This window comes from Zingiber officinale, chromosome 7A, assembly GCF_018446385.1.
Source record: "Zingiber officinale cultivar Zhangliang chromosome 7A, Zo_v1.1, whole genome shotgun sequence".
NCBI lineage: Eukaryota > Viridiplantae > Streptophyta > Magnoliopsida > Zingiberales > Zingiberaceae > Zingiber > Zingiber officinale.
This window is the reverse complement of record NC_055998.1, coordinates 16,528,060-16,600,148: the sequence shown is the minus strand read 5'-3', so window position 1 is coordinate 16,600,148 and position 72,089 is coordinate 16,528,060. Positions and strand designations below refer to the sequence as shown.

The 72,089-nt window shown below is 39.8% G+C and overlaps 3 protein-coding genes across 6 annotated transcripts; all 3 read left to right on the top strand.

Moving 5' to 3' along the window:
* Positions 1 to 16,184: 16,184 nt before the first annotated feature.
* LOC121999237 lies at positions 16,185 to 16,832 on the top strand. The gene is made up of 2 exons (XM_042553942.1): positions 16,185 to 16,307; positions 16,476 to 16,832. The coding sequence occupies exons 1-2, from the start codon at positions 16,185 to 16,187 to the stop codon at positions 16,830 to 16,832; spliced, it is 480 nt and encodes a 159-aa protein (XP_042409876.1).
* Positions 16,833 to 34,844: 18,012 nt separating this feature from the next.
* Positions 34,845 to 41,429, top strand: LOC122001059 (kelch repeat-containing protein At3g27220-like). Its single transcript, XM_042555629.1, has 7 exons — positions 34,845 to 35,213; positions 35,649 to 35,834; positions 37,489 to 37,718; positions 37,942 to 38,112; positions 38,966 to 39,071; positions 39,494 to 39,700; positions 41,027 to 41,429. The coding sequence occupies exons 1-7, from the start codon at positions 35,022 to 35,024 to the stop codon at positions 41,189 to 41,191; spliced, it is 1,257 nt and encodes a 418-aa protein (XP_042411563.1). The 5' UTR covers positions 34,845 to 35,021; the 3' UTR covers positions 41,192 to 41,429.
* Positions 41,430 to 43,322: 1,893 nt separating this feature from the next.
* On the top strand, positions 43,323 to 51,429 carry LOC122001058. 4 transcript variants are annotated; one of them, XM_042555624.1, is made up of 9 exons: positions 43,323 to 43,520; positions 44,119 to 45,009; positions 46,351 to 47,687; positions 47,909 to 48,191; positions 48,289 to 48,507; positions 49,787 to 49,960; positions 50,193 to 50,384; positions 50,500 to 50,613; positions 50,985 to 51,429. In XM_042555624.1, the coding sequence occupies exons 2-9, from the start codon at positions 44,287 to 44,289 to the stop codon at positions 51,294 to 51,296; spliced, it is 3,354 nt and encodes a 1,117-aa protein (XP_042411558.1). In that variant the 5' UTR covers positions 43,323 to 43,520; positions 44,119 to 44,286; the 3' UTR covers positions 51,297 to 51,429. The 4 variants fall into 4 exon arrangements, with proteins under 4 accessions (XP_042411558.1, XP_042411559.1, XP_042411560.1 ...); XM_042555625.1 differs by having other exon boundaries at positions 44,099 to 45,009; XM_042555626.1 differs by having other exon boundaries at positions 44,073 to 45,009.
* Positions 51,430 to 72,089: the final 20,660 nt, after the last annotated feature.

Below are 72,089 nucleotides of genomic sequence, written 5' to 3'. Positions count from 1 at the left end.
ATTGATCAACCAATAATACTTTTCGAATGTAAAAATCAGAATTTAATTGGATATTACCTATTCCGATTACCTTAAGGGTTCTGTCGTTGCTAAATGCGACATACCCTAGGTGCTTGAGTTTCAACTTAGTGAATTTCAGTCTGTCTCCAGTCATGTATCTGGAGCATCCATTGATCCAAATCTTTATGTTCCTACATAAAGTATTTGATTTGGGTCAATTTACTGGATTTTTAGAAGATAGTTTGACTGAAATTATCCTAACGTTCCATCTTACCCAGTCTAGATTATCAACAATGGTATTCCTATGGGTGATTGTGAGATGGTATATTAAACTAGTTAAGGTTAACTTAATTAAATTGAATTAATTTGATCAAATCAAGTTAATTTGATTAAATTAAATTTATTTATTTTGATTAAATTGAATTTATTTAGATTAAATTAAATTTATTTTGATTAAATTGAATTTATTTATTTTGATTAAATTGAATTTATTTTGATTAAATTGAATTTATTTGGATTAAGACTAAGTTCAACCTAGATCCATCTCACCCGATTCTAAGTTATCATTAAGGTAATCTTAAGTAATTTTGTGAGATGATTATCTTTAATTTAGGTTATTTCTAAGGATTAATTTACATTTGAGTTAAACTTTAGGTTTTCCAATTAATCAATTAAATATGTATTTCAAAGATTGGTTCCCAGGTCGTGGCGAGACACTAGACCTTCTTGGGTATGGGATCATCCACTACTTTCTAGACAGAACCACTCAAAGAAATGATAATTTTCTTTTTGAAATTCCTAGGTTTAACTGAACAAATGTAAATTATGCCTAGGTCCTTAATCTATCCTAATCTAAATATTCATATTAACAAGAAAGTAAATAAACAATCATCAAACAATTCTATTTATTTATTAAGATAATTTTTCTATTGCTCCCCTTAGATCATAGTCTCGATATGGTCTATCAAGGTAATGAACTTGATCCTTAGGGACCCAATATTGACCAAGTCCAACTTCATTGACCAAGTTGGACTTAGGTACCCATGTTTGGACTATCTTACTATTCGGTCTGTTGATAAGCGATAAATATGACTGATATTTCTTTTTAGTTTTATATCCTAGTCCGGATCAATTATATACGACTTTCTGTTTTCCAAGAATCAAGTCAAGATTCTTGAAATCCAATGTAAACCATTCCAATGTAGTCTTCAAATCCTTGACTTGACTTCTTAGGCTGGAATTCTCTTCCTCAAGTTTTTGGACTTGAGTTGAGGTTCCAGTCTGAACAAGGTCAGTCAAGGATTCGATTTTAGTCTCTTCTTTAAGGGATGTTACCTCCTTTAGAAGCGACTTGATCCGAACATTGGATTTTGCTAACTTATGCATTAAATAATTAATTAAATTATATAGACGATTTGTACTTACAGAGGGGGTTGTCCCTTCAGAAATGGATGTGGATCCGTGGCTTCTCTCGGACTCAACTTCTGATTCATCCTCGCTTCCGGATTTGTTGATGCAATCCCAGGCCGTCATCGCGAGACAACTCATCTGTTCGAGTTGTTCATCGTCGGACTCTTCTGAGGATGACTCGTCCCAGGTTGCCTTCAGAGCTTTCTTCCTTCTTAGCTTCTTCGCATCTTTCTGATTTGGACAGTTTGCCTTGATGTGCCCCTTCTGATTGCATCCGTAGCATGTCACCTCAAACTTTACCTTTGGTTGGGCCTCCTTCGACTGAATTACTTTTTTAACATCCTTTTTGTTGAAGTCTCTCTTCTTTCTGTAGAGTTTCTTCACTAGGTTCACCAGTTCTGTTGTAAGTTCATCGTCGTTGTCAGAGTCCAGATCTTCTTCTGATTATGCTTCGGTTCTGCACTTTGTTTTTGCTTCCCTGGTTCTGCTTGTACCTGCAACCAAAGCAACACATTTCTCGGCCGGTTGTGAGTTTACCTGTTCATGTAATTCAAATTCTGCAAACAATTCATCTAACTTAATGGAAGAGAGATCCTTGGAAACCTTGTAAGCATCTAGCATGGATGCCCACAAGGTATTCCTCGGGAAAGCGTTCAAGGCATACCTCAAGATGTCCCGGTTCTCTACATTTTGTCCTATTGAATGTAGACCGTTTAGTAGATCCTGTATCCGGGCGTGGAGTTGGCTTGCTGTCTCTCCTTCCTGCATTTTGATATTATATAATTTATTGAAAAGTAAATCTCGCTTATTTACCTTGGTTTCTGATGTACCCTCGTGTAGTTCGATTAGCTTTTCCCACAGCTCTTTTGCACTTGAGAAGGGTCCTACTTTGTTAAGTTCCTCCTTTGTCAGACCACATTGGAGTATGCAGGTTACCTTTGCGTTCGCTTCTACTTTCTTTATTAATGATGCGTGATGTCGGCCTTTTTGCATGTCACGTGGCACTCCAAATTAATAAAGATTGAAACTCATTAAAATTAAGACAAGTGTTACAGTAACAAGTCCCAAGTCGTATTTTTCCAAGGAATAATTAGTGAATGTGTGCACACTCTAGATTCGATCCAAATTCTACTCTTACATCATCAAGGTGAATTTACTATCAATTTAACTACAATTAAATTTGAATTCAATGCATCAATGAAGCAAGGAAAACAACTAAATCTTCAATTAACAACCACAATCCTACTTAACAATCAAACTCAAAAACTCAAACAAAATAAACATTCTACATTCAACATTCAAGTACTCGGATTACCTACTAATAACCATTTTTCATGAACAGAGGTAACAATCAAACAAACTCAATGAAGCATTCAACCTTCAAGAAAATAATAGTCATAACATATTCAATGATTCAAACAAGTGTTCTCTAAATTCATGAATTGAAATTAAGCTCAATCTTACAATGAATAAATACAAATTAACTTATGAATGTAGTTTATCAGAATTCAGATCTTATTCAAATGTGACAATGCAAGGTAACACAAACAAGTCAAGAAACAGATTCCTATGACATGAAGTAACGGAACAGAATGTAGTTTGCAGGATTTGTAAGAAATTGAATAACAAAGTTAAGAAATCAAACAGAATTGTAAAACAAAACATCAGATCATTAGATCTGAGCAAGATTCAAGAACTAATAAAGAATAAATTAAAAGAAAATAAAACCTAAACATTCCACAAACTCCAAATCTTAGATACAATCCCTTCTCTTCGCTGATCTGCAAAGGAGCTACAGAGAACGCCCTTTTGGCTCTCAATCACTACATCGGGAATCTTCGGCCAGTGGATACAAGTATCGTTGAGCCGCAGAGAACGCCCTTATGGCTCGCGATCTTGTTGCGTAAAGAACAAAGGAAGAAATGAAAATCACAGCTCAAAACCGAATGATCAGTTTGATCTCAAAGTTGCGAGCTAATCTGGAAACGAAACGAATACTGAAGCCTCAGGAGAACTCCAAATAAGCTTCGTAGACGCCTGGAAGCCTCAGATCTAGAGAACGCCCTACAATCTGTGGGGAAAATGGATCGCAGAAGAAAATATCGCTGATCTAGGGAACGCCCAAGGATCGCGATCTTCTCTTCGCTCGCTGATTGCCAAGGAATCCTGAATTCGTGGTTGAAGTCAGAATCGAAATCTGAGATCTGGAGATGAAGAATGGAGCTTCGGCGTCACGGAAGAAGGAAGAAGAACAGTGTCAATGTCGCAAAAATGCCGAGCCCAAGTGCACTGTAGCTTCTAGCGGGTTTAAACCCTCCTCAAAACTGATCGGATGGTCCAGATTGCTCGGGGCTTGATCAACGGTTGGATGAACTCAGATCTGGATCAAAACCTCTGGATCTTCATCAACGGACGAGATCTGCTCCTCATTAGATCGGATGGACCAGATTCTTGACGGATGGCTCAGATCTCTCTGATCTTCAATGAACGGTCCAAATCGATCCAAAGTTTTATTGACTTGTTTAGCCCTGGATTTGATCCCAAATGTGGTCAAATCTGATCGGGTCCATGACCTTTTTGATGCCTACAAAATAATAATCAAATATTAGCATCAAATACCATGATAATAGGCTAATTTGTAATTAGGTCCAAGATCACATGCAATTTATGAAATGTAGAGTAAACATGAGTTTAAGCTATGAAGAAATCATTAAAAACATGCATTATGAATTAAAATAATGTAGAAAAATCATGGTTATCAATGCGTCATAGTTCGCGTATGATACTAATTTGCCTGCGCCGTCTAGTGGGAGTTCGAGGCCTTTCTTGGTGATCATCCAGACTTCGAACTGGGTTTGTAGATAAGACTCTATTCGGCTTTTCCAGTAGCCGAAGTCTTCGCCGGAGAAGAGCGAGGGGTGGACTGTGTTGTAGCCTTCTTATTGGGCCATTTGAAAAACTTGCACACGAAAAATAAACGAAAAGATTGTCCCAGGACTTGATCCTAGATTAGCAGTGCGGTATAAAAGTAAAAATAAATTACGATCTCGAGTGGTGTTGCACCAACTTCGAGATAAATCCGATCACAAAATAAATATGATCAGAAGACGGCAAGAGTACTGATTCCGATCGACTCCGAAAAATGAAATCACCATGAAAAGAATGCTTGATTGGTGGTTGCACCAAATTAAAGCTACCCTGCTCTGATACCAATTGTTGGATCGAGACAGCGCTAGAGGAGGGGGGGGTGAATAGCGCTCGTGACTTTCACGTGTCGTAATCAGAAAACTATCGAGTAATAAACGCAGCGGAAATGAAAGCAATCACACAGAAGACACCAATGGTTTACTTGGTTCGGAATCTAGGGTGACTCCTACTCTAAGGCCCACGCTCTTTGAGCGTTTACTTTGGGCAACAACTATATTGCGCAAAAGTTTACACAAGTATTACAACTTAATAGTAATTAAAAACTATATCGACAACAAAAGTAGTAGATTCTGAAGCTCCGGGTTGTCGGGGACTTATAACAGCACTTCTGGGTGTCTCTTGGGCAACAAACAATGGCTAGATCACTTGTGAATTGATTCTTTTGAAGCTGCTGTTCGAGACCCCTTATAAAGATCATTGGAGGTGCCTCAAACCGCTTCCAAGGCGCCTCAATGTTGTCGAGTCAGCCACGTGGATGAAGGCTGAAATCGTTGTCGCTGATCCTCTTGAAGGCGCCTTAGATTCCCTCAAGGTGCCTCCAGCTCCACGTCGCAGCCAGCTCACCCCTTGCACCCGAGGCACCTCGAAGCTCTATGGAGGCGCCTCGGATACTGTTCATCCGAGGGAAAACCTTGTTCTTTTGTACCTGCAAGACATGTTAATCCCAAAACACAAACATATCATGCAAAACAAAGTTAGCACATATAAATACATTAAGTGAAGTGTTTGACAGTCCCTGGACTGTCCGGTTCTGACTTCAGATCTTTGACCGGAAACCCTAGGTCGAATCGACGCCTGCTGTTCCCTCTTCCGGGGAACGCATCCTCACCTACTCCACTCAGGAGATCATACCTGATGCCAGTTTGGTCTTCCAGACCGACTGGACTTTCAGTCTAGGGTTATCACCCCCTAGGGTTTTCTCCACCGAGGGTTACCTACCTCTAGGACCTAAGGTTACCCCTCCTTAGGATTTCTCCTCTACCTAGGGTTTTCCACCCCCTAGGACCTAAGGTTACCGCCCCTTAGGATTTTTCACCTACCTAACCGCAGTTAGGACTGTTGGATCGTGAAACGTCGATAGAGGGGGGGGGTGAATATCGATTCAAAAAACCACGTTGAAAAAGAGTTAAGCGCGGCGAACTTAAAAACAATAAACAAATGAACACGGTGTTTTTACTTCGTTCGGAGCCTGTGATGACTCCTACTCGAAGGCCCGTACTCCGTGAGTACTTTCGTTGGGCAATTTACTAGCAGTTTGAAATGATAATTACAAAGGCAGTATAAGAAATGCTAATAAACAGTAAAACAAAGCTATACCGACAGAAGGAAAGCTACAAGAAAAAGAGCGCATTGTCGGAGCTTCGTTAGCGTCGTTGGAGCACAGAGCAACAGAACAAGCAGTCTAAGAGTTCTGAGTTGATGTCGAAGCTCCACCCCCGGGGCTTCTTTTATATGCTGCTCCAGGCGCCTGGATCCCTTCCGGACGCCCTGGTGTGACGTGGCAAGTCTAATCAGCGAACTCCATGTGGTGACGACTCAGCTTGGATAAAATTCGCCTTCGGGCGCCCGGACCCCTCTTCTCCAGAAAGTCCTTCTCCTGCAAGAAAAGGTTAGTCCGAGGCAAATATACCCTGCAACACAGATTGTTAGCACAGTTTTATAGATAAGCAAATTGAGTATTAATTAGCAAAACAGAGTATGACTTAGATTCCGTCTTTCCGAGATCGGAATCTAGTCACGATCTCGACTTAGATATCCGAAATGGATCTAAGTCGGATCGACGCCTAATGTTCCCTTCCCGGGAACGCGTCCTCGCAGTCACTCCCCTCCAGTGACTTACCTCACTTACCTGCCCGACGTCCGGTCAGCCCGTCGACCCGTCTGGACTTCGTGCCAGCTATCCGGTCAGCCCATCGACCTAGCTAGACTTCGTGCCTAAGCGTCCGGTCAGCCCGTCGACCCGCTTGGACTTCGTGCCAGCTATCCGGTCAGTCCGTCGACCTAGCTGGGCTTCGTGCCAGACATCCGGTCAGCCCGTCGACCTGTCTGGACTTCTCCTACACACTCGATCAAAGTGTTAGACAACAACAAACTAACTTAACCTGATTTGTCATTCATCAAAACCTGGGTTAAATCGTTAGTGCTAACCGCACTAACAAGGACTTTCCTGCAAACTCATTCAAGCACATTAGATAACAATTAAACTGAACTTTGAATCCCTTTTGCCATTATCAAAACTAAGGTTCGATCGTCTGATGCTTCCTGCATAAAAATTTACTATGACTTTCTCTCATGTACGTTTATCGAAAGATGAGTCTACAATGCTCGAACGCTTCTCCGACAACAACTACACACAAGATCCTACTTCGAAGTCATCAGTATCTTTTACTTTTAGGTACTTGTACTTACTTTAAAATTGCATTTGTAATCATTTGAATTATTAGTGGATTCTCATTGAAAGCACTCTCACATGTGGGCCTTGGAGAAGGAGTTTTCACAGGCTCTGAACCATATAAAAAAACTTATGTTCCTCTTTGTCTTTCTTTCTTATTTTCTGCTGCATGATTCTCTCGATAGTTTTATGCAAAAAAAATGTGAAAAAAACCACAACTACTATTCACCTCCTCCCTCTAGCGCATTTTGATCCTACAAGAACATGAAGTAGTAGACTAACTTTGCGGTCAACGGTAAAGTAGAATTCCATCTACTAAGCGTATTACCTCCCTAGGAAGTCAACCGGATTGACACTTACAACTCCGCTAAAGAACTTTGGGAGAAGTTCTTGGAGCTTCATGAAAGAACATCCGAGGCCAAACTAATAAGATAGGATCTACTCCAAAATCAACTAACTAACCTCTGGATGGAAAAGGAAGAAAAGGTGACTGATTTGCAAGCAAAGTTCAAAAAGATGATAACTAGAAACGGTAACGAATCGAGACTCAATCAGACACGCTCTAAATTCTTTTCCAAAAACTCAAGAGTGGACCTTGATTGTAGACTCATATTATATTTTGAAAGACCTCGAGGTAAGTAGTTTAGAAGAATTATTTTCTATTTTTGAATTACACGAGTCAAGATGTGCAAGCTCAAGAAATGAAGAGAGGTTAAGTCAGAACCTAGCACTAAAAGCTAAGAAAATTAAACTAGATTTAGATTCATCACCTAACAAAGATAAATAAGCATACATAGTAAGAAAGTTCAATAAATTTCTTAGAACTAACAAATTTGATAAGACACAGGCCAAGAACCTTCTACAAGGAAAAAGGAAAGTCAGGTGCTACAACTATGATGAAGAAGGGAATAATAAGGACAACTACTCTAGATTGAAGAACAAAGGAAAATAAAAGGAAAAAATGTCAATAAGGTCCAAGCAAATGAACCTCAAAGTAACATGGAGCAAGTCGTCATCAGAAGAGTCTTAAACTGAGGAATATGTCGGACTAGCACTAATAACTAACTACCAAGAATAACATGACGAAAGCACTTCAGGAGAGAGCAGCAATGAAGGGGGAGCATCCACCTATGAATCTGATACGGTAAGTGAAGTATGACTCTTATCTTCTGATAAAATGTATGATGCTATTAAAATGTTATCTAGATCTCTATATAAAATTAGGATGAAATATATAAATTCAATGAAAGATTATGTATGCTTAGTAGAAGATTTTGATAAAATTAAGGTTGAAAATAAAAAATTAAAAGATCACATAGAAATATTAGAAAAGGATCATACATGCTCAAATTCAAACTTCTTATAAGTTTCAAATTTTAGATATTATGGAGTGTCTAATTGGTATGTTAGAAATCATAGAGGTCAAATTATAAAAGTGTCAAAAAATGATATTCTTAGAAAATATCTGAACAACTAGTTCCAAAATCTGTTTTGACCTGTTATATTTTTTTTGAGATTTAATTGCTAGAAATTAACGTACTTAATTTATTAATATTATTGACAAAATTATCTTTCATAAACTTTCTATTTGATTTTTTTTTATATAAATATTTTGTGATAAATAAATATATTATCTGTTAGCAGAAAAATTTCTAAATTTTTTCAATTGTTACATAATTTTTTATGAATTTTTTACCAAAAAATGGAATTTAAAATTGATTTTTTTTGGAAATTAGTTTTTGAAATTTTTGATTTTTTTTTTAAAACTAATTGTTAGATTTTGAATGTTAAGAAAAATTAGCAAAATTTGCATAAGTCAAAATTTATTTTAAGCATTTATTTTACAAAAAATACTCATTTCTATCAAGAAAATATTTTTTCAATAAACCAAAAATAGTTTTTTTTCATGAATTTTTTTTAAATAATCACATTGATTATGTTGTATATTGACAAAAAAAAAATTATATCTTTCAAAAGTTAAAAATAATTATCAAAATCTAGTTGTGGGAAATCTGATGCTTAATTCTTAGAAATTCGTTTATTTCAAAATAACTGCTCGAAAATATATATAGACTTGCATACCATATGAACATCCCCCCCAAAAAAAATTTTGGATTTTTTCTATCTTTTTTCTTTTATTTACCTATATTTTTGATGTGGTCAAATGGGCAAGAATTAATGGGTGTTAAGTTTAAGGAAGGACTAAATTGTAAAATTGTATGTTTTCAATTGTTTTGACATAAATCATTTATTGTTTGATTTTCCTAACTTTAACTCAGGTTTATATACATCAAAAGGAGGAGAGTGTAAGTACTCTGTGTTAGTTTTAATGTTGATCAACTAAGGTAAATTAGGTCCTGTGTGTTTGATGTCTTGTGTCTAAGTGTGCAAGACCTTTGGAATATAAGAAGTTGAGCGGAGACGCATCGATGAGAAGGATGACACGGGAAGGGAGCTGACGAACTCAGTGCATTTGAGTGATGAGAAGTTATAGAATAGTACACTGGTGGAGTGAGAAGGTCGCGTGAGGCACATCTGAAGAACATGAAGCCGGGAGGAAGCTTGCTCGAGGAGAATGATAGAGTTAAATTTGGGTGAGATCAATTTTGGATGTTTGGAGCATCATCTAAGCGATTGGAATAAAGATATTAGGAGATTATTAGTGCAATTATTCCCCGAGTCAGGGTTGACCAGTTTGACTGAGCTCAAGTGGAGTTGAATTCGAGTTTCAATGTTTGGACAATATATTGTGGACAATATGTTGTAGGACATATGTGAGAAGTCAAGTAGGTTATGGAGGATTGGTACTTGACTAGTAAACTCCTAACTAGGGGTTAGACAATGGTAAAGTCCTAACTAGGGGTTAGGCAATGGTAAAGTTCTAACTAGGGTTAAGTAAGGGTAAAGTCCTAACTTGAGGGTTAGGGAAAGGAAAGTCTAAGTGGGTTAGGGAGGATTGGACATTGACAAGGAAAGTCCAAGTGGGTCAAGGAGTATCACACGTTGGCAAAGAAAGTCATAACTGCAGTTAGATAAAGAAAAGTCCAAGTGGGTCAAGAAGGACCCATGTTGGTAAGGAAAGTCCTAATTGTAGTTAGACAAAGGAAAGTCCAAGTGGGTCAAGGAGGACCCATGTTAGCAAGGAAAGTCTTAAATGCGGTTAGGCAAGCAAGTCCAAGTGGATCAAGGAGGATCACACATTGGCAAAGAAAAACCCTAACTATAGGTAGACAAAGGAAAGTCCAAGTGGGTCAAGGGGGATTGCACGTTGGCAAGATTAAGTCCTAACTACGGTTAGGCAAGAGAAAAATCTAAGTGGGTCAAGGAGGACCGCACTTAGTGATCAGATGCCCAACGAGAAGTTGGCAAAGTTTAAGTGGGTCAAAAGGTTGACCAGACACTTGATAGAGAAGTCTCAATAGGTCATGGTTGACTGAAGGTTGGGCAAGGGAACCTTAGACTCGAGTTAAGTGAGTTAGGGTTGAACAATCAATTAGGTAATCGATTGTGCTAAATCCAATCAATCAATAGATTAATTGGGATCCTATCTTTCCGAATCAAAAAAGGATCGGATCGATTAGGTAATCGATTAAGGTCAAACCCAATTGATCAGGTGATCGATTTGGAGGAGAAGTTCGCGAAACATAAAGGTGTTGGATCGATTGGGTAATCGATCAAAACCTGCCCCAATTGATCAAGTGATTGATTGGGTGCCTTGAACCCAATCAATTGGGAAAAGCTCACGACAAATAGAGAGCTTCTAAATCGATCAGGTAATTAATTGAAGCTGCTTGATCAATTAGGAGAAGCTCACGAACGAACAAAAGGCTTGGTAATAGATTGAGTGATCGATTAAGAAGACCCGTAATCGATTGGCTAAATAATTAAATGACGAAGAAAAGAGTCATTGCGAGATTTGGACAACTGGATGCACTCAAATCTGACGTGGCAACCAATTGGGGGTAAGGTCAATCGATTATGAGCCTTAATTTGTGGGATATAAAGGTGACGATGAAGATTCAAATGCATCTCTACTTCTCTAATTCTTTCCGTTAGTTCTTGGAGAAAAGTGCTGCTACATTTTTAAGCATTAAAAGGCGATCCACGACAACAAAAGATCAAGAGCAAAAGTTCCTCATTATAATATCTTTTCCTTATTCTTATTGTATCTTATTCTCATGTTGAAGTTTGTACAAGGCTTCTCCACCTCCTAGAAGGAGGCTTTTATAGTGTACTGTGAGTGAAGAGAGTAGACCCTTAGATTAGTCACCTCAAGGAGGTGGATACCAAGTAAAATCAAGGATGTTAACATTTTCTTCGAGTTTCCACTACAACAAATCATCAACGAAGTGATTAAAGCTAATCACCCCCCTCTATCTCGCCGAAGTGTCCTAATAGGAGAATGGTCAACTTCTGAGTTGACCATTTCAAGCGCCTAAATCGATTCCAGGTGCCATGAATGGGTGGCCATGTCAGCAAAGCCATTACCGAAGCGGATCAACATGAAGTCCACATCAGCAAACTCCAGACACCTGAATCATATCTAGGTGCCTGGAATGACTGAAGTCATCCAGAGTTGTTGAGCGACCTATTGCCAAGTGGATCAACTAGACCGAGTCCAAGTGCCCAGAGTGCTTCCAAGCACCCAAAATGTGCCACGTAAGCAAATGACTATCTCGACCAGAAGGCTATAAAAAAAGCCTTTGAGCTCGAAATTAAAACACACACATTGTATTTCATTTTCCTAATTGGTGTTTAGAAGCTTGTGTACTCAACTACTGTGAGGGGCTACTCCACCTCCGACTGTTATTGAAGAAGGAGCCACTTATTGTGCATTTCAACATCTTGGATTAACAACCACCCAGGTTGTAACTAAATAAACCTTGAGTCTCTTACTTTCTATTTATGTTATTTGTTTACATTTAATTTGTGTGTCCTTGCTAAGTAAGTAGCAAGAGAAATCAAATTTTTATTTACATGATATTCACTCCTCTAGTCAGTCCACCGATCTTAACGGTTATTACAACGTGAATAAGCTACATAATAACTGCTGTGACATGTTTAGTATGGGTTTAGGATTATAATTTAAGGTTTAAGATCTGATCACTATTATATCAAAAATATTATTTACCAACTTAATCAAAATTATTTAAACTTCCAGATAAGGGTTGTCTGTAGTTGTAGCCCAGCCCTTCTTAGTTCCTTGGTTGCTTCCATTGAGCGATCATTGCTTGCCAAGACGAGGGAGAAGATGAAGGGGAAAGAAGAAAAAGCAACAATAGTTTTCCTTCAGTGCCCCTGTTATGATCAATACGGAGGAGGTAAATCACAATAACTGAGAATGCAAGTAACAGGTGGGGTGAGTTTACAAAGATTATAGGCATTTACACCCTACCAACCTTATAATTTGACCCCAAGATCTTATGTTATAATCAACTTACTACTTACCAATTCAGTTAAGTCCGTGAGAACTCCAATAGTCTAAATTGCGATGGAGAAGACGAAGAAGAAAGAAGAAGAAAAGAAAATTTTAATTAAATGCAACTTCAAAATAATTTTAGAAAGAAAAAATTACGAATTAATTAGTTAATTAAATGTTGTAATTCGAAAGAAGAAGAAAATTTTTGATTGGTTGATTACTTTATTGAGAATAATTTTAATTATAATTAGAAAATAATTAAAATGTGAATTTAAGTTGTCAAGTAATTAAGAGGGTAAGTTGTAAATGATTTAATAATAATTAATTAATTAATTAAATTATTTAATTAATTTAAATAATTTTGAGGATTAATTATTCATATGATTTAGGATTACATTAAAAATGTTAACCTTGTTTTTTTATTTGAGTTTCAAAAAAGCGAGGTAGTAGTACATGTAAGCAGTATATTTATGTTTTTTTATGTCTTTAGTTATTTTTTATGTATGCCTTTTAGTTATTTAAGACTACATACGATTAAGATAAGGACCGTCCTGAATTATAGTTCGCCCAACTCTAATTTCTGAATATATCTTAGTATGTAATTGTATAATCTTAAATCTTAAATTTTAAATTTTAAATTGTTCCTAAATTTCTGAATACTTTATGTATATTGATCCGGTGATAAGATGGGGCCCACACGATAGGAAGTCAAAGTGATCAATACTTAGGATAGGCGGTCGATCAGGCGAAATATCTTCCCGAGCGACAGAAAGAATAGTCGACCCGACATCTCGACAGCTCGGCCTGGCATCGAGTTTCTGACGCTCATAAGGCAAAGCGAGAAGCGATGAACACCGAGCGGACATCCCACTCGGCTAACCAAGAACATAGCATCGACCCGGCAGCTAAGGCTCCCTCGCTCGATAGGGCGGAGTCGGACATCAAATCAGCGTCCGAGCGGACATCCGAGTCGGTCCGACCTATCAGGAGGGCGTTAGCCGAGCGGTCCCTTCTCTCGGGCAGGGAAAGGTGCTAGCCGAACGGTTCCTACGCTCGATCTGGTAAAGGACAAAGGGAGCAGTTGGCGATATCTTCCTAGGAACCAGTGCCACCGACAAAAGGCATGGTCGGTGGCAAGGTCAGACAGAGAATCGTACGGGAGAAACTTCCACTGTCGCATCAGAGATATGCTCGTGCCATTAAAGTATAGCGCCCTGCATGCTTTTCTGACACATCCATTCCAGGTATGCTTTGAGGAGCGTGCACGCCTCGGAGAGTGTGTGCGCGCGCCTCTGGGGAGCCCTATATAAGGACCCCCAAATTTCGACGGAGGTATGCTCACTTCTTCACTATAGCTACAGTTCTCGTTTCTCTATTGCTCTACTTTTTCCTTCCGGAGATCTTACTTGAGTGTCGGAGGGCCATCACCGGGGAACCCCTCCCCGGCTTGGCATTGTGCTTGCAGGTTCACGTCGGCGGAAGATCTACGCTTGCAGCATCTTCAACCAATCAACGGGAGCGGCCGACCTGCAAGTTGAGCAGAAGGTCGAGCTGATCAAATGTCTTCAGCGAAATCATGATGTCTTCGCCTGGTCCACGCACGAACTACCCGGCGTCTCCCCGAGCATAGTGCAGCATGAGCTTCATGTCCGACCGGATGCAAGGTCGGTGAAGCAAAGGAAAAGGGATTTCAGCGCCGAGCAGAATCAGATGATCTGAGCTGAGTTAGAGAAGCTATTGGAGGTCGGCCACATCAGAGAGGTCCAGTTCCCGAGTTGGCTCGCGAATGTAGTGCCAGTTTCAAAGCCCGACAACAAGTGGAGGGTATGCATCGACTTTCGAGACCTCAACAAGGCCTACCCGAAGGACTTCTACCCACTGCCTAGGATCGACCAGGTGATGGACTCCACAGCTGGGTGCGAGCTGATATGCATGCTAGACGCGTATCAGGGATATCACCAAATGTCGCTCGCCCGGGAGGACCAAGAGCAAGGCTTCATCATAGCGGACGACACTTATTACTAAAACGTGATGCCGTTCGAACTAAAGAATGCTGGGGCTACCTACCAAAGGCTTATGAATAAGGTGTTCTAGCAGCAGATCGGACGAAACATGGAAGTGTATGTCGATGATATACTCATTAAGTCTCTCCGAGCTGTCGATCTCTGCGTAGATATAGAAGAAACTTGCCAGACGCTCCGCGCATATGGAATCAAGCTGAACCCGAGCAAATGTCCGTTCGGCGCAAAGGGTGGAAAATTCCTCGGCTATATCGTCACCGAGCAGGGCATCGAGGTGAACCCTAGTAAGGTAAAGGCGCTGCAAGATATGTCGTCGTCAAGGAATTTGAAGGAAACTCAGCGCCTCACCGGTCGGATAACTACCTTATCTCGATTCATTTCCAAGTCTGTCGACCGGAGCCTCCCTTTTTTCAAGATACTACGCTGAGCTACCAAATTCCAATGGGACGAAGAGTGCGACAAGGCATTTGAAGAGCTAAAAGCATATCTGAATTCTCTGCCTGTATTGGCTAAGCTAGCTGCCGACGAGCCGCTTCGCATTTATTTATCCTCGACCGAGCACGCTGTCGGCTCGGCGTTGATGCGGCCGAATGACGAGGAACAACCAATGTACTTCCTGAGTCATATCTTAAAAGATGTTGAATCCCACTACACTAGTCTCGAGAAACTTGCCTTTGCGTTGGTGCTCGGGGCTCGGAGGCTTCGACCATACTTCCTTGTGCATACAATCGTAGTAATGATAAACAACCATCTGGGTCGAGTCCTCCTCAATCCAGAAGTATCCGGGCGACTGATCAAATGGACAACGGAGCTCAGTGAGTTCGACATATAGTATCAGCCCCGAACGGCCATCAAGGCACAATCCTTGGCAGACTTTGTCACTGAAGTATAGAATCTCGAGCTAGAAGCCACTTGGAGGATATATGTGGATGAATCGTACACTCGGCAAGGGAGCGGGGTCGGTGTACTACTGATCTCCCCTCAGGAAGAACGGATGCATTTGTCCGTTCGGCTAGAATATCAAGCAACTAATAACGAGACCGAATACGAGGCGCTCATAGCAGGCCTGCAAGCCGCTCGGCATGTCGGAGCGATCAGGGTCTTGATTCACTCGGATTCCCAGTTAGCCGCTCAGCAACTCATTGGAACATTTGAGATAAGCAACACCCTACTCAAGCTCTACGCTGAAGCCTTTGAAAGGTAAAAAGCCAACTTTCGAGAGGTGATTATTCAAAAGAAACCCCGAGCGAAAAATCAAGTGGCAGACGAGTTGGCTAAGCTAGCCAGCTCCATAGCGCTTGTTGTTATATCGCAGCTGATCGAGCAGGTATCTTTGGTGACACATGTTGATCGAATGGAAGGACTCGCCTTCCCAAATGACTGGAGGACAATGCTGATAGAGTTCCTACGATCGGGAATTACACCGTCCGATCGGGTGGAAACCCACCTATTGAGAAGGAGAGCAGGAAGATTCATGTTGATTGGGGATCAACTGTACAAGAAGGCTTTCTCCCGGCTCCTACTCAAGTGTGTCGGACTAGAAGACATCGAGTACATTCTATAGGAGGTGCATCAAGGAACTTGCGGAGGACACCCGGGCGGGCGGTCGTTGGCCAGGAAGATACTGCTAGCCGAATATTTTTGGCCAACCCTCCAGACGGATACCGCTCGGACAGTATCCACCTGCCTGTCCTGCCAGAGGTATCACAACCTCTCGCACCAACCTACAGAAGAGATGACGGCATCCACAGTATCCTGCCCGTTCGATCAGTGGGGCATTGATATAGTGGGGCCCTTCCCCATGGCGACCGGCCAACGAAAGTTCCTGCTCGTCGCAGTAGACTACTTCTCCAAATGGGTCAAGGCCGAGCCGCTCGCAAGAATAACCGAGTAGATGGTTCAGAAATTCATCTGGCAACACATCATATGCTGGTTCGGAATTCTGCGTCGGCTCGTCTCCAACAATGGGAGACAGTTCACTGGGCAACATCTCAGAGAATGGTGCTAAGGCTACGGGATTCAGCAGGCCTTCACTTCCGTAGAATATCCCCAAAGCAACGGACAAGCTAAAGTCGCCAATTGGAAGATTCTGAGAATTCTTCGAGTTCGGCTCGACCACGTCGGGGGTAGCTGGGCAGACGAGCTTCCGGGCGTTCTATGGGCAATCTGCACGACCCCAAAGGAGGGGATGGGAGTGATACCGTTTCACTTGATTTATGGAGGCGAAGCAGTCATCCCTGTTGAAGTTCGAATTGAGTCCGATCGTCTACAGCAGTATAGCGAAGAGAACGCCGAGCGGAGACTCCTGGAGCTGAACTTGGTGGACAAAGTACGCGCCAAAGCAGCTGCTCGGCTGACGGCCTACCGACAAAGGATGCGCTAGAACTACAACAGGCGGGTAATACCTAGATCTTTTCAAGTCGACGACTTCGTATGAAAGAAGGTGAAGCCAGTCGGAGATGTCACCAAGCTGGAGGCTCCTTGGGCCGGACCCTTCAAGGTCATGGGAAAGCTCCGGTCGGGTGCTTATTACCTAGAAGACGAGGACGGGCGGAAGCTAGAGCGTCCATGGAGTGCAAACTACCTCCATCCGTACTGAGCTGGGTGAAAGGTGCGCTGATGTAACTAATACCATGTAATCTTTGTTCTCTGTGTCCTTCGGCTGCAGGATTAAAAGCTAAAGTAAAGGTTTACAAAGTTATCGCTGAGCGGCCAACTCGTCTTACAAACCGTCGGGCGGCGACGTTAAACCCTAGAGTCGGAGCGGCAACTATAAAAACCCCACCTTGAAGACTGTCGAGCGACGACATTAAACCCTAGAGTCAGAGCGGGACTATAAAAACCCCACCTTGAAGACGGTCGAGCGACGATGTTAAACCCTAGAGTCGGAGCGGCGACTATAAAAACCCCGCCTTGAAGACCGTCAAACGGCGACTATAAAAATCCTGCCTTGAAGACCGTCGAGCGGCGACGTTAAACCCTAGAGTTGGAGCGGCGACTATAAAAACTCCATCTTACAGACCGTCGAGTGGTGACGATGAACCCCAGCCTTAGAAATTCGTCTAGCGTATATGCTAAAATTGAAGTCGAGCGGCGACTATAAACCCCAGAGGTATGATCCTAAATGAATCTTTCAATTATAGCATGGGCGCCACAGCCGAGCAGGACTACACATCCAAATACTTAGTAGGCAAACAGTATATAAAGAGGACGCAAAATGATTTCATTAATAAACTCTGCTGAGCGGCAGGATTACAGTCAAGGCTTACAAAAAAACTCTACCGACCCCTTGCTCACTCGATGTATTCAAAGACCTCGTCGGGGATGGATTCAAGGAGTTGGATGCGGTTCACGTCTTTATCAGATAGGGCCTCGGAGACATGATCGTTCGTCTGCATCTGGCTGAGCGTCACCTCGGTCGCCAGCTCAAATGATCGGACGATCCGATCAGCCGCCTTCCCCATGAATTGGTCTGAGCGGAGGTACTGTTGCTTCAGGACCGCGAAGCGACTCAGCTCGGCCTCCTGGTAGATCTTCAGAGCAGCACGCGAAGCCTCCAGTTCCTCTTCAAGGCACTTCACTTGGCCTTGAAGTTCAGTCTCCTTTGCCGAACGGCTCTCCCGCTCGGCCGATAAGGAGCCCTTTGCTTTCTTCAGATCTTCAGCCAACTGTCGTGCTTCTTTGTTCTTTTCTTCCAAATCGGCGATGGCGCGTTGTTTCCTTGTAGAGTCCAGATCGAGTTTCCGGTCGTAAGTCTTCAATTGAGCCTCAATCTAACTCAGCCTACTGGCCTGCTTGGTCGATTTCTGCTGCTCCTCCGTCAGAAGTTGTTGGGCCCTCTCTAGCTCGGCTTTCAGTCGAGCGGATGGCGGTCCCCGGGAGGAAGAGCCTTCTCCAGAAATTTTGAGCTTCTTCAGCTCATCTTCTACCTGTGCCAACCGTTGGCACATGGCGATGCTTTCCACCCAGTACTGCAAACAAATATGAGTGCCGATCGGAGATAATTTATGAAGTGATAACTGAAAGTACTAACCCCGGTGGACATCTCCAGATGACTGTCGGCTAGCACACCCGGGGGCTTCATGGCCGCTCGCGCCCTCGCCTCCTCCCAGACCCGAGGTGACCCTGGATGTAAACTTGATGTTGGGGAGAGTTGGGTTGGTCGCCCGGCGCGCGAAGATTCTCAGTCGGCAGACGAAGGGTGGTGGTGACGAATCGTCTCCCGCCCGGTGCCAATTGGGCAGAGGCAGACGGACCGGAGGATTGGGCAGGACGGGCGGGAAGAATGGCTGAGCGGGTTATCTTCTGCCCAACCGAAGGAAGGGAGGTGATTGGATGAACGGAGAGCGGCTCTTGTAGCTCAACCACGGACGGAGTCCGATCGGAGGAAGTAGCCTCCACTGTTACGGGGGTTGGGGACGGAACGCCTCCCTCCGCAAAAGCTTGGATGGCTGAAGTAGCAGATCAGGATGGCGCCTCCGTTCGGCGCCTCTTGCGGGAGAGTGGTACTTTGTTGTCCGATGACCCCGATCCCTCAGCAGGAATGACGGTCGACACGCCGCGAACTGAGCCTGGTTCGGTTGCCCCTCCCGCACTGGGGTCCACTCGGCGATCCCATCACCCGCAGTTGTAGTTTCCCCAGTTGTGCCCTCCTGCGAGCCGACCAGGGTCAGGACAAGCCGCTCCATCTCCTTAGCAATAGTTGCTTCAATCTCGCCCTGCTTAGTCTTCATTATACCCGTTGCTCGAGCACCCATCATGATGTCGGCTGCAAGAGAAGAACAGAATCAGTTAGACTCAAAGGAAGAAAATTAAGAAATTCCATACCTAGGCTGCTCGGGAGCTTCACTCGGCTCGGACTTAGCCCGAAGATGTATATTACGCCCTTTGGTAGCAATTTGTGAATGTTAAACTTCAGCCGGGCCAATATATTAGTGGCGTGGAGGTAATCTGGCTGAGTCTTATACCTCTTCAGCTCGGGCGGAGGTGGCAGGGCGGTCTGCCATTGAGCGCAAAAGTGTGGCCGCTCGGGGAGTCTCAAATAAAAAAAAGTACTCCTTCCAGTGTTTGTTGGAGGAGGACATCTTGTCAAAGAAGACTAGGCCGATGCGGGATTGAAATAAGTAGGTGTTTAGCTCGGATTGTTTGGGGTAGTAGAAGTAGTGGAAGACCCGAGGGGTCAACGGGATGTTGTGCACTTTAAATAGCATGACCACACCACACAACAAGCGGAAGGAATTGGGGACGAGCTGGGCAAGCGAGATTCGAAAAAAATTACAAACTTCGGTTATGAATGGATGGATGGGAAACCGGAGACCGACCACGAATTGGTCTCGAAAGAAACAAATAGTGTCGGTCGGCGGGTGGTGTGGCCGATCGGACGATCCAGCCAGGATAATCTCGTGGTCGGGCGGGAGGTCAAAAGCATTGATGAGGTGCGTCGCGTTGTCCTCATCAAACCTAGTCTCCATGGTGGTATACCAGAGACTAGGGGTAGGGTCTACTAGCTAGGAGGAACTGGCCATAATCGAAAAATAGAGAAGCAGAAGGAGTCGCTGAGGGGAATCGCCAGAAAAATAAAGCGGAAGATCACTGGACAGAATAACGGCGCACCAGAGAACACCAAAAGGCAAGAAAGGAAGATGATGGAACAGAACTTAAAGCTTACAGGAGAATGGAGCACCGGAGGAGAGAGTCGGGAATCGTTGGAGCGCTGAACGCAAACGATCGCCGGAGCACTGGACGCAGACAATCGTCGGAACACACGAACACGAAAGCAATAGCGAGGAAGCAGGAGTCGGCGAGGCGACTTTATAAAGATGGGTGCGCCCGATGGGGGCCGTCCAATCTAGGGCACAGGAATCGGAGCGCACATCCGGTCGTTGAATTAAAACCGCCAAACGTCACATTAGCAGTTGTCACCTCGGGCATGCGGTAATTGCACCGACGACACATGGCGTCATCCCACAGGACAACATTTAATGGGAGCGTGCTTGGCCTTAATGGAACTGATTTGCATGCATCACGAGGAGATTCAGACGGTGTCAGCATTAGTTGACCGACCCGCGCCCCTTCGAAAGTGGTGAGGAAAAGTATCCAAAATACTAAGTAGAAAGGCACAAAGCACTGACCGGGGGAGAAAGATCAGCCCCACAGAGATCGAGCGGGATCCGACTCGTCTATTAGTCTATCAACCAACCGTTCACCAGGCTACTTGTCTAGTCAGTCGGACTTGTAGCCTCCTTCAACTAGACCTGAGGGGGAAGCACGTGATCCGGTGGTAAGACGAGGCCCGCACGATAGGAAGTCAAAGTGGTCAACACCCAGGGTAGGCGGCCGATCGGGCGAGATACCTTCCCGAGCGGCAGGAAGAATAGCCGACCCGATATCTCGACAGCTCGGCCTAGCGCCGAGTTTCCGACGCTCATAAGGCAAAGCGAGATGAAGGTCGAGCGGGCTGTTGGAACCCCTAAGAGTTTTGATGTGATCAAACAAATTAAGTTAGGTCATATTTTGTCTAACCCTTGTGTCTAAGTGTGCAGGAGCTTAGGAACATAGGAAGTCGACCGGAAGACGCAGCTAACGAGAAGGACGACACGAGGAGAGAGCTGACGAGCTACGTGCGTCCGAGGGACGAGGTGACCGCGGAAGAGTACACTAGTGGATGAGAAGAACGTACGTGACGTTCGAGGGACGAGAAACTGGGAAGGAAGGCTGCTCGAGGAGAAGACCGGAACTTGGGTTCGGGTGAGCCCTATTCCGGATGGCTGAGATCACCCAAGCTAGCGGAGTCGGAACAGAAGACCCGGACTGAGACGAGCTGAACCGGAGCAGTGAAACCGGACCACAAAAAGTCAACTAGGTTGACTTAAGTGGTCCGGGAGCCCGGATCCATTCCGAGCGCCTGGAAGTGGATTTTGACCAGATCGAGGTTTGACTCGATCTGAACATTGGGGGATAAAGTTTTATTCCCCCAGGGCGCCCGGAACCCTTCGGGGCACCCCGAACAGTGCTATAAATATAGCACTGATTTGCACAGTTTATTAACTTCACTTGTAATCAGTTTCTCTGCGCTTTACTTTTCTGTCTGTGCTGTCAACGTTGTAAAGAGGCTACTCCGCCCGAAGGAGATCATCAGATAGTGTGTTGTATTCGTCTTGGATTAACAATCTTCTGATTACAAACCAAGTAAATCCCTTGTGTCTGTTTTCTTTTAATTAGTCTCTTTTTTTACAAGTGTTTGTTATTTAGTTGAAAATCCGATAAAGGTTAGATTTATTTTTTCAGGATAATTCACCCCTCCCCTATTGCCGACCTCTAAAGGGACCAACAAGTGGTATCAGAGCAAGGTGCTTCAGGAGGACTAACCGCCGATCGAAGCAACAAGATGGCCGGACCGAGCATTGTTCCACCAAAATTCGAGGGGGACTTTGCACACTGGAAGCGTCGTATGGAGGTATTCCTGAAAATTGATTTCAAAATTCGGTTAATTATAAAGTATGGCTTTGTAGCTCCGATGAATCAGAATGGAGAAGAAAAAGAAGAGAGCCAGTGGACAAAGAAGGAGCAGAATTATTCCGTAGCGAACAATCGTGCAGAATATCACTTGCTGAGCGTGTTGCCGCCTCAAGAAGTCAACTGCATCGGAAGCTACTCATCGGCCAAAGAACTCTGGGAGAAGTTCCTGGAGCTCCACGAAGGAACATCCGAAGCCAAGCTAGCAAGAAGAGACATCCTCCGGAACAGACTGATGAACATCCATCTGGAAAAAGGTGAGAAGGTAGTCGATCTACACGCGAGGGTAAAGGAATTGATTACGGGTCTCGAGAACCTAACAAACCAGGACACCATACGCTACGCACTTAATGTGTTTCCTAGAATTCCAGAATGGACATCAATCGTCAACGCCTACTATATTTCAAAAGACATGGAGGTAAGTACTTTAGAAGAATTGTTCTCTACTCTTGAATTACATGAAACCAGGTGTGCAGGGACAACAAAGGAATCAAGCCAGATGATCGCACTAAATACAACCAAGAAGGATGAACCTGAGTCAGATTCAAAAGAGGATCAGGAAGCATATATGGCAAGATTTTTTTTTTTTAAAAATAGATCTAATAAATTTAAAGAAATGCAGAATAAAAATAATCCAAGAAATAGAAGAAGGATGCGTTGCTACCAGTGTCAAAAGGAAGGACACTTAAAAGAAGACTGCCCAGAACTAAAGAAGGACAAAGTCAAGATACCCAAGAAGCACAAGAATCTAAAAGCAACTTGGGACGATATTTCATCATCTGAGCCCGAGATTCAAGAATATACTGGGATAACACTGATGACAAGCTATGAAGGGCAAAGTACATCAGACCCCAACATCGATGAAGGGGGAGGGACGTCGGATGAATGCAGCGAAGCAGGGGGAGAGTCAGGCTTCAAGTCTGATATGGTAAGTGAGGTATGTCTCTTACCTCCTGATCAGCTTTATTTCGGTATTAAGGCTATGGCTAAGTCTAGTACAAATTAAAAGGTAAAAATACTGAATTAAAAAAATAAAAACTTAGAAATAAAAAGAACTTTAGCAAAATCATGTCTATTAGAGGATTTTGATAAGATTAAACTTGAAAATAAAAAATTAAAAGAAGAAATAGAGAGATTGAAAAACTCTACCTGTTCAAATATTTATGGTTTTAAAAATTATAGAGGACTAAGCTGGTACTATAAGTTTCACCAGAGTCAAATCAGAAAAATAGAAAAACGCCTATGTACCTAGAAAATACTTGATTAACCCTGTATGAAGGAATCTTTGTTGGGTTCCAAAAACTTGCTTTATTTAAAAATCAAAATTAGACTTAACATTTTCAGCAAGAGAATTAAACATGTAATTTCTTTATGCGACTTTGTCTAGAAAGTGGTTGTTGCTTCAATAACCAAGAAGGCCTAGTGTCTCGCCACTGCCTAAAAGCCAAGTACCGAAATGAAAAGTTTAATTGACTGACTGAAAAAGCATTAATTTAAATCACTTAATGCTTTAAAAGAGTTATTTAATTTGTTCTAGAAAACATATTCAAAAATATTTTTTTACTTATGAAAATTTCTTCTAAATTCTGAATTATGTTTGAAACTTAGTTTTTTAATTTGAAACTTAAAAATTATGTTTTTCAAACAGTTCGAAATTTCTTTTAAGTTAGAAAAAAAATTTTGTTGCAATTTGCCTTAATTTTTTTTTTATGAAATTTCTTTTAAGTTAGAATTTACCTTAAACTTGTTAAAAGGAATCCCATTTTTATGTGATCAAAGGGGAGAAGAATGCTAAGTCTAGGGGGAGGTATACATTCTTTAAATTGAAAAATCTTTTGGACATATTTGCAAATTAATTATTTTTATTGCATATGTTTACCCTAACTTAACTTGGGTTACTCACATCAAAAAGGGGAAGATTGTTGGAACTCCAAAGAGTTTTGATGTGATCAAACAAGTTAAGTTAGGTCATGTTTTGTCTAACCCTTGTGTCTAAGTGTGCAGGAGCTTAGGAATATAGGAAGTCGAGCGAAAAATGCGACTAATGAGAAGGACGACATGGGGAGAGAGCCGATGAGCTCGGTGCATCCGAGGGACGAGGTGACCACAGAAGAGTACACCGGTGGACGAGAAGAACGTACGCGATGTTCGAGGAATGAGAAACAGGGAAGGAAGGCTGCTCGAGGAGAAGGTCGGAACTTGGGTTCGGGTGAGCCCTATTCCAGAAGGATAAGATCACCCAAGCTAGTGGAGCCGAAACAGAAGATCCGGACCGAGACGAGCTGAACCGGAGCAGTGGAACCGAACCACAAAAAGTCAATTGGGTTGACTTAAGTGGTCCGGGTGCACGGATCCATTCTGGGCGCCCGGAAGTGGATTTTGACCAGATCAAGATTTGACTTGATCTGAACGTTGGAGATAAAATTTTATCCACCCCCAGGGCGCCCCGAACAGGGATATAAATATATCACTGATTTACACAGTTTATTAACTTCACTTGTAATCAGTTTCTCTGCACTTTACTTTTCTGCCTGTGCTGTCAACGTTGTAAAGATGCTACTCCGCCCGAAGGAGATCATCAGATAATGCGCCATATTTGTCTTGGATTAGCAATCTTCTGATTGCAAACCAAGTAAATCCCCTATGTCTTTTTTCTTTTAATTAATCTCTATTTTTTTTTACAAGTGTTTGTTATTTAGTTGAAAATCCGAGAAAGGTTAGATTTATTTTTTCAGGGCAATTCATCCCTCCCCTCTTGCAGGCCTCCAAAGGGACCAACACGGGCATCCTGCTCGGCTAACCAAGAACATAGCATCGACCTGGCAACTAAGGCACCCTCGCTCGATAGGGCAGAGTCAGACATCAAATCAGCATCCGAGTGGACATCCGAGTCGGTCCGACCTACCGGGAGGGCGTTAGCCGAGCGGTCCCTTCTCTCTGCCAGGGAAAGGTGCTAGCCGGGCGGTTCCTACACTCGGCTCGGTAAAGGACAAAGGGAGCAGTTGACGATATCTTCCTAGGAACCAGTGCCATCAACAAAAGGCATGGTCGGCGGCAGGGTCAGACAGAGAATTGTACAAGAGAAACTTCCACTGTCGTGTTAGAGATATACTCGTGCCATTAAAGTATGGCGTCTTGCAAGCTTTTCTGACACATCCATTCCAAGTATGCTTTAAGGAGCGTGCATGCCTTGAGGAGCGTGCACACCTGAGGGAGCGTGCACGTGCCTCTGGGGAGCCCTATATAAGGACCCCTAGACTTCGACGGGGGTATGCTCACTTATTCACTGTAGCTACAGTTCTCGTTTCTTCTTCGCTCTACTTCTTTCTGCCGGAGGTTTGACTTGAGCGTCAGATGGCCATCACCGGGGAACCCCTCCCCGGCTCGGCATTATGTTTGCAGGTTCACGGCGGCAAAGGATCTACGTCTTTGGAGTCTTCGACCAGTCAACAGGAGCGCCACATCCCCAACATCCATCGACTCAACACTCGAACAGGATCATATATTATAGTAATTAATTATAATAATTACTGTGAGGCGTTACTGGAGATGAAGGGTTCCCCTTCGTTACTCTCCTTTTGCTGCAAATGCCAGGGAGACGAAGGGGCGCCCTTTCCCCTTCGTCTTCCTTAGCCTTCTTATAAGAGGCGTCCAAGGCAATTAGAAAAGGAACAACGGTGAAGCGAAGGTGATCAATGAGAGAACACTGCCAAGTTGTGAGGAGATTTGCTCGAGCAAATGAGAACGTCCAGAGGTCGGGATTTGGTTTGTGAAAGAGTTTGAGGAGGTTCCGTGAGGTGATCTTCTCGGCGACAGCAGCAGCGACGTCTCCGGTGGTTCTTCGATGATTTCTTCGGGAGATCAATGTGAGTGGTTACCGCTTTATTTAGGTTTTGTTTCATGCTCTCAAAACTACCAATAATGGTATCAGAGCATGCATGGTTTTGAAAACATGGAAATCGACACGAAAAAGCTCGCGTTTTTCTTCTTCTGTCGCGAAGAAGAAGATGAACAGTAACACTGTTCATCAATTGAATCGATTATCCAATCGATTCAAGTGAATTGAATCGATTCAACACTATGCATAAATTGATTCAAAATCATAGCGCACAGTACTTTTATTTTTTTTTAGTACTGAATCGATACATGAATCGATTAAGATGTACGGTTTATATATATGAATCGATTCAATTCAAATTGGAATGGATTAAAGATCGAAGGAAAAAGATATGAACAATAGTGTTTTCGAGCACAGTGTATGCATGTGCATGAAAGTTTTTTTTTCCTTCACATATATAAATCGTATATGTTTAAATTTTAATTAAATATTTATTTATTAATTAATAATACATTTTCTTATGTATTTAATTAATTAATAAATATATTTAATTAATTTATAGTTCAATTTACTGAAAATGGAACCAGACCAACTTGTCCGATCAAACCCAGGTCTGGTTTAAATTATTAATTGATTTAAGCAGACCAATTTGATTCAATGATACCTAAAGCTGGTTCAAATTATTTGCTGGTTTAACCAATTCGATTTATTATTGAATCAATTAGGGTGATCTTGATTACAGAAGTTGGGTTGATCAAATATGACCGGATTAGTTCTGTTGTGTCAAATTTAATTATAAAAAAAATTAGATTTGTTCTAATGAATCAGATTTAATCCAATGGGCATTGGATGAATCAAACGGACCTGAGTTTTATCAATAAGTCTGAAATTGACTCAAATGAGCTTAAACAATAACAGAACATAGGTCCAATTAGATTAGTTCTAATGAGGACAATAGACTAAGCTTAAGATTTGGATTCCTAATCGACTGATCCTATGTGCCAGTCACATGAGACTCCCCAAAATAAGGAAATTTGTTTTTCTTAATTGCTTGTGTATTCTGTATATTTTGTTCTATATGTGGGAATTGAATTAGACCGGTTTTTGTTATTGGTCTGTCGGTTTGGTACTGACATCATGATTTTCAATTCCAGTACAAAGAACGATATACACGATGACTGGTTGCTATGAACGACAACATGAGCTATGGGAGGAGATCAAGAAGCTAGAATATGACATGTATCACGGAGTCGGTAGGCTTATTGGTTGGCTTGATTGGTTGTTCTAGAATCTCGAGCAAGAAGAGTATCTAGTCCAGGAAACATAAAGAAGATGATATCTGGTTTATTCATTATCAGAACATTTAAGGCAGATAGCATTTCAACTTTGGGATGAGTCTGATGGGCACATCTCATATTCAGAGATATGCAGACAGTTACTTCATTTGGAATGGGGTCCTGATGAATCTGAAGAGAATCTAGATCCTGAAGATATGGACCTCGAAGAATCTGAGGAGGATCCAGAAATGGATTTTGAAGATTTAGAGGAGGATCCAAATCCTGATGAATCTGAAGATGATCCGGAAATGAATCTCAAAGAATTTGAAGAGGATCTAGAAATGGATCCTGAAGATTTTGAGGAGGATCCAGAGATGGATCCCGAGGAGGATCTAGAAATGGATCCAGAAGAATCAGAGGAGGATCCTCAAGAATGTGTAGAAGATCCAGAAATGGATATGATGGATACATCTGAGGCTGATCCACCCATCATAGAATCCGGGATGAACGGGATGCAATTACCCACTGCTCTAGCATTTATCCTAGTGGGAGTAGTGTAGCTTATCTAGTTTATTAGTGTTCTGTTTACTGTCGTTATGTATGAACAGTGTTAGTTCATCTGGTTTTTGAGTCATGTAATAATTTCTGTCGTTTTGTATGAACAGAATTAAATAACGAAAAGTTATGTTATATGTTAACTAACTTGGAAATGATTAGTTCATTTCATGATATGATTAGTTCATATATCCATATGATTAGTTCATATGAAAAATGATTCGTTCATTAGATGAGATATGTGTAATATAATTAATCAATATTGATTAGGTTAGAACATACAAATGATGAGTGGAAATAATGTTATCACTTGATTTTGTAAACTAATTCTAATTTACACTGAGTCAATAATTAATTGCATATATATGAATTACATTGAAATAATAAATAATTTATTTATTTATGTAGATCATGATAACTAAAAATATCATAGCTGAACTCAATAAGGGTGAGAAATTATATGGGGATAACTACAAAATCTGGCACCTCAAGATACAATACGTTCTTGAGGAATAAGAAGTTCTAGAGGCTGTAAATCAGTTCATGGAGGAACCAGTTGATGGTTCTACAGCACAACACAGACGTGACCTTGATTCCTATAAGGCATGGAAAAGGAAGACTTCATTACTAAGGGTATATTAATTAGTTCAATAGTGGATGACCTGATATTTGAATATGAGCCATTACCATCGGCTCATGCTGTCTGGGTAGCCCTTAGAGAGAAGTACAGTGGAGTCAGTCTGAGTAAGCTCCGTCAGCTAACTATTAAGTTTGATGGCTATAAAAAGCGCTCGAATGTTACCATGGCCCAACATCTCAGGGAGATAGGTAACATGATTCGAGAGCTTAAGACTGCTGGTTATGCATTGACCGATGAACAACAGATTCAGGCAGTTATTCGTTCCCTTCCTGATTCTTGGGAAATGATGAAACAGAATCTGACCCATAGTGAGAGTATCAAGACTTTCACTGATGTCTCATGCCATGTGGAACTTGAGGCGGAGAGGATTGAATCCGCAAGGATTTCGGGTCAATCTTTTGTAGATGAAGGTTATGGTTCCAAGAATAAGAACAAGTGGTTTAAGAAAGGAAAGGGGAAAGGAAAGGAGGCTAATGCTATTGTTGCGAAAAACCAAATCAAGAAGAAAGGAAAGAAATATGGACAAAAACCTAAGAACAGGTTGACTTGCTTTAACTGTGGCAAGAAGGGTCATTTTGCTCGGGATTGTACTGAGCCTAAAAAGGTAGATCCATTTTTGTCTTCTTTCCACGAGCAATATGTTACAAATACAGTGTTGTTAGCTGATTCATATCCTTTGTGGATTGTAGATTCAGAAGCAACGAACCACGTAGCTCGTGATCGAGCTACATATGTGGAGTACCGTCGGGTACCAGCTGGCAACAAATGGATGTATGTATGAAACAATGCAAGAATTGAAGTCAAAGGAATTGGCACTTGCAAGCTCAACCTACGTGGTGGAGGCACCTTGTTTCTACATGATGTCCTATACGCTCCTGAGATTCGACAGAATCTGATTTCCGTCATTTGTCTTCTTGATTTAGGTTACAATGTAAATTTTTATAGCCGTTATGTGGAACTTCGAATTAACTCTGTGTTAATTGGGTATGGTTTTGTAACAAGTAGTTTTATGGTTCTTGATGTGGAACCAAATAATAATGATGGTTGTTTTTCAAACATTGCTCTTACTAGTGATGCTGATGTTAATGATGAAATTTGGCATGCTAGATTGGGACATATAGGACAAGAATGAATGAATAGATTAGCTAAGGAGGGCCTATTAGGCACTCATGCTAAGATTAACTTGTCTATATGTGAGCATTGTCTTGCGGGAAAGACGACTAGAAAACCATTTGGTAAGGCTATTAGGGTTGAATCACCATTACAATTAATTCATTCAGATATTTGTGGTCCAATGAATATGAAGGCTAGAAATGGAAGTTCTTATTTCATTACATTTATCGATGACTTCACACGTTTTGGTCATGTGTATTTGATTTCTCACAAATATGAGGCATTGGATTGCTTTATTCGTTACTTGAACAAAGTTGAGAATCAATTGGAACGTAAGGTTAAAACCTTACGCACTGACCGTGGAGGAGAATATTTGTCTGATCAGTTCAAGAAAATGTGCAATGAGAAAGAGATTATTAGACAGCTAACTATCCCTGGAGCTCAACAGCAAAATGGGGTAACTGAAAGAAGAAATAGGACTCTTCTTGAAATTGTTAGGTTTATGATGACACAGGCTAATTTGCCAATCTCCTATTAGGGAGATGCATTATTAGTTGCGACCTATATACTTAACAAAGTACCTTCAAAATCAGTTCCATCTACCCCACATGAACGTTGGACAGCCAGAAAGTCGGATTTAAGTAATCTAAGACCTTGGGGGGCAGCTGCCTACGTTCATGATAAGACTCACGAATTTGGAAAATTAAAACCCAGAGGTAAGAAGTGTATCTTTATAAGGGACTCTGAGCCTTCTAAGGGTTATGTTTTTATTGGTGAGCGACAGGATGGAACCATCTCTGAAATAGAGTAAAGAGATGCTACTTTTCTTGAAACTGAGTTCCCAACACGAGGTGAAGTTGATAAAACAATTCCTCTATATAAGATAGAGGAGGAGGATAATGTTCTTTTATCAACAGATCAGGAGATGCTTGAATCTAGTCAACCGAGTGGGAGTAATTTGTCACTGAATGAGTCAGTTTCTCAACAGTCTAACCTTCGAATAATTAGAAAAGAATGGAAAGTTGCAATGGATGAAGAAATGGAGTCAATGAAAAAGAATCAAGTTTGGGATTTAGTCGATCTTCCTCCGGGCCGAAGGGCTATTGGGAATAAGTGGATTCTCAAAGTAAAGAGGAAAGCAGATGGATCGATTAATCGATACAAAGCTCGATTAGTTGCAAAAGGATATACCCAAATGGAGGGTATTAACTTTGAAGAGACATTCTCCCCATTTATGAAATTTGTGTCAATACGTGTCATCCTAGCTATAGTAGCACAATATGACATGAAATTACATTAGATGGATATAAAAACGACTTTCCTTAATGGTAATCTTGATGAAGAAATCTATATGAACAACCAAAAGGTTATGTTGCTGAAGGCCAAGAGAAAAGAGTATGTAGACTTCAGAAGTTTATATATAGGCTAAAGCAAGCGTCAAAATAATGGAACATAAGATTTAATGAAGTAATATTATCTTATGATTTCGAAATGGTCAATGAGGATCATTGTGTTTACCTAAGAAAGGAAAAAGGAAAGTTTGTCATTTTATCATTATATGTTGATGATATGCTAATAGCTGAAAGTGACATAAAGTGTGTGATAGAAGTCAAAAGTTGGCTTTCATCACAATTTGACATAATAGATATGGGAGAAGCAGAGTACATCTTAGGAGTGAAGATTGTTAGAGACCGATCAAAGAGGCTTTTGGGTTTGTCTTAAGAAGCTTATATCACTAAGATGCTGTAACACTTCAATATGTCAGATTGTAACGTTGAACAGACGCTTATAGCGAAAGGTATTGTCTTGAGCAAAAGTATGTATCCCAAGACTCCTGAGAAAATAGCCGATATGAAGAAGAAACCATATGCCAGTGCTATTGGTAGTTTGATGTACACTATGTTGTGTACTCGTCCCGATATAAGCTATGCTGTTGGCTTAGTTAATCGTTTCCAGTCAAACCCAGGATCAAGACACTGGAAAGCGGTAAAGAGGATATTCAGATAGCTTAAAGGAATAGCTGATTATTGCCTCTGTTTCTAAGGATTAAATATGAGCCTAAGTGGCTACTCAGATGCAGATTGGGCAGGGGACCTTGATGACAGAAAATTCACATCTGGCTATGTCTTCTTGCTGAATGATAGTGCCATCTCATGGAACAGCAAGAAGCAGGCTTGTGTAGCCTTGTCGACAATGGAAGCTGAGTATGTGGCTTGTGCAGCGGATGTGCAAGAGGCTGTCTGGCTAAGAAGGTTCCTAAAGTATCTGAAGATTGCTGAGGATAGTGGGAGTCCTGTTATTGTGTACTGTGACAACCAAGCTGCGATAGCTTTTTCCAAGGATCCCAAATATCACAGCAAAGGAAAGCATATAGAAATTAAATATAATTTTATAAGGGATATTACTGACAAGAAAAAGGTGATTCTTGAGTACATCCCTACATGAAATATACTTGCTGATCCTTTTACTAAGCCATTGACTAAAGAGTCATTTCATGGTCATATGAAGTCTTTAGGACTTCGAAGAATGTAACAATTGTAAAGATATTTTGATAAATGAAAAATTCTTGATCTATTTAGTGTATATGTTTTTGTTACATTCGAATAAAAGTCTCGATAAGCATGTTGACAGATTGAGATTGGTCCACTCACATGGATAATCATCTCTATTTGTTAAGTACGAATAGAGGTAAGGCTGTTGCTTATGGGGCAGCTTATGTAGCTGTGAATAGAGACATACCCATAAGTTAAGGTCGCCTTGATATTTGTGTCAAGATGAGATCATTTGTGTAATGATTGGAGTAAATGCACCCACCATTTACTGAATCTGCTTGAGGCCAGATTAGAATTCATATGTTGAATTCAGGATTATACATTAGGAATGTCTAGATCGAAATCTGTACGATGTTAAATTTTGGAAAAAACATGCGCTCTTTTTGGTAAAGAGAATAACATCGTAGCATGTGATTCATACCACATGTGCTATGGCGACAAGAAGAGTAGTAGGAGAATGAATCTCTGCTTCTCTACTATGTGAGATCCTTGAGATTATAAGTTAATCTCGATTTTACCCTATGTGACTATTTAGCTATCTACTTGAAATTCTGATTAGTGTCTGCTACTTTAGCATGTTTCCTATTGGCTATGGATGATTCGGTCTATGGTGCATAACTAGGAAATCGACTGATTAGAATGAATATATTCTAGCTAAAAAGAAAGATTAAGATTGATTTACATCTGTGACATTTATTCACCGGTACCGGTTACATTTTTAGTTCAGTACATAAAATGTAATTGTGAATAATTTGTTTGATTGGAGATGTTGAACATACTCTTGACATATGGTCAATATGAGGGATTAGAGATGTTCATGATGATGTAAATAATTTAATCTAGGGTAAAGGCAAACCATTTACGTCTTTGATTTGTTCTATGAGCATTTATGTCTCTAATTCGTTCTATGGAGCAGCTAAATAAGGTGTGACAATCTTCTTAGCAATTGAATGCTCATTGTGCTTGCTGTCGCACGAACCATTTTCCCTAATGTATGGAATGGATGTTCTTATTTGGTCTTTGTGACTAAATTTTGCTCTGGTATTCGTGACTTGATCCTCATAAAGTCTTCGTGACTTATTTGGTCTTTGTGACTAAATTTTGCTCTGGTCTTTGTGACTTGATCCTCATAAAGTATATGTGACTTATTTAGTCTTTGTGACTAATTTCGTTCTGGTCTTCGTGACATGATCACCTTGTAGTCTATATGAGTGACATGGTCTATGTGACCATATGGATTGGCTTGGACGAGTGGGAGATGTGAGGCGTTACTGGAGACGAAGGGCTCCCCTTCGTTACTCTCCTTTTGCTGCAATTAGAAAAGGTGCCCTTTCCCCTTCGTCTTCCTTAGCCTTCTTATAAGAGGTGCCCAAGGCAATTAGAAAAGGAACAACGGTGAAGCGGAGGTGATCAACGAGAGAACACTGCCAAGTTGTAAGGAGATTTGCTCGAGCAAAGGAGAACGTCCAGAGGCGGGGATTTGGTTTGTGAAAGAGTTCGAGGAGGTTCCATGAGGTGATCTTCTTGGCGACAACAGCAGCGATGTCTCCGGCGGTTCTTCGACAATTTCTTCGGGAGATCAATGTGAGTGGTTACCGCTTTATTTAGGTTTTGTTTCATGCTCTCAAAACTACCAATAATTACTCGATAACTTTTATACCATATAAATTTTCAATTTTAAATTCGCTACCTTACCTTGTAAAAGTTATAAGATTAGGGATGTAAACGAATCGAACTGAACAATATTAAGCTCGAGCTCAATTCGTTTAAGTTATATTCGAGCTCGAGTTCGGCTCCAACTCGAATCAAATTTTTATTACAAGGCTCGAGTTCAGCTCGTTTTGTAATTACTAAGCTCGCGAACAGTTCGAGCTCGTATCTTTATTAGCTCGATTATCATAGTTAATGAGATTAACTTATTAAGCGAGCTCGAGCTCGTTTTAAGACTCATTTTAAGGCTCTTTTTGTAAGTTTGTTAAGTGAGCTCGAAAACTCATTTGAATAAATATTCAACAAATCTAACAACTAAAATAATATAAACTCAACACATTATTGAACATCCTAAACTACTACATTAAACTTCCAAACTCAATACATTATTAAACATGTTTGCGAGCCTTTTAATTGAGCTGAGCTCGAACTTGAATTCACGAGCTTATAAATAAACATGTTTTCGAGCCCTTTAAACGAGCCGAGCTCGAGTCCGAATTCATGAGCCTATAAACGAGCATATTCTTGAGCCCTTTAAACGAGTTGAGCTCGAGCCTTTTAAATGAGCCGAGCTCGAGTCCGAGCTCGCGAGTATATAAACGAACATATTTGTGAGCTCATGAGTCGAATATCCTTAAGCTCAAGCTCGACTTGATAAAATTATTGAGTTTGAAATTAAACTTGAGCTCAGCTCGATAAACTAAACTAATGAACTCAAATGATATTTTTATCAAATTAAATTTCGAATAGCCCACAAATTGATTGATTTATTTACATTCCTATATAAGATAACTTGTATAATGGGTAGAAGCTACCTGCTCCCTTCTGTCTTACATAACTTGTATAATGGGTAGAAGCTACCTGCTCCCTTCTGTCAAAAGTATTTTAAAGATAAAGTTAAGGGAGAAAAGTCTATTTATTATTTTTTGTTTTTGAAAAAAAAACAAGGAGGTTATTTGTAAAATTTGGGGCGTCTGTTTATTAGTTTTGCCCAATAATAAAAAGTTGCCACCTCCGCGCAACATAAATTACGCCACGACATATCTCACGGCTCTACGCGGCTGCGCTTGCTGTTGAAGGATGGAACATCGCACCGCGCACCATCCCGATCCGCAACTCAAGTCAAGTCACAAATCGTGAGACTCCATACCACAGCGCCTCTGAATAAAAGGAAGTGCAACATCTACTAACCGGTCCCGGCGGTGTAACATATTCTTCCGACTTCCTTCGAAGCCCCCATCACTGCTGGAGCGAAGCACGCGATCCTCCCCGTTCAAATCACACTGCCATCTCGCTCCCCGGTCTTCTGCTTTCTCACGCCGGCCATTTCCCATCCCTACTCGGGCTTCCTCGTCGGCCCTCGGGGATCTCGATGGCGAGATCCAATAAGTCGGGGAGGTACGTTTTGGTCCTCTCTTGCGTCGCACTTCTAGGGGTCGCCCTCGTCGCTGATTTCATTTGGGCCTACTCCAATTCCGCTTCTTCTTCCCTCGTTTGGTCCGGAAACCTCGATCGATCTCTCGAGAGACTTTCCGGTGCAGGCGATCTGGTTGCCGAGTCGGTGGTGAGTATGAGATTTTCGTTCCTGATGTCGTCGTTGTTAGAATTTCGATGCGTTTTCTTTTCTAGGCCAATCTTTATTTGTCTGGTGACTATTTTTCTTGCTTTTATCTTGAAAATGCTTAACGAATCTGATGATAAATACCTCCTCGTGCTTGTTAATTGAAAGAGAGCGAGAGAAGCAAAGGTATTTGTGGGAATGTTGACGATAGCAAGTAGACAATTTTCATATTTTGAGATAAATAACTCTAAAATGAATCTAAAGTGTAATGTATTAGTTTGGAGATAAATAATTATGGTAATTACAGATTCAGTAATTTTTTTCTTTTATGCTTCTTTTCAATCTCTTCTATTTCTTTTGTTTATATCTGTTAGTCGCATAAGCATTTCCCTTGTGCTTCTTCTTTTTATCTGATTTTAATAAATCTTCCTTTTGCAGGTTAAGAAGAAAAAGGACTTAAAAATATTAGAATCAAAAGAATTGAATGCAACTTTTGCTGATTTACCAGCAACAATGTTAGAATGGGAAGAGATGGCAGAGGCACCTGTTCCACGTCTAGATGGCGCTGCTATTCAGATTAAAAATCTTTTGTTTGTCTTTGCTGGATATGGTACAATCGACTATGTGAGAATCTTATATAGCTTGGACTTTACTGGCATCTCGTGCCCTCATGTTCTGTTTTATAATGGACTTTTGATATCTACAATTATCTGAACACATTTCACATATATAGTCTCTTACACTTAGTTCAATTCTGAGTTTTTGAAGTATAATGTGACACAAGCAATGTATGAATGCTTTCACTGACATCCTATCCAAAATATGATCTGTTTTAATTATTTTAGTGATATTGACCACTTCTTAAATTTTCAAAAATTCATGTAAAAGTAATGAGTAAGCGAGAAAGAAGGGCTAGAAGGGGACAGCAATGATACATGCACCGATAAATGCTTATGAAAGCAAATGGAGTAGGGGAATTCCGTTCCCTCTTCTTTAGATAGCTACCCAAACAAGGGAAGGCACACTGACCTGTTTCAAACCCCTCAATCTAAAAACAAGGGAAGGCATACTGACCTCCTCTTTCAAACTCTTCAATCTAAACTTGTCTCCAATAGGTAGATACAACATTCAGTTGCTCTATCTTTTGTTTTCTTTACCTTTTCCCCTTCAATTTAAGTGCTTGCAAGTGTAAGCAGCAGAACATGTACATTGAAGTCTGTAACTTTTTTATGTTCTTTTTCTATTTATTAACTTTGTTCTCTTTCCAATAGGTGGCAATTTATGTGTTGAATTTTCTCAAAAAAATTTATGATGTAAATGAGGAAATTCCTTAGTATTATATTAGTTTAAAGGAATTTTTATTTCTCAACCATTCCTTAACCATCTCATTGAAGGGGAGCCTTGGCGCAACGTTAAAGTTGTTGCCATGTGACCAAAAGGTCACGGGTTCGAATTCTGGAAACAACATCTTGTAAAAAGCAAGGTAAGGCTGCATACAATGGATCCTTCCCCGGGACCCCGCATGGTGGGAGCTTCGTGCACCGGGTTGCCCTTTTTTTTTTTCCTTAAACATCTGACTGTTGTTTGACTTTAAGATAATGTTTTAGGGAAATAACCACTTTCATAGAAGTAATAACTAAGATCTTTTATAGAATTTCAATAGAAAGTTGAGCTTCAATGCCTCATTTTACCTGCTTGTCAGTCTGACATTTGTTTAAGAGTTGAAATGGACTTGAGTTCCAACTCACAAATAAAGTATCAGATTTTCACATTACTGTGTCGTTGACCTGATTGCATGATTTGATATTGCACAGAAGCAATTATTTTATAGTTTAGGAGTTTCTCATTTATTTTGTAGGCTAGTCTTTGGTTTTTATAGGCTGTGCTCTTTGAATTTACATGGCACCAGGAAATTCTATGCACTTGTTTTGCTTAAAACTCTTTCACAAAGTCTAACATTAGCTAACTTGCTTGGCAAAAGCTAAATCATGGCTAAAACAAACAACTTAATCTGTAACTTGGTTCTTGTAAACAACAACACAGACCTCTAACTATTTGAGGTCAAGTACATAGATCTTTTCCCACCATTGAACTCAATGCAAGCTTATATATCATTAGGAATATCCAAATAAGCTGTATATCCAACTCTTTGGATTTTTGCAACAAGAAAATAAAGGCAAAAAAAAAAAAAACAAATGATTTCAGGTTGGCAGCAGTCGAATGTATTTCTCTTTTCTACATTGTTTAAAGATCTTTTACACTAACAATTGTTTTACAGGTTCATTCTCATGTAGATATCTATAATTTTACTGATAACACATGGGGAGGAAGATTTGACATGCCCAAAGAAATGGCTCATTCTCATTTAGGAATGGTAACAGATGGCAGATACATCTATATAGTGACTGGACAATATGGTCCTCAATGTAGAGGCCCTACTGCGAGGAATTTTGTGCTGGATACTGAGAAGAAAGAGTGGCATGATCTGCCACCCTTGCCAGTACCTAGGTGAGTTCTTTAAAGGTCAAACAGGGTAACACCTATATAATTCACATTCTCTTTACATTGTCAATTGGTCAACATAAAAAATGCTACTAGATCCCATGAATTAAATATCATTTCAGAATGGACCCATAATCATGCTACTTGCGATGGAGTTTGCTACTATCCACAACAAGACATGGATTTATATGGTTTACATTGAGAAAAGCTTTAACACTAGCACCTGTAGGTATGCTCCAGCTACCCAACTCTGGAGAGGCAGACTCCATGTCATGGGTGGAAGCAAGGAGGACCGCCATGAACCTGGATTAGAACACTGGAGTCTTGCTGTGAAGGACGGGAAGGCCTTGCAGAAAGAATGGCAGAGTGAAATCCCTATGCCTCGTGGTGGACCCCACAGGTTTGTGGGTCATTTCTCTAAAGTTAGTACCTAATTTCGTTTCAGAAGATTTAGCTATAGTTTCTCCTATAACATAGCCTGTTTTATGTATAAGTTGTAGTTTAAAATTTGGCTGGACTTTCAAATTTGTAACCATTTTACAGATATTTTCACTTGTTACAATCAGATTCATATCTTTATTTATTAATTTGAGGTTCAGTTCTATTTCGCTGACAGGAAGATAATTTACGTGATCAGTATTTCAAGGAGTAATGTAACTTGTAGTTCTACATGGGCACCAAACATTTCAAAGAAACTTTAACACAAGAGAGCTAATAAATTAGAAAAATGAAATTGAGCATTATGTCAGACAGAATGCTCCTTACAAGTACAGCCTTATGCATGTAGTGCATCAGCTAAGTCTCATGCAAGGTATAAGCATGAGGAGCCTATTCCATGTGTCTGAAAGTGTTCAGTACTTCAGTTAATTTTAGTTATCTATGCTGTTCAGATTTGACTATTTTTTTGACTTGAAAAACGCCATTTAAATGAAGGCATATTCCACATGATACTGTAATGATCCCATTGTTAGGCAACTGATGCAACTTGTCTATTCCTCCTTATGATAGTGACAACTTGCTCTTGTAGTAACATAACCATACCCACTGCAATTAGAGTGGCCTTTTATATTATTCTTCATATATCACATCATTAACCATCATTCTCAAATATATGCTTGAGACATGTGGTTTCTTTCCAAGAATCCCAGGTCGAATATGACTTTGAGACATTGATAGAAATTCTATTCTGCAGTCACATTTTTACCATTATCATGGTACAATCCTCAATCTAACCTTTTTTTTTTTCCAATCAGGGCCTGCATTGTTGCCAATGATCAACTTATTGTCATTGGTGGTCAAGAGGGTGATTTTATGGCTAAACCTGGATCACCAATTTTCAAGTGTGTCCGAAGAAGTGAGGTTAGTTATTCTTAAGTCAATACTTAAAAAAAAAATCAGACTGTTTTTTGCATTCGATAGGAGTATCCAACATGGGTATCGATGAAACTGCCTGATGTGACTGTTTCTGAATTTTACATGTGATCAAGAAAAATACTTAGTGCCCAGTTAGAGTGTAAATGTTAGACATGGACTCAAAAGGGAAGATGAGTTCAGGTATTAAAGATTATAGCATCATTTAATGTTTATTTAATTTTATAAACTTTTATGTGTTTGGTCCACATGCCTAAAATGGTGGGATTGAATTTACTGGCATGGTATTCACGTTGCAACACTTATATTATGGTGTTCCATGTTTTTCATCTAGTGGCTTCTTTCTTAGCAGTCATTTAGTTTAGCACTCATATTTCCATATTCCTCAAATTCTATTCTTGCTTATCCAGGTTGTGTACAGTGATGTCTACATGCTCGATAATGAAATGAAATGGAAGGAACTTCCGCCCATGCCCAAACCAGATTCTCATATAGAGTTTGCATGGGTTAACGTTAACAATTCAATTATAATTGTTGGAGGTACAACAGAAAAGCATCCTATAACCAAAAAGATGGTGTTAGTTGGAGAAGTGTTTCGGTTCAATTTGGATAAATTGGTAGGAATCTTTTTCCTTTACATAGAAATTGTTTTTGAGGAGCAATTTATTGTTTGAATTATTTTTCTTCCTTTTTTAACTATTTCTTTAGATGCTCTATTAGATGAATGTTAACTATTTTTTTTAGCTGCCTGATCATTTTTATTTGATTTCTCTGTTCAGCGCATGGAAAGAAGGTACGAATCACACTGATACATTAATGCAACCAGATTTCCTTTTTGAAAGCAATGCAAATAAGTGTATGGGACTACATGATGCACTTTTATATTTATTGATTACCTACCCATCTTGTTAGTTAGTCCATCTAGTACTAGCCTAAACCCGAGTTGCTATGAAGACTGGATCTTTACCATCTACTTATCCCAAGCAAGCAATTTGTATGATCTTCATAACATCCTTTTGCAATTCCCCAACCTTCCGCCACTCCTAATTGACTCAGAGAGCAGTGAAGCTTTGCTCTTTTTTTTTTTCCTTTTTTTCTTTTTTTCTTTTTTGTATCATGAAGATCTACAGAGAGGAGCAGTACATCTTATTTTGTTAAAAGGAAGATGAGTTGCCAAAGTTTCAGAAAGATGAGTTTCGGTGACCAAATAAAGTTGGCCTGGCCCAAAAGAATCAAGCAGATCAGGAACCAATTGGTGTTTGCCGATCCAATTAAGAATTATTAGCGGACCATAGACCTAGTATTAGCTATTTTTCATCGTGTTCATTACATGGTCAGAGCAGATTGTGGGTATGCCTCCTGGTATATATATCACTTGCTTTCTAAGTTAACTTCTTGAATTTTTATATTCAGCTGGTATTTAAATTACATTTGTGCTTCTATTGATTTCTCTGGTGCAAATAAGTTATATTGATTTTATTTGAAATTGCCTGTTTTTTGTTTTCTCTGACATTGGCTAGAAAGGCATCCCAGTAGTGGCACTCTTTAATACATCAAATATCTTGCATGCTCCTCTCATTAACTGAACATTATATCCATTTTCCACAAATTGCCTCACTCTTACTAGAATTTGTGCTAAATTGGGTACCAATAGCTCACCTGTTTTATAGTTGTTTACTTTCTTGGTTGGTATTGTGATACTACTGAACATCATTCTCATACTTGGTTGGTCTCTAAGGATGCAATAAAGCAAACATCAAATAGTTGGCCTTCTTCAGATAAAAAAAGGAAAAATTGGAATTTTTTTATAAATCTGAAAATTCGTGAAAGATGAATTAATTCAACATTTGTTACACTTGGTAGTTTGCAGGCAAGCATGGTTCACAGTAATTAATATTTCTTGAATTAAGCCTTCTGATCAAGTCTCTGTCTTAAATTTGCAGGAATGGTCGGTGTTGGGAAGGCTGCCTTTCCGCATCAAGACCACCTTGGTTGGCTACTGGAATGGCTGGCTTTATTTCACATCTGGCCAGCGAGACAAAGGACCAAATGATCCTGCTCCCAAGAAGGTCGTTGGGTGCATGTGGAGAACTAAATTGCATCTATAACTTCTCGTTGATCTTATGGTTATTTTACATCCATCTTTTAATTCTTGTCTCAATTATATTGTTTTGTACTTGTATTTGATTAGAGTCGAGGTCTTTGTTTTCTGTTTCTTTTGGTTGGAGAAGCTATTAAAATGCATGCCATTCTACTGTGATCAATTTCGGCTGTAGCTATGGTTTCACTATTTATTTTATTGGGTAATTAATATATTTCTTGTACTCTTTTTTTCACCCTCTTCAACATGATTTGGAAGCCTTCATTCATTTCTTAACGATTGCAAATGTTTATTTATCGAGCCATACTTTTTTACTACCATTTCGTAATATACACATTGGTCTGATGGTTCTAGATACTGAGTTCCTAGCTTTACTGATGAATGTTCTTAAAGATGCTAGTCTGAAAGCGTACAGATATATTCATTTATTTTGTCGAACTTAAATTATATTTAATTTATTTTAATGTTAATTCATTCATCTAAATGAGCGCATAATATATTCAGTACCCCATTGAGCATACTGATCAGCAGGCATTGCGAGATTAGTACAAAGAAATGCGACCACTTCTGCTGCAAGCAAATTATTGGGTCTGATGATTGCAAGAGGTGGTGATCCTGATCCTATAACCTGTAACGCAATAATGCATGGATATTTTTTGGAAAGCCCTCGTGGATGATTGACGTAATTGATATCTATATGAATGGGTGTTCTAATAGGTGTTGAGTTTAATTTTTAACAGTGCAAAATGACTCGCTTAGTGTCTGATCTTTCTGTGTTAAGACAAATATCTCTATTTATCCCATTCAAAGAGTATGTGACTATATTAGAGGGACCTTTATAGTAACAGCCTCACCTTTTTGTTCCAATGGATACTCTTTGGATGGGAGTTAATCCCAATGTTATATTTGTTCGGTGTCCCTTGAAATTTTAGGACGGCTGTAAATTTTTGTCAGGGGTTTAATCTACTTAACAAGTTGTAACAATCTACGTAATGGATTAGAAACAAACACCAATTTGAATATCCGTGATTAATTGTTATAATATTGAATTGAAGTAAGATGATACTCTAATTAATTAATGAAAATATAAGTTGAGAGTCAATAAATAAATAAAAAAAATTAAAACAATCGTATATTCTGTATGAAAATACAAAACTCCAGAGGCCACATAATCTTAAGATTGTTAGTGCAGAGGGATCTTATAATTAGCTACTGTGCATCATTATATTTTTAAATAATATATATTTTTTTAATTGACGTCTCAACTGCGCGCCTCATCATCATCACGTTTAATTAATCATAATTATGGCTCATGCTTGCTTTTTTGTGTGACTTCTTCAAGGCAATTATAAATAACATATTGAATGGCAATTATAAATGGATGGTAATCGAGTTTAATTGAATTCCTTGTCAAGGGAGAATATAATTGGTGAGACATCACTGTTCGCTTGTTTAAATTGTTCATCAAAGGACAATCGTTTTGAAAAAAAAAATATGTAAAATGTTATAATTTTTTTTTTCTGAATCTGTGAAAAATCTACTCTTGATTTGGTAAAGGGTCTTTTATTTTTACATGAAATGTCAAAAAGCTATAGTGAAAGAGCAGATTATTTTGCAGAACTATAGTGAAATAATTATTTTGCCCAGATTTGTAGTGTAAGATGGACCACCGACCGCACCAAGGGATTAGACTGGACATCAACCCCTCGTTCATCAATTCCAGATTAAGGTGGGCCCCAGTCACTGAATACTGGGTAAATCTAGTCAACATCACCAACCGACAAATAGCAGCCCAATCTATGCATTGGGCCCACGACGAGCCCCTCTCACTCACGTGGGTAAATAAAGCGAGTACATGGCATTCTTGGGAAAAATTTCATTGCACTCTCACACAAAAATTTAATCTCTTCTCCAACGCACTTAAAATATTAGTATTATCAAAAATATCCTCGAACTGTTATCGTTTTTTAAAAAATGTGTCTGGTAGTTTTAATACTTTTGAAATTTTATCATTTTACTATTTACCAAAATGTTAATGATTAGAGAATGAAATAAATGAAATTTTTGAAAATTTCAAGGGTATTTTAGAATCTAGATAAAGTTTGGGAGGCCAAATAAAAATTTCTCTTAAATTTATTCGCCGGAAACAGCTGCTGCTTTTATTAATTTTATACTAATTCTTCGTCTCTCTCCGACACTTTGGACGGCCTATACTCCCCTTCTTCGTCTAACACCGACGGGCGACGACGAAGAGGGGCTCAATCGGAGAGAATGCGGAGAGGCGGAGGCCGTCCGGAGCTCGATTAGACTACCCAAGTCCCGGCTGGTGCTGCCAGGTGATCTTTCCTCTCGTTTTCCATTTCGTATGGACTTCTTTTTGAAGCTTGGGTTGCTGAAAATTGTTTTTTTTTGGATTCCTCAATGAGGTTTTTGTTGTCGAAACCAGGTTGCTAAGTCTCTTGGTTGTTGATACCACTGCAAACCGAACTTTCTGAATTGGCGGTGACATTTTGTGGATTTATTTGACATTTCAGATTCGTGGATTTCTTGTGGTTTTAGTTTCGGATTGGCGGAATTTAGTTAGATTTTTGTGAATTCGCCCGGCTTTTCTCAGAAGTGAACCCCGTCTGTTAATTTTAAACAGTTTAAACATTGTGGCTAAATGAGCAAGCAGTCAGCTGGAGCTCTTTCCTTTCACCTTTTTTATTTTTTTTACAACTATTTTGATGCGAATAGCAAAATCTGCGCCTTTTCTGGGTGAATTTAACACATATTTTTAGCTCTATCTGTTTCGTGTTTGTGCGATCTATATTGAATTTCTTTATACTAGAGTCGGTTAATAATTCAGTTTTTAGCTTATTGATAGTTTTTTAGTTGTCTGTTTCTAGAACAATTCATTGGTTCCTCTAAGCAGGAATTAGTTTTTTTCCCCAGTTTTTGGGAAATTGCGACATGAATCTCTAGCCTGATTTTTCCCACTCCGGTTCCAGTAGAGTTTTACTTCTGCTATCAAGAATGAAATATTAGAATCAGTCTGATCTACATCTTCTGTGGCACTACCGAGATACTGATTCTCCCACCTTGAAATCAAATATTGGAGCCATGGTTCTTGGTCTCCGGTCAAAGCAAAAGAAGGGCACTTCATTTCTTGTGGACTGCATCATCCACATCCATGAAATAAAACCATGGCCACCATCCCAGTCCCTGAAATCCCTGCGCTCTGTGGTCCTGCATTGGGAGAATGGGGACCGCCATTCTGGGTCCACTAGCATTGTCACCCCTAACCTCGGATCAGGTGCTGCAGAAGGGAAGATAGAATTTAATGAATCCTTCAAGCTTCAAGTCACATTGTTAAAAGAAGGTTCAGGCAAAAGTAATGATAAAGGTGCATTTCAGAAGAATGCACTTGAGTTCAACTTGTACGAACCCAGGAGGGATAAGTCTAAAGGGCAGCATTTGGGCTGTGCAATAATCGACTTGGCAGAGTACAACATAGCTAAAGAAACTGTGGCCGCTGGCATCCCAGTAACCAGCAAGAGAAGCTTCAGGAACACAATGCCACCAATGCTATATGTTAAGATCCAACCCATAGACGATGCAAACATGGGTTCTACATCAGGAGCGAGTCTCTCAAAGGAGGTATCAATAGATAAGGATGTGAAGGAATCAGTGTCAGACTTGATGAATGAGGAGTACGCCGATGAAGCTGAAATTGCATCCTTCACTGATGATGATGTCTCTTCGCTTTCATCTCTTGACCACTCTTCATCTGCTCAAGAGGTCAAAGCAGATACCTTGCTTCATGGTAACCCAGAAGAGAACAAGGTACTTATTAAATGTCTATAAAAGATTCTAGTTATCAAATTATTCACAGATTTTGATTTGAGGTTCATAAATGTATTCTTGACTGTTTCACTATTCTAATTTGGGAGAATTCCATTTGACCTCTCAGTGTTTATTACTGTTTCAATATGCTATAAGGTTTATAGTACATGCTAGAAGGTTGTTTCATATATAATCAATTTTACAATTTGCATCAATTTTTATATACAAAGTATGAACATACAAAAACATTCCAATTATAGCCTGCCATTTCTTAAGTAAACTATTAAACTTGCTGATGTATCCTTAAAATATATCTTTGTATTCAATGGTTTCTATAAAAATTAACTTCAATAAAAATCTTCATTTATGCCACAAAAATATTGCCTAGGCCTTGACCTCGTCCCTTGCCATGGGTCATTATTCTTGCTTGTTGATTCCATCCTTTCCACCTTCAAACTAGTGCTATTACACACTTATCAACCTCTACCCCACTGAGCTCACCTACAACAGGGACAAGCTCATATTTGCCTTCCAATGGGGCCATTCTTACTTTCTATCCCTTGCTCTCTATCGTGTTTTCCTTGATTGTCTCTCCTCATGTTGACACCTCTAGATCTAATTCTGGTACAAGTCTTTGCCTCCTACCAATGCACTTGCGCTGGTGGAGATGATAGTTAAGGGAAACCAAGGGTGGATGGGAGGACAAGGGAGAGGAGAATAGGGCTACAATGAAAAACATTCAATTTATTTTTTCTACTAAAGTATATGTAAGTCTTGTATACTTCATCAAATTTAATGTGATATATCTTGAGATTAACGATCCATTGCATTTGAGAGATTTCCAAAACTCAGTTTAAATTCAAACAAAATTAATTTAGTCATACTGGGAACAACACTAATAATTGGGCTACATTACATTTAGATTAACTGTATTAGATTACTAATCATCAAGTATCATGGTGTGTTTATCTCAAACTATTTGGAATCGACTACATAAATCTTAGCCCTCCATTTGTTCTCTACACAAAACTATATTAGTAAAAATATTCAAATCAATTAAATCATTTTTATTACATTAATTTTTTCTTTCTCTCCCTCTACCCTTTACACCTTTGACCCTAGTACATCAACACTTCTGTAAAATCGCTTAGTCATCTTTGAAAATGTCGATACTCGATATCATCTCAAGGTATTTCCCTTCAGTATGTTTTTATCTGAGGTATAATTTAGTCAGTCGTATTGATGGTTAATTTAAATTTTAAACATTTATATTTAGTGATTGGATGTGCAATTTGTTTTTCTTGATATAAAGATCAGCTATTTATTTTTATGATTTTGCAGAATGTGCCCGAGATAGTGAAATCAAATGGAGTGGCGAGTGATTCTGAATCCAAATTATGTTTGCCATCTTCGCCTGCAAAATTGGAGTTGGAGTTAACAGAAACATCCCATCTAAAGGATGCTGTCCATGATCAAAATGAAACTTTGGTCAAGTCTCAATCACTAGGCTCTTTAAGCAATACTGAGTGGCTAGAAAATATCGATGAGACCTATACTAAGTCAGAAACTAATTTGTTGCTCAGCATGAAATCAGATAACATAAGCACTGTAGCATGTTCATCTTCAACTCACAAAATTCCAGAGGAAGAAATTAGTTATAGCAGAACAAAAGATGCTACAGTTGGGAATTCTATGATTCAGGAAGTTGAAAAAAAATCAATAGGCTGCAATAACAGAGAAAATATTGCAGAAGAATATGTACATGCAGAAGATAATAGTCTAATCACGAAAAAAGTTGAATCTTCTAATTTTGCACCTCAGACAAAAGAGTCTAACATATCTGAATCAGAGAAAAATATAAAGCAGACTGGGAAATCACAGGAAAGTAGAAAGGTTTCAGAGGAAGACTTGGATGAGCATGATAAGGATAACATTTCCAAAGAGAAGCAAATGGGATCAGTAAACGGTACCAAAATTCATGGTGATCATCTTACTGTTAGTCAAACTATGAATGAGGCCCTTGAAAATCCTATTGATACAACTGCAAGCATAGAACATATCGCTGACATTCAGCAAGGAGAAATTAAGCAAAGTACTGGGACTCTGTCGACTGATTCAGCCTCTTCTAGCTGTAGATCTCTTGGTGAGAGGCATCATAGTAGTTCGTTTAATACTGAAAGGTTGAGGACTATGAAGCTTTCCGTAAGATCACCCCCACGCTCGATGGGAAGCATAACATATGGTGCTAATGACCAGGATAAAGAATATGTTAAAGAAGTTGATATCCAAGAAGATGTGTCTAATAATGGCACAAATTCTGGCACTGATGATGGAAGGGATGACAATGAAAGTACAAGCTCAGGTTCAAGTAAAGTGAACCAATTTCCTAGAAGAAATGGGAGAAGCTTTTACAATGACAAAGTCCATGAGTTGGAGCTCAGAGTCAAGTTACTTGAAGCAGAGCTGAGAGAAGCTGCTGCCATAGAGATAGCCCTTTATTCTACCATGGCTGAACATGGGAGTTCGTCACATAAAGTTCACACTCCTGCTAGAAGGCTTTCAAGGATGTATAATCATGCTTCAAGACAATGGCCAATTGAAAGGATCACAAGTGCTGCTAGGAGTATTGCATCAGGACTAGCCTTGGTTGCAAAAGCATGTGGAAATGATGTGCCAAGGCATGTAGGATTTTTTTTTTCTTTATAATTTTACTATTGTTATCAGATCAAGATATAGAATACGAAGACTGTCTGATTACTTAACATTAACTCGTTATCTAGGTAAACTTTTATCATGCAATTGCAAGTTCCTACCTCACAAGTCACCTCCTGATGGATAAGAACTTCCATGTTAATTGAAATCTGCAAGTTCCTTATATTTTGATTTCTACTTTAAACAGGTTGACTTTTTGGTTATCAAACACAATTGTTCTAAGAGCCATAGTGACAGAAACAGTCAAGTTCCCAGACACTAAGCAGTCTGCTACTACCCGCCTCAGATATAATGGATCTGTGAAGTTACCTAAGAGCAAACCTTCACCTTTGAAATGGGAATCTATTTCTCGTAACAATGAGCAATTTTCTTTGTCTGGAGACTGGAATGACCCAGCTACCTTCATTTCAGCACTGGAAAAGATTGAAAGCTGGATATTCTCCCGAACAATTGAATATGTATGGTGGCAGGTCTGTTCTTTATTTCTGTAATTGTATGGTCAGTATTAGTGATTTTTGCAATATTAGAATTATGTTCTTAAATGACTGACATCAATGGCATGTACAGATTTTCACTCCCTGTATGCAGTCTAGCCATGTAGGTGGCGGACAGTTGTTAGGATCATACTCGAGCAAAAGCTTTGGTAAGATGCCAAGCATGGGTGATCCACAAGCAAATGTGTCCTTAAAAATTTGGAAGAAAGCTTTCAAGGACGCTTCTAAACAACTTTGCCCTCTTAGGAGTGAAGGGCTTGAGTGTGGATGCTTGCCTATGTTATCTAGAATGGTAAGTGTAGGCTTCTACTTATTGATGTACTAGCCTATAGTGTAGTATATCATCATCAATCGTTAGATCAATGAGATCTTTGTGTCACTAAGTTAATATTATGATAAACATGCTCAGTAGCTGTAGGGTAGTAAAAGTACACGTGCTAAAGAGACTAATGAAGTTAGAAAGAGTTGAAATTCCACCTTGTAGTCCTACATGCTTAGTCGCTAAGCATGTTTAAGTACTGAGAGGTTCCTCACATTGGGTTTTAACATGTTCTTAGAGTCAGTCACAGCTACCAATATTGGGTCTGGGGTGAAGTATTGAAAGTTAAAGATATTAAGTGAGATAGGTAGGATGAAAGACCACTTGCTAATCCCGCATTATTAAGGCTTATTATGCATGTTTAGATATCAAGAGGTCCCTGAAATTTGGGTTGGATCAGGCTTTCACTTGGGCTACATAAGTTAAGATTGTCATTGAATAAAAAATTATCTTCAGGAAGTCATCAAAATGAGAACTTGAACTTCTGTCTGAGTTAACAGCAATTGCTTGGCCAACTAGGTATGCTGAAAAGGTATCCTCATGTTTTTAGAAATTCAAACAGAAAGTTCGGTCCTAAGTTTCTAGAATTTATAAGAAAATCTACATTTACTAGGTGTAATTACAATTACCATATCAAACTAGTACATATAATAAATGTTAATTAGTTTATCCCTCCAGATTAGGAAGTCTGGTTCTGTCACTTGTTGGAACTTGGGGCCTCATTATAATTCTGTTTCCCAATCTTCTCCTGCCAATTCAAGTCATGTTCTTCTTTTCTTCGGTCAAAGACAACCATGTTCTGTTACTGCCCTTTCAAGCATGTCATTAGCACATTATCTACGTTCCTTCTTTTTAACTCTCTTTTACTAGTGTCAGGAAAAGAAGATGTCAGTGGTATAAAGTCTTATTATTAATCTTTATGATCTTCATTATATTTAATGATGCTCATATTCTGTTCAATGTTTTGCTTGGCAAGTCCATACTGGTACACACTAGTCTACTTATCATCTTCATATAAGTGCTATTAGGAGGTTGCAGATGCAAGATTGGTAGCAATAAGGATGTATCTTCTCTTCATTTGTCTAGTTAATCATAGGAGTGTTATTTACTTTTGTCCTTTTTTCCTCAAAGAAACTTTCTGTGAAAATTCTGCTTATATTACATAAATACATGCGTCAATAGTTATGATAACTTTCATGACTGCAATATGCAAACTATTAAAACTGAAACTCTATGAAACATTCCTTCCCAGGTCATGGAACAATGTGTGGCAAGACTTGATGTGGCTATGTTCAATGCTATTTTACGTGAATCAGATGACAACATCCCTACAGATCCAATGTCAGATCCCATCAGTGATTCCAAGGTTCTGCCTATCCCTACTGGAGGATTAAGCTTTGGTTCTGGAGCTCAACTTAAAAATGCCGTAAGTGACATCAAAGCACAAGTATAGATAACAATTTAAATCCTTATAAATGCTCTGCAAAAGTATTTAAGATAATTAAATCATTGGATGTTCAAACTGTTCTGTTCTCTGTATTTCTCATTTATTACTACTGGTTACAATGTGGAGTACATGTATCAATATCTTTAACATACATCATTATTGTCTAGTAAGGTTCAATTTATATTGTCTTTGATCTTGGCTTTTGTGATAGGTTGGGAATTGGTCTAGATTACTGACTGACCTGTTTGGTATGGATGTGGATGAATCTCATGCTGATGGCAACAGTCTAGTCGACAGGATAACAGTTACAAAATCATTTAAAACCTTCCATTTACTGAATGCACTTAGTGATCTTCTAATGCTTCCAAAGGATATGCTTTTAGAAAAGTCAATCAGAATAGAGGTTTGCTCATACATTAGTAGCATTGTTTTAATTTGTAGTGATTTCTAATTTGTAAGAAACCGCATGTCATTATTGGAAACTCTGATCCTATTTCTTGTTCATCTTTGTTGTGAAGGCATGCGCAATATTTAGTCCAAATGTGATCTACCATATTCTTGATAGATTTCTACCAGATGAATTTTGTCCAGATCCAGTTCCTAATGCTGTCCTTCAAGCACTGGAATCTGAGGTTAGTACTAAAGAACTTCCTTATCCTCAATCCTCCATTTATGTCAATCTACAATTTACAATCAAGCCAAATAGTGGCCATTATTCTTCTAGCCTAACATACCAATCAGAACAAACTTTAAAAGATGAGCTTTATAACTATTTTACTCGGTTCATCATACTTGCTTTTGTAGCAGTTAATGTTTCTATGCTAGTACTGTCTGCAACTTCTAGTCATTAGATACAATTGGTCTAGATCAGGATGCCAGAGTCCTATTGGTTAGAAAGTAAACTTGACAAATCTATTGCACTCATTGCATATGTTTGCTAACATCCATACAAAGTTCGAGGTATCTTAGAACTCTGTCATGTTTGATCTTCAAATATTATCAGGAATATGCTGACAGTAGCCAGGAGGAGATAAAAAATATTCTTTGTAACGCATCTCCTGTAATCTATTCTCCACCATCAATTATCTCCATCAAGAGCTTCATTGAAGAGCTACGAGCCACCTCACTTACAAGGACTCAGTCATCTGTTGTCCGAAAATGTCACACAAGCGATGATGAGCTAGAGGAATTGGATTCACCACTATCTTCCATCACGGACAAGTCCTTCAGTCCTAGATTTGATAACAAAGCAAATGACAACTTCAGTTCTATCAGATACCAGTTGCTCCGTGAGGTTTGGAGAATGGATGATTAGTCACTTATTCTTGAATTTGTTTGTTTTCTTTTTGGCATTGCGTTTTGTATGTATAATTGCAGAAAATAAAGTCCTCAAGTGTATACTTTTTTTTATTAACTTGAGTCGCATAGGGATGCATGATTCCTTTAAATTGTGTAGAACTTTATGTAGTTTTCAGAGCTTGAAAAAAAATGTCATTGTATTAGTTCAAAAAGTGGGATGAAGCAGATAAAACTTGTGCTCGTTCGCTTTCGAACTGTGGCTAGTCTCAAGAATTATAGGATTGATGTTTCAGCCATGTGTCTCGGGTTGATTGAGTTGTGGTTATGAGGGTGGAACTAGTCGGCATTCGAGTGACTTTCTCTAGGGATGATATTTTGAATGAGACCTGTTCAACTTTTACTTCCATCAGAACAGAACAAATATCAATTTGCAGTTCACGACGAAAACTAACAACATATGCAGGAAAACGATGTCGCTGACATTCATTATTTGGGCTTCAACATAACATGAAATTAAGATATGGATTTCCTAAATGATGATAACAAAACAATGTTTAATATTTCACATTGACGTATAGTTCTTTATTTTTAATTGGCAAAGCAAATTTCAAATTCAGAGAAATCAAGCTGGCGAGGCATCAGCCATTTCTTGTTCAATTGGGGTTGGTAACACGGGATAGTAATTGTAATGAAGCTCTCCAACATCATCACCAGAGTTTCTAACATCCTTGAAGCCCACCGTGATAAACTGAAAATATTGCTGCGTTAACAAAATTGTATCAACAACTGAGATATAGCATATATATATATATATATTTCCGAATAGGACAGCTATAGTTGGATGGAAAATAGGAGAGACTAGGGGGAGAATTGCCACCCACACACACAAGGAACATGAATGAACCTCCATGTGTAAGATAGTCTAATGGCTAGCGCACGAGGTATTATCTGTTGTAATCTGATTACGCTAACATAGTAATCTATTTATACCAAAATATCAAGCATGCAGTAAACAGGTAAATAAAAGAGAGGTCGAGAAAATGTATCTCCGGTGGAAGCGTCGGCGTGTCGACTGTCTTTAGAGAATTTATTATCGTCCACGGTGCAGAGACTCTCCGGCAAAATTCTCCCAGGATCCGACAACCACTCGCGTCGTTCATAGGTGCACTCCAAGACGAACGACGCACTCGGACTCAACCTCAGATCACTATAAGCTAAGCCTCAGGACAAACTCTCGGTAAAGGAAGAGTACAGAGAGAGGGAAGGAGAGAAAGCAGATTGCTTTGGTGTGTTTTAACCAGGAACAGAGGGAGTGTATTTATACACTCTGAAGCAGTGCACGAAGCAAAGTGTGCGTTGCTTCCGCTTCCTGACGCGCGGGTGCGTCGCTTCCTCACGCGCGGGCGCTGCTTCTTTTCGTGCGGGCAGATGCGCCACTTCCCTCACGCGCGGACCAAACCCAAGTGCGCTTCTTCTTATGCGCGGACTAAACCCAAGTAGACCAAACCAGAGACTGACAAAAATAAACTAGTCCACCTGCAAGCGCGAGGCCCGCGAGCTGGGGATTTGCACCCCCCCTGCGCGTGATGATCGCGTGCGTCGCGCCCGGTTTATGGATTTCCGGCTCGAACCCCCCGAAACCACCTAATTTGGGCTCAGCCCGCGCATGCGTGTAGGTCCCCTTAACTTTGCTAAGCAAGGATGGAAGGGCTCCATATATAAGGTCTTCCAACCTTCCTTACTTAGCAATGTGAGACTAAATGCATACATCTATGCATTACAAAAAGCAATGAAATAGTTTGAATTAAACTCAAAACTCAACAATCCCCCACTAATTCAAATTATTTTGGTCGAAAAACAGAGACTTGTCCTGAGGCTTGGTTGCAATGAGCTTTTAGTGAAAATACCTTCCGGTTTGAATTTTCACCTAAGTACACCAATCTTATTCACATAGATTTGAAGTGAAATTAGTCTTGAACTTAAACCTTTTATATGTGAAAATCAATTGGTAACAACTCATCACGGGCGACGGTTGAATCCTTCTGGGTTGGTGCATTACGGCCATGCCACCGAATCTTGTTTCATAACTGCTAAGGAGAGTTGCCTAGACCCCTCACACTGCGGCCACACAGTTACACTTACATAGGTGAGTTCTCCAAGGATGTACTGCGAGCATCCTGTCATTAAGACCTTGAACTCATTAAGAGCTCCTAAGCTCATCCTTACTAGCAGTCAAACATCTATCCAGGGAAGAGACTATGAGATTACATCTCAATCAATTTGATGTTTACGGTTCACCCTTATAGCTTGTTTATACCACATTGAACCTACTTCTTGGGATCTCCAATCAGATAGGTTGGGTTGCCGCTATAGATAAAACCAGGATAGGCCTCAGTCCCATTCCCTTACTGGATCTCTTGATTTTCTCAGAATCAAGTCCTTTAGTGAGTGGATCAGCAATATTGTCTTTTGAACTTACAAAGTCCAATGATACCATTCCAAGAGACACTAACTCACGAATAGACTTTAATCTTATTCGTACATGTCTTTTCTATTTCTGGTTATACTTAGAGCTTCTAATCTGAGCTATTGTTATTTGATTATCACAGTGTATTGAAATAGAAGGTATTGACTTTATCATCAAGAGAAGTCCAGAAAGAAGACCCTTAAGCCAATCAGTTTCAGTTACTGTGGTATCCAAAGCACACAATTCTGCCTCAGATGTAGAACGGGTTATAATCTTCTGTTTAACAGACCTCCAAGCAACTGCACCGCCTCCAAGTGTAAAGACATAACCAGTAACGCCTTTACATTCAGCAGTGTCAGTTATCCAACTAGCATCACTATATCCCTCCAAGACTGCAGGGAATCTCCCATACCACAAGCCTAAGGATATAGTGCCTTTTAGGTATCTGAGTACTCTGTCTAATGCATCCCAATGCGTTCTGTCTGGACAGCTGGTAAACCTGCTCAATTTTATTATAGCAAAAGAAATATCAGGTCTAGAACAATTTGCTAAATACATTAAACTACTTATTATTTGTAAGTATCTTAATTGAGACACTGCCGCACCACTCTTATTCTTGTGGAGAGTTTTTGAAGGATCATAGGGTGTGACGACAGATTTAACTTGGCTATAGCTATATTTCTCTAATACTCTCTCAACATAGAGTGATTGAGAAATTGCTATTCCATCAGTTGAACGAGTCAACTTCAGCCCTAAAATCATGTCAGCACAACCCATATCCTTCATATCAAACTTACCACTTAAGAGGGCCTTAGTCTCATTAATAATAGAAAGGTTAGAACCAAAAAGTAGAATATCATCTACATATAAACATAAGATAATACAATTATCACCTTTCATTTTAGCATACACACATTTATCAGAGTCATTCATTTCAAAGCCAAACGATAGCATAACACTATCAAATTTTTCGTGCCACTGCTTTGGGGCTTGCTTCAAACCATAAAGAGATTTGACTAACCTACAGACTTTATTCTCATTTCCAGAAACTACATGTCCCTCAGGCTGATCCATATATATCTCTTCTTCAAGATCTCCATTTAGGAATGTCGTTTTGACATCCATTTGATGGATCTCAAGATGATATATGGATGTCAATGCTATTAACACTCGGATTGTAGTAATTCTGGTTACAGGAGAATAAGTGTCAAAATAGTCAATCTCTTCTTTCTGTTTGAATCCCTTAGCAACTAGGCGGGCTTTGAATTTATCTACTGACTCATCAGGTTTTAGTTTTTTCTTAAACACCCATTTACATCCTATAGTGGTACACCCAGGAGGTAAATCTACCAACTCCCAAGTGGCATTAGAGATAATAGAGTCCATTTCACTTTTAATGGTCTCTTTCTAGTGCTTAGCTTCAGGAGAAGCCATAGCATCTCTATATGTCACAGGGTCACCTTCTATATTATAGGTGATAAAGTCCTGGCCTAGATCCGTAGAAACACGTTGCCTCTTGCTCCTTCTCAGTTCTGTATGCTCACTAGATTCATCTAGTCTAGAGTGACTTGAGGAAGGTGTACCTTTTACGGATAATGGGGCCTCTATGGAAGCAGGCATATCTCTAGTAGGAATACTAGATATAGACTGAGGTGTTCTCGTCTTCATAGGAAATATATCCTCAAAAAATGTAGCATCATGAAGTTCTACAATAGTATTTGCATCTATTCCAGAAATTTCATATTTAATAATCAGAAACCTATATGCAATACTATTTTGAGCATACCCAAGAAGATACCATCTACGGTCTTTGGACCAAGTTTTTTTCCTTCTGTGTTCAGGTACTAGTACCTTTGCAAGGCACCCCCACACTTTAAGGTATTTCAAACTTGTCCTCCGGCCTTTCCAAAGCTCATATGGGCTTTTATCCCTTGACCTCATGGGACTCTATTTAACACATGGCATGCAGTGTATAGAGCTTCCCCCCACATGTAGTTGGGTAACGCAGAATTGCCTAACATGGAATTAATCATATCTTCAAGGGTTCGATTTTTCCGTTCTGCTATACCGTTGGATTGAGGACTATATGGAGCAATTACCTCGTGAATTATACCTGCATCTTGACAAACTTTTTGAAACAGGTTCAAGGTAAACTCTCCACCCCTATCAGACCTTAACCTCTTAATAGTTTTATTTGTTTGATTCTCAGCTTCAGATTTAAAAACCATAAATTTATCTAAAGCTTCATCCTTAGTTTTCAGCAAATAAACATAACAATAGCGAGAATGATCATCAATGAAGGTAATGAAATACCATTTATGGTCTCTCGTTATTACACCGTTAAACTCACAATAGTCAGTATGAATCAATTCTAAAATATTAGAATTTCTATCAACTGATTTGAAGGGTTTATGAGGTTGTTTATATTGCACACAAACTTCATATTTTTTCTTATCATTTATAGCATGTTTATGAATCATGTCTAGATTCATCATCCTTTTTACGGTATTAAAATTGACATGTCCTAATCTGCCATGCCATATATCATAAGACTCAATGTTATATGAACAACGAATATCAGTAGATTTATTTAAGGTAACATTTTCTACATTGAGTTTAAATAAACCTTCATTAAGGTAACCTTTTCCAATAAAGGTTCATAAATGTAATATTACAACTTTATTACATTTAAAGTTCAACTCATAACCAGCACGGACTAACTTTGACCCGCTAATCAGATTCCGACAGACCGATGGAACATGATGCACCTCATGCAGTGATAGGACTTTTCCAGAGGTAAACCTCAGGTCAACTTGTCCTATCCCAAACACCCTAGCTGCAGAATGGTTCCCCATGGCCACGGAAGTGTCTTCAATTACCTGATAAGTAAGGAAGACAGAGCGATCAGTACAACAGTGCACATTAGCACCTGTATCAACTAACCATTCATTGGGTTGATAGATCAAATTTAGTTCGGGTTTGAAGGTAACAAATCTATCGCTGGTGTCGTCACTAACAGTCACAACATTTGCTTGTGCCTTGGTATTGGACATATTGCTCTGGTTTTTCTTCTTAGGGTAGAATTTGACATAATGTCCAACTTGTCCACATGCCCAGCACGACTTGGTTCCATTTTTCTTTTGAATCTTTGGTTTGGGTTTCATCTTGTTCTTCATTTTCTAATTTTTGAATTTCTTCTTGTCAGATGAGATTATTATGTTTTCCTTTGGAATAAAATCCATAGACATTCTTTTATCATCATCTTTATGTTGCTTCCGATGTTCTTCTTCGATATTTAAGGCAATCATCAAATCTTCTAGAGAGATTTACCTCTCCGATGTTTAAGAGTCATGCCAAAATCTTCCCAACTTGGAGGCAATTTTTCAATGATAGACAAGACTTGAAAATTTTCGGGTAATGGCATATCTTCTTTAACAAGACCATGAATTTGAACTTGGAATTCATGTGCCTGCTTAACCACAAATTTACCTTCAACCATTTTGAAGTTTAGGAATTTTACCACAGTGTATTTTTCTAAACCAGAATCTTCGGAGTTGTATTTTTTATCCAAAGATTTCCACAGCTCTTTAGCCGAAGAGGTTGAGCAGTACACATCAAATAGTGCGTCTGAGAGGGCAGATAGGATTCTCCCATGGCAGAGATAATCCCTTTGCTTAAACCTTTGTAAGGCAGCACTATAGGCAGGTTCCTCTTCATTAGGTGAAGGAGGATCTGTTTCTATAACGGAGAATAGCCCTAGTGTAGTAAGCCAAAATTTCATCCGTTGTTGCCAACGTCTGAAGTTTTGCCCAAAAAATCTTTCGGGTCTAGCACTAGCCTCATCAGACCCCGTTACCCTATCATTTATCATGTCTATTGATGCTTACAATAAATTCTCTAAAATTGTTGTAATCTAATTACGCTAGCACAGTAATCTATTTGCATCCAAATAGCAAGCATGCAGTAAACAGGTAAATAAAAGAGAGGTCGAGAAAATGAATCTCCGGTTGAAGCGTCGGCGTGCCGACTATCTTTAGAGAATTTACTGCCGCCTACGGTGCAAAGGCTCTCCGACAAAATTCTCCCAAGATCCGACTGTTGGAGCAATATCCCTCAGGTCAAGGTTGACCTGGGTGACCAAGCTGAGTCTTGGTTTGAGTTTAGATGTTTGACAATAAGAAATTGATTGAAGAAGAGTCAAGTAGGTCAAGGTTGACCGGATACTTGGCAAGGAAGTCCTGGTGAGTGAAGCCAGGCAGAAGGAAAACCCTAGTGAGTGAAGCTAGGTGAAAGTCCTAGTGAGTGAAGCTAGGTGAAAGTCCTGGTGAGTGAAACCAGGTGAAAACCCTAGTGAGTGAAGCTAGGTGAAAGTCCTGGTGAGTGAAGCCAGGCAGAAGGAAAATCCTAGTGAGTGAAGCTAGGTGAAAGTCCTGGTGAGTGAAGCCAGGTGAAAGCCCTAGTGAGTGAAGCTAGGCAGATGGAAAACCCTAGTGAGTGAAGCTAGGTGAAAGTCCTGGTAAGTGAAGCCAGGCAAGGGAAAATCCAGATGGATCAAGGATGATCGGACATCTGGTGTTGGGAAGTCCAAGTAGGTCAAGGGTGACCGGATACTTGGCATGAATAGAAAAGTCTAAGTGGGTCAAAGGGATTGACCAGACACTTGGTGGGAAGTCCTAGCGGTCAAAGGAGTGACCAGATGCTAGGCATGATGTACCAACAGGTCAAGGTTGACCGGATGTTGGTTTGAGAGGCTTGGAACTTGGTTTTGGGCAAAACCAAGTGTTGGATCGATCAGGTATCAGGAGGGCTGGATCGATCGGTGGATCAATCCAGGGCTTCTCAAAGCAGAGACTCGGATCGATCCGTGGATCGATCCGATGTTCAATCGATCGATGGATCGATTGGGACGCTGTCGCGCGATAAGCGCCGGATCGATCCGTGGATCGATCGGCAGCTAGCAGGCCGGATCGATCCGTGGATTGATCCAAAGCCTCCCCAATCGATTGGGAACATTCGAATCGATCGGGATCCGACCGTTGGCATCGATAAAGGCCGCAGGCGTTCATTTCCTTCGGCATCTCTTCTCCGATTCACTCTAGATTTCTCGCCAGCTCCTCCACAGCACTCACAAAGCTCAGATCGCCAGTTCTTGAAGGATCTTGGAAGTTTTCCAAGTCAAGAGGCGGATCAAAGCCAAGAAGAGAAGCTAGGGTTAGGGTTTATACTCATTGTAAGCTTGTAAGCTTGTATTTCTTGTATCCTTTCCCTCTCTTCTTGTATTGAGTCTTGTAGGGCTTCTCCGCCCTTGGTAGTTACCATAAAGGAGAGTTTTATTTAGTGGAGGGTGTGTGTGTTGGTGTGAATCCTTGGATTAGTCACCTCTTGTGAGGTGGATACCAAGTAAACCAACCGTGTTAGCGTTGTGTGATTGTTTCTTTGTATTTCCGCTGCACATCTTTGAAGGAACAAGCAACGCCGAGCAACGAGCGAACGCGACAAGCTATTCACCCCCCCCCTCTAGCTACTTTTGGTCCTAACAAGTGGTATCAGAGCAAGGTTGCTCTTCACCGGAATCACCGCCGGAAGGGGCAAACATATCAAGAAAAGCTAGAGGGTGAAGAAGTTGGAGCAAATTCTTCAAGTTCAAGACTTTATCAAAAGCTCAACTTCTACAATGGAATTCCGAGATGGGCTCGGATTCGACACGAGGGTGGCTCCTCCATACACTTCCACGAGCTTCGATTCTTGGAAATCAAGAATCGAAAATTTTCTTATGATGGAGATAGAGCAATGGTTTGCTCTAATGGAAGGCTTCAAGGCTCCAAGAAATTCAAAGGGCAAAGTTCTAAAGAAAAGCAAATGGAGCCCGGAGCAAGTCCAAAGGTGCGAGGCAAATGACAAAGTGACCAAGCTTTTGGTCAATTTATTGCCAAGCACCATTCTTTGCAAAATTGGAGAATTTGAAGATGCAAAGGAACTTTGGAGCAAATTGGCTAAGCTTCATGAAGAGATCCCCTCCACTGTACAAGATCATGAAGAATCCAGAGAGGGTGACTCTTTGGAGCAGGACCAAGAGGAGGACTCCGAGGTTGAGAGATGCTCAACCTCCGAAGAAGAGGAAATCCAAGAAGCTTCATCCTCAAGGGAATGCAACGAAGGGAACAAGGAGGGAGCATACTCCTTGTTTCATATTCAAGATGATGAAGCCTCCACCTCTAGGATTGAGGGGGAGCAATCCTTGGTGACGCCGGATCAAGAAGAAGGAGAAGTTTCTACATCCGGGTCAAGAGATGAAGAGATTGAAGAAGCTTCTACCTCCACGAGTCAAGAAAAATCAAATGGAGGAGAATCAAGATCGGATCAAGAGGAAGCTTCTACCTCCGGATCCAAAGGGAAAGATGCCACCCCTACAAGCAAAGGTATAAATATTTCAATTAAAAATAAAAATCATATTATATGCTTTGAATGTAGGGAACATGGGCACTACAAGAGCAAGTGCCCCAAATTGGCCAAGAAAAAGGGCCAAATGGCACAAAAAGGAAAGGAGAAGCTCAAGGAGACCATCCCCGGAACAAAGAAGAGCAAGGAGCACATCGTGTGCTTCTCTTGCAATCAAAAGGGGCATTACCGAAGTCAATGCCCTAAGGGGAAGAAGGTGGTCAAGGCTCATGGAGGAAGCTCTAGTCAAGGGGGAGTCTCTAAGGTAAAGAAGAAGGTAACATTTATTGAGCCTACTCCTTTACATTATGGTAAAAAGTATGATAGTTCTAACTTTTATCATTTTAATGCAGTTTACCATAAGAATAGAAAGCATGAGGGCTTTAAGGAAAAACATGTGGCCCTACATGCCAAAACTACCCAACCTAAGGTTAGGAAGGTAGATAGACACTTGGGCAATAACTCTAAAGATTTTAGATACAAGCCCAAGAACAAATATGCTCATGAATCAAATGAAAAATCTAAAACTAAGGACTTAGTGATAGAAAATCAAGTCTTGAGGTCAAGGCTTGATAAAATGGAAAGGACCCTAAAAAGGATGGAAAATATCCTAAAAGGGCAAAATGAGCATAGCCTAGGTCTAGGAGCACAAAGGTCATCTAATGGCCATAGAGGTTTGGGATACAAACCAAAGGCTAAGAAGGATGTGCCCTCTTACCATAGAGTTCCATATAGTTATGGAACAAACCCTAGGTCTAGTGGTCAAGCCAAGAATACTAGGGAAGTCATCCCTAAGAGTATTTTTGCAATAAATGTGACTAAGACTTCTAAGAAGTCTAAGAAAGTCACAAAGAAGGTTACAAGGGAAGCTATCCCTAGAGTTGACCTAGAAAATGTGACCAAGGCTTCTAAGAAGCCCAACAAGGTCACTAGGAAGGTATCTAGGGAAGTTATCCCTAGTGAGTACCTAGAGCATCCAAGGAGCACCAATAGGTGTTGGGTTCCTAGGAGCATCTTCTCTACCCCATAGATGGGTTAGAGAGTGTCAACTCCGATTAGAAGGGTAGTTAACCCAACTTTGAGGAAATTGACACTCAAGGAGCATTTTCAAGGTTTTAGTTAACCTTTGAAAATGAAATGGAATTATTGATTACTCCTTGAAAGAGTAAAATGTGTCTAATGGTGAAAAATTGATTTTATCTTAAAATGGCACAAATTGGGAAAACCTTGAGAAATACCAAGTTGGGATTTTGGTATTCTCTTGGAAATTTAAGGCAATCCGGGCCTTGATTTATGTAATCACTCTTGAGGAAAAATGGAATATGCCAACATTTGAGGACATGTTTATTTTCAATTGGCATACATTAAATCAAGGAAATTAGAAATGCCAATTTAGGCTTTGGCATTCTCTTGTAGCACTTTATGGCAATTTAGGTTTAAGGTGTAAGTTTAGCTAAGACTTTAAGGATACTTAGATAGTTAATCTAGGTATATTTTATTTATGCTAAATCTTGCCATGATTGTTTGCCCATCATATGCCATGACATCATGTCTAGTTTTGCATTCATGTTTTATTATGAAAAATCCAAAAATACCATGTCATGACATTCATACATCATGTAGTAATAGGATATTTTCTTTTGAAAATTATTTTCTTTTGATGTATGCCATAACATAATCATGCATTAAGTTTAATTCCTTGTAATTAAGGACGAATGGCATTTAACAACAATTATTGACAAGTGACATCCTAGGTGGATGTCTAATATCTCTAGAATGCCTAGATAGATATGCATGATCCCTAGATTAGGGCAAAAACCAAAATCTACATCTCACAAAGACCATAAGGTGACTTGTATGTGATTAGTGCACATTAGATACAAGTGAGATGTTAGGAAGATGAACAAAACTCAAGATGTTGATTTAGTGCATTCTTTTGAGTTTTAGGTTCATCAAAACACATAGTTATGTGTTTTCCCATCATTGGGAAAGCTAATGTACAAGTAATGTGCATTATGCCCAAGGAACATGATGGGATATTGGTTTTGAAAATGTTTTTAAAATGTTTTTGGAAAACCTTGGTGAAGACTATCTTTTGATAGTAATCACCATTGAATAGTTAGACACAAACTTGAAGAAAAACACTAAAGTTTTTGCAAGTTTTCAAGTTTGTGTCAATCTTTGAAAATATGATGTATTTTCATAGAAAGCTATTTTTCCATGATTAAGTATGCCCTAAATAATGTCTACACGAAATTTCATGATTTTTGGATTTTTGTAGAATTTTCTAGGGGTTTCTGAAGTTGACTGAAATGGAATTTCAGCAACTATCAGAGCTCCGATCGATCCATGGATCGATTGGAGTGCCCGAATCGATCCGTGGATCGATTTAGAAGGCAAGTCTCCCGCGAGCAGAAGCTCGCTGGATCGATCAGCCGATCGATCCAGGTAGTCTGAATCGATCAGTGGATCGATTCAGAAAGGTTCAATCGATTGGAACCCAACTCCAATCGATCCAAGTTGCTGATTTTGGCTGGGAAGGCTTGATTTCAGCATCTTTGAACCTCCTTGAGTCTAGGTAACTATTCCAAACCCCTAAAATACATTTGTATACATACAAAGGGTGTTTTCATGTGAAAACAAGGATGGATTGGTTAAGGAAGGCTTCATTGAAGTTTAGGTTGAGGTTTGTTTCAAATTTTGAGTATTTGAACCTCAAAACTTCTAAATCTGGGTTTCCTAAAGGTTTAGGAATTCCAAGTCATTGTTGGTGCAATGACAGAAGTTACCACCATGTCTTTAGGGGGAGGGACTCTTTAAAGACATGAAAAATTACTTTTCATGAACCTTGGAAGGTGGTTAACCTTCTTTAAAGAAAATGCTCATGTATGAGCTTTTGAACTTGAAATGGGGAGTGGATATCCTCATTATTTCAAGTGGGAACTCAAGTGGTTAGATAATGCTCAAGGTTGGGTATTTGTCTACATTGAGGGAGAAGTTAAGGATAAATGAAGGGTATGGGACCTTCATTATCGTGTTGATCACAACGAGTGATGTTGTGAACAATGATGAGTAACTTTTCAGGGGGAGAGTCGTCAACAAATGAATTTGTTGATGTGTACCCAAAATTGGGGCATGGGTTGATGTGTGCCCAAAGATGGGTTGATGTGTGCCAATAGGGGGAGAATGAAAGGACCAATGAATGGGTGTAAGTTAGGCTTTCATTACCTAGAGGGAGTGTGCCCTCGTATGGGGAGAATGAAGAGCTTAATTTATATGTTCATTACCTAGTGGCATGAAGATTGAGGCTATAGGATTAGCCTAACTTACATGTGGTATTGTAAGTGTTATTGTGGTATTGTCAAACATCAAAAAGGGGGAGATTGTTGGTGCAATATCCCTCAGGTCAAGGTTGACCTGGGTGACCAAGCTGAGTCTTGGTTTGAGTTTAGATGTTTGACAATAAGAAATTGATTGAAGAAGAGTCAAGTAGGTCAAGGTTGACCGGATACTTGACAAGGAAGTCCTGGTGAGTGAAGCCAGACAGAAGGAAAACCCTAGTGAGTGAAGCTAGGTGAAAGTCCTAGTGAGTGAAGCTAGGTGAAAGTCCTGGTGAGTGAAACCAGGTGAAAACCCTAGTGAGTGAAGCTAGGTGAAAGTCCTGGTGAGTGAAGCCAGGCAGAAGGAAAATCCTAGTGAGTGAAGCTAGGTGAAAGTCCCGTGAGTGAAGCCGTTGAAAGCCCTAGTGAGTGAAGCTAGGCGGAATGGAAACCCTAGTGAGTGAAGCTAGGCAATTGGAAAAGTCCTGGTGAGTGAAGCCAGGCAAGGGAAAATCCAGATGGATCAAGGATGATCGAACATCTGGTGTTGGGAAGTCCAAGTAGGTCAAGGGAGTGACCAGATACTTGGCATGAATAGAAAAGTCTAAGTGGGTCAAAGGGATTGACCAGACACTTGGTGGGAAGTCCTAGCAGGTCAAAGGAGTGACCAGATGCTAGGCATGATGTACCAACAGGTCAAGGTTGACCGGATGTTGGTTTGAGAGGCTTGGAACTTGGTTTTGGGCAAAAACCAAGTGTTGGATCGATCAGTGTACCGATCCAGGAGCTGGATCGATCAGTGGATCGATCCAGGCTTCTCCTAAGCGAACAGAGAGCCTCTGGATTGATTCGTGGATCGATCCAGATGTTCCAATCGATCAGTGGATTGATTGGGACGCGGCTGCTTCGCGCGATAAGCGCTAGATCGATCCGTGGATCGATCCAGGCGCTTTTCCAGAGCACAGAGGCGCTCTGGATCGATCCGTGGATCGATCCAAAGCCTCCCCAATCGATTGGGAACATTCGAATCGATCGGGATCCGACCGTTGGCGTCGATAAAGGCCGCAGGCGTTCATTTCCTTCGGCATCTCTTCTCCGATTCACTCTAGATTTCTCGCCAGCTCCTCCACAGCACTCACAAAGCTCAGATCGCCAGTTCTTGAAGGATCTTGGAAGTTTTCCAAGTCAAGAGGCGGATCAAAGCCAAGAAGAGAAGCTAGGGTTAGGGTTTATACTCATTGTAAGCTTGTAAGCTTGTATTTCTTGTATCCTTTCCCTCTCTTCTTGTATTGAGTCTTGTAGGGCTTCTCCGCCCTTGGTAGTTACCATAAAGGAGAGTTTTATTTAGTCGAGGGTGTGTGTGTTGGTGTGAATCCTTGGATTAGTCACCTCTTGTAAGGTGGATACCAAGTAAACCAACCGTGTTAGCGTTGTGTGATTGTTTCTTTGTATTTCCGCTGCACATCTTTGAAGGAACAAGCAACGCCGAGCAACGAGCGAACGCGACGAGCTATTCACCCCCCTCCCCCTCTAGCTACTTTTGGTCCTAACACCGACAACCACTTGCGTCGTTCGTAGGTGCACTCCAAGATGAACGGCGCACTCGGACTCAACCTCAGATCGCTATAAGCCAAGCCTCAGGACAAACTCTCGGTAAAGGAAGAGTATAGAGAGAGGGAAGGAGAGAAAGCAGATTGCTTTGGTGTGTTTTAACCAGGAACAGAGGGAGTGTATTTATACACTCTGAAGCAGTGTACGAAGCAAAGCGTGCGTCGCTTCCGCTTCCTGACGCGCGGGTGCGTCGCTTCCTCACGCGCGGGCGCTGCTTCTTTTCGTGCGGGCAGATGCGCCACTTCCCTCACGCGCGGCAAGTGCGCTTCTTCTTATGTGCAGACCAAACCCAAGTAGACCAAACCAGAGACTGGCAAAAACAAACCAGTCTGCCTACAAGCGCGAGGCCCACGAGCTGGGGATTTGCACCCCCCCTGCGCGCGATGATCGCGTGCGTCGCGCCCAGTTTATGGATTTCCGGCTCGAACCCCCCGAAACCACCTGATTTGGGCTCAGCCCGCACATGCGTGTAGGTCCCATTAACTTTGCTAAGCAAGGATGGAAGGGCTCCATATATAAGGCCTTCTAACCTTTCCTTGCTTAGCAATATGGGATTAAATGCATACATCTACGCATTACAAAAAGTAATGAAATAGTTTGAATTAAACTCAAAACTCAACAATATCATCATGAGGTCCGAGATTTGAATCTTGGCAAAATCGAAGTAAATACCTCTCTTATGTGCTAGTCATTATTCCAAATGCTAGTAGCCGCCCATGATTTACCTCTTTCGTGTTAGCCCTAGGACGAATTGGCGGGGACGAATATATTCACCTTTTGCCACCATATATCTACCCTCCCTCCAAATTTTCCTCGGATTGAAGGTTAGAGGCGCCTCCAACAATCCGAGGAACCTTTTGACACAAGGGTTAAACCAACAATTATCTCAACACCTCTTTTAAACAAAGTTAGAGGCGCCTCCAACAATCCGAGGAACCTTCAATGCCACTTATTCAATCCGAAGACTTTGGTCTTTATCCGTGTGAGGGCACCTCCATCATCTTTGAGGCGCCTTCAATGCACTCCGAGGCGCCTCTAATTGCCTTTGAGGCGCCTCCCCACAGTGAAACTCTATCATTAGAACTTATCTACGCGAGGGCTCCTCCACCCTGTTCAGGGCACCTCTATTCAACTTCGAGGCACCTCCCTATAGCTCCGAGGCACATCGAGCATTGTTTATGCGAGGCTTACTCTTTGCACTTCATTCCTACAAGACATGTAAGTCCAAACAATAAAAAATATCTTATAAAATAGAGTTAACACATTAAAAACAAAATCAATTTATAACTTAGATTTTGTCTCACTATGACTAGGATCTAGTCATGGTCTCAATTTATACTTTCAAAATAGATCTAAGTTCGACCAACGCCTACAACCTCATCAGGCTCGTCCTCACTAGATAACTCTGTTGGGATATGCCCAATACGAGTACGTGCTAGAACACGTTTTGTAAACATGCGCAGTGGAAAATAAAACAATAATAATTCCTAATTACACACACACCACACGCATATAAGAATACAATATGTCAAACATAATCGCATAATTAAAATTTTTACGGGAAGTAAATTTATGCTAAGTATACCTTACAGATGACCTGTAACGAGAAGAGCATCAACCGTAGTGACGTTGTTGAACCTCGCCTCTATTCATATCCATGTCAAGCTCCTCAAGATAACTCCTTTAGTACAAACCTCTTCTTCGAAAGTTACTAGCCACAAACAAAGAAGAGGGATCAAGAGAAAGAAGAAGCAAACAAGGAAAATGTCTCTTCCTTGCTTGATGATCACGACAACAAGGAGAAGGATTTCTTCTTGTTGTGGGTGGTGGCAAAAAGAGGGGAGAGGGAGAGGAGAGGTAGATTTGGTTTCCCAAAACCTAATCAACCAAATAATGAAACTTCTATCAATTCTCTCCCAATTATATCTATATATAATCCTCTTTAATGAGTTAGATTAGAAAGCCTAAATCTAATCTATTATCCATTAACCAAAAATTAGTCCATTAACCCCTTAGTTTGGTTCATGACTAATTCATAATTAAACCAAATATGGTTCAACTCTACCATAAAAGATATATCTCATCCGCGCTTCCATTATGACAAATATTTTCATATTTATCTTTTGTATGGTCCAACCAAACATTTATCTCTTGATCTAAAAATCTTATTTTTTAACTTATTTTATATCTTTTAGAAACTTGTTAGTACGTGTAACCCAATAGGTTTCCGATTTATTTTGGACATCCATAATTAACTACTTAATTATAGAACGATCATGAGTGGTACCTAGTAGTACATCATGATACCCAATTAGCCAAAAAATCATAGTTGATTTTAGAACTCATTGTAAACTCTTCAGCAGCTACAGTGAGTCGTACCTTGTTCCTTTCACTCATTCATCTTATACCCACTTGATTTAGGACATGGTCTATGTGTCTGTTCCCACTAGACTGACTATGTCACATCTAGCCCAAGTAATATTACCTCATTCTACAAATTCAAATTACTTGTACATGTGTCTAAGAGGCTCATACTCTTAACATGTGATGCTTTGGCCAAAGACTTTGAGTAATAATCCTAACGAGTGGTCATAAGGTATACATCTCCTTGCAAGGAGCTGTGAATCCTCTATGGGCTATCCAAATATGTTTGGTCATTTCGACTTATATCCAATCATCCTGGTTCCACACCTCAATAAGGTGCTTGCTTATGATGTTAAACTATAAATCTCCACGACGAAGATGACTTGTATAACTCAAGTCAAAGGAAACTTGCACTCGAGCTACAGTAAAAGCTTCACATACATATCTATATACATAGATAACTATATGAAATTTTACAGTAAGTCACTCCAATGAACTAGTTACTATAACTAGCATCAACGTTTAACTCTAGATATCCCAATGTCTTCAGCCAGTGAGAAAATAACTACTTGGTAAACTAAGAAGTATAACCCGTGCTAGTCTTACAGAATTGATGATGTCTGAATACATCAATTTGATGACTAGGAAGATTCTAATGTGTTTATAATTGTATATATAGAGATAATCACTAGTTGTGATTCGATCACAATTTCTCTCATACTATGAATTGTATTACGAATATTCAGTAAATGAGTTTAAGATAATCAAACATATAATATGCACTTAAATAGTGAATCTATATTTAGTAAAAATCATAAGGTGATTGATTTAGGATATCCCTCAAAATCTAACACTCCCACTTGGCCTAATGTCAATCACCATGGTGTCTAAACTGTAAGCATGGACATGACTCTCAAACTTACTTTGTGGTAGAGTCTTTGTCAAATGATTCGCTAGGTTCCTTTCAGTGAAAATTTTCTCGAGCCTACTAACGATCTCCCTTTAATATGAATATGAATCTAGGCTGGAACTTGGAGTCATCCTTGTTCGTCTGAAAACTAGCATCTGTATATTCACGTATGATCATATCACCATCTCCATAAACTAAGAACATATCCTTAGTTCTTCTTAAGTATTTAAGGATCATCTTGACAGCCGTCCAGTGATCTATTCCAGGATCAGACTGGTATCTACTCGTAACACTCAAATCATATGATACATCAGGGCTTGTACAGAATATAACATACATGATAGATCCTATTGCGGATGCATAAGGTATCTTATCTATACAAATCCTCTCATCTTCTATACGTGGGTATATAGACTTCTAAAGGTGAATTCCATAGGTATGAAACCTTTCTTAGATTCAAACATGTTAAACCATTTTAGCACTCTATCTATATATGTCGACTGTGAAAGACTAGACAACCTTTTCGATCTATCTCTATAAGTTTTTATCCCGAGGATGTAAGTTGCTTCTCCCATGTCTTTAATGGAGAATATTTTGGACAACCAAACTTTAATTGACTATAAAACTGACACATCATTTCCTATAAGTAATATGTCATCAACATATAATATCAGAAATACGACCACACTCCTACTAACCTTTTGATACACACAAGGACTCCCTCTATATCCGTGGGGTCGACACTAGGGGGGTCATTAATGTAGCGGATCTACATTTTTTTTATACACAAAAGCATCGTCTGGATTTTATGAGAAATAAAATTCTTTAATTGTCTCATCAAAATGGATATTCCAACTCCTGGATGCTTGCTTTAGTTCATAAATGGATCGTTGAAACTTGCATACTTTGTTTTTGTCAACAGATGTGAAATCTTCAGGCTGTATCATATACATATCCTCGAGCAGATTTCCATTAAGGAAAGATGTTTTCACATCTATTTGTCATATCTCATAATTATGATGAGCTGATATGACCAGGAGTATTCGAATGGATTTAAGTATGGCTACACGTGAGAAAGTTTTGTCATAGTCAATGTCTTACCTTTGATGATGACCTTTCATTACCAACTTTGCCTTATAGGTAATTACATTACCATCCATGTTGATTTTCTTCTTGAAAACTCACTTGCACCCTATAGGTGTAATGCCTCAGGTGGGTCCACCAAATTGCAAACTTAGTTTTCATACATGAAATCCATTTCCGACCTGTAAGTCACTTTTCCTTTTCTAAACTATTCAGAGTTTTTTGTAATCATCATGTTTCTTATCCTCAATGAGTAATACATCATTCGATTCTCTTACAAGAGATCCATATCTCTCAGGAATATTGCATGTTCTACCTGATCTACAAGGAGGTTGTGTCATAATTAGTTGTGGTTCTTGACTAGGCATCTAGCTAGTGTTTATTAGAGTCTCTTGAACTTCATCAAGTTCAACCATACTCCCACTTGCTTCCTATAAGTGGAAATTTTTCTCTAGGAAGGTAGCATGCCTTAAAATAAACACCTTTTATTTCAATGGGTGATAGAATTGGTAACCCTTAATTTCCTTAGGGTATCCAATAAATAAACATCTATTAGACTTAGCGTCCAACTTATCTGATATAGTCCTCTTCACATTAGCAGGGCATCCCCATATCTTCAAATAAGATACGAGGGGTTTCTTACTAGTCGATACCTCATATGGAGTAGTTGAGATTGCATTCATCGAGACTCTGTTTAGCAAGTAAACAACTATCATGAGTGCATAATCGTAAAAGATTTTGGGAACATTTACACTATCCATCATTGACCTAACAATGTCCAACAAGGTTTAGTTATGCCTTTCCGATACACCATTATGTTGTGATGTATATGGCAGAGTCCACTGAGATAATATATCATTGTCCCTTAGATAATCTTGAAACTCTTGGCTTAAATACTCACCACCTTGATCGGATCGAAGTATCTTGATATTTTTACCAAGTTATTTCTCTACTTCATTTCTGAATTCTTGAAACTTTTCAAACACTTCAGACTTGTGTTTCATTAGATACACATACCCATAACAAGAGTGATCATCAATGAAAGTAATGAAGTAGCTATAACCTCCTAGTGCATGAGTTGGCATTGGTCCACATACATCGGTATGTACAAGCCCAAGCAACTCATCAACTCGTTCACCCTTTCCAGAAAAAGGTAACTTTATCATCTTGCCTTTTAAACATGAATCACATGTATCAAATGTATCTAATTCAAATAATTTGAGAACTACAATCTTTTGTAATTCGGACATGCGTTTCTTGCTTATATGGCCAAGGCAACAATGCCACGAGTAAGAGGTTAATTGATTATCTAATCGGACATGTTTATTGCTTGTATCAATATTGAATGTGTCACTAGATGTATCTAACATGTAGATGTCATTACATAAAGTTCCACTATCATAAAGAACACTATTCAACGTTATATAACAACAATTGTTACTAAAAGTCAAATGAAAATCTTTTCTATTTAAGCAAGAAATAGAAATAATGTTATTTATTAATGCGGGAACAAAATAACAATTATCTAGTTCTAAGACAAGTCTACTAGGAAGCTGTAACAAGTATATTCCGATGGTGATTGCAGTAACCTTTGCTCCATTCCCAACTCATAGACTTGTTTCTCCCTTGATGAGTCTTCTGCTATTCCTTAGCTCCTGTATGTCATTACATATATGTGAGTCACACCTAGTATCCAATATCCAAGTATCTGAAGAAATAGTATGATAATCAATAACGAAAATACCTAAAGAGGATGAGACATCAGATACCTTATTCTTCTTCACAAACTCAAGATAGATTTTGCAGTTTCTTCGCCAGTGTCCCATCTTACCATAATGATGGCATGAGCCCTTTTATACTGGTTCTACTATCTTGACCATTTTGCTCTTCCTTTTAGCCTGATGTTTTGGCTTCCTCTTAGAACTTTTCTTGTAGAAGTCTACTAACATCACAGTTTTCTGTTCACCCTTTACAGAAGGCTCCACAGTCTTGAGCATATTTATCATATTAGGGATGATCGATTCCAAATTATTCATCTGATAGTTCATCACAAATTGTGAATGACTTTTCAGTAAACTATATAGAATTAAGTCAATACTTAACTCATGATCCATTGTAAAATCGAGTGATGCTAAACGCTCTATGTAGCCGTTCATCTTTAGTACATATTGTACTGCAGATGAACCCTCTTGTATCTTTGAACAAAAGAGTAGCTTAGAGATCTCGAATCTTTCGGATCTAGCTTGCTTATCAAATAGCTCATGAAGATGATAGACAATAGCATAAGCATCCAAATGCTCATGTTGTTTCTGTAGTTTAGGAGTCATAACAACTAGCATGATACAACTTTCAAGTACAAAATCATCCTTATATTTCTGAAGGGCCAAGAATTGGTCCGCAATTGCATCAACATCAAGACTTGTGAGAAGAGGTTGATCAAGGACATAAGCTAGTTTCTCAGTTTTGAGAACAATTCTCAAATTTCAAAACCAGTCCAAGAAGTTTGACCTAGTCAGTTTGTTCGAGTCCAAAATCAAATTCAGATTAACAGAAGTCATAATTAAATGATTAACCTAGAAATACAAAAATGAGAATGTATGAGAGACATGATATTTT

What these genes read in the sequence shown, in the direction of transcription:
- LOC121999237 (XM_042553942.1), top strand. Translation starts at nt 16,185, where the DNA reads ATGACGGCATCCACAGTATCCTGCCCGTTCGATCAGTGGGGCATTGAT. An exon ending in TAGACTACTTCTCCAAATGG is followed by an intron (nt 16,308 to 16,475) that starts GTCAAGGCCGAG and finishes GGGATTCAGCAG; the next exon opens with GCCTTCACTTCCGTAGAATA.
- LOC122001059 (XM_042555629.1), top strand. Translation starts at nt 35,022, where the DNA reads ATGGCGAGATCCAATAAGTCGGGGAGGTACGTTTTGGTCCTCTCTTGC. An exon ending in CCACCCTTGCCAGTACCTAG is followed by an intron (nt 37,719 to 37,941) that starts GTGAGTTCTTTA and finishes TAGCACCTGTAG; the next exon opens with GTATGCTCCAGCTACCCAAC. An exon ending in GGTTCAATTTGGATAAATTG is followed by an intron (nt 39,701 to 41,026) that starts GTAGGAATCTTT and finishes TTAAATTTGCAG; the next exon opens with GAATGGTCGGTGTTGGGAAG.
- LOC122001058 (XM_042555624.1), top strand. Translation starts at nt 44,287, where the DNA reads ATGGTTCTTGGTCTCCGGTCAAAGCAAAAGAAGGGCACTTCATTTCTT. An exon ending in GTAACCCAGAAGAGAACAAG is followed by an intron (nt 45,010 to 46,350) that starts GTACTTATTAAA and finishes ATGATTTTGCAG; the next exon opens with AATGTGCCCGAGATAGTGAA. An exon ending in AAAAGTCAATCAGAATAGAG is followed by an intron (nt 50,385 to 50,499) that starts GTTTGCTCATAC and finishes TTTGTTGTGAAG; the next exon opens with GCATGCGCAATATTTAGTCC.